General features: G+C 34.2%; 4 protein-coding genes across 4 annotated transcripts; 1 reads left to right on the top strand and 3 right to left on the bottom strand.

Annotated features, from left to right (window-relative positions):
* Window positions 1–20,610: 20,610 nt before the first annotated feature.
* On the bottom strand, window positions 20,611–21,546 carry LOC308431573 (olfactory receptor 4F21-like; the record flags this gene model as incomplete). The annotated part of the gene is made up of 1 exon (XM_080931093.1): window positions 20,611–21,546. The coding sequence occupies one exon, from the start codon at window positions 21,544–21,546 to the stop codon at window positions 20,611–20,613; it is 936 nt and encodes a 311-aa protein (XP_080787219.1).
* A 10,719-nt stretch (window positions 21,547–32,265) lies between these two features.
* On the bottom strand, window positions 32,266–33,183 carry LOC308431575 (olfactory receptor 4K3-like; the record flags this gene model as incomplete). Its single annotated transcript, XM_080931095.1, has 1 exon — window positions 32,266–33,183. One exon carries the CDS (start codon window positions 33,181–33,183, stop codon window positions 32,266–32,268), a length of 918 nt encoding a protein of 305 aa, XP_080787221.1.
* Window positions 33,184–60,689: 27,506 nt separating this feature from the next.
* LOC308431577 (olfactory receptor 4K3-like) lies at window positions 60,690–61,607 on the top strand (the record flags this gene model as incomplete). Its single annotated transcript, XM_080931097.1, has 1 exon — window positions 60,690–61,607. The coding sequence occupies one exon, from the start codon at window positions 60,690–60,692 to the stop codon at window positions 61,605–61,607; it is 918 nt and encodes a 305-aa protein (XP_080787223.1).
* A 6,691-nt stretch (window positions 61,608–68,298) lies between these two features.
* Window positions 68,299–69,225, bottom strand: LOC308431915 (olfactory receptor 4K3-like; the record flags this gene model as incomplete). Its single annotated transcript, XM_080931514.1, has 1 exon — window positions 68,299–69,225. One exon carries the CDS (start codon window positions 69,223–69,225, stop codon window positions 68,299–68,301), a length of 927 nt encoding a protein of 308 aa, XP_080787640.1.
* Window positions 69,226–72,089: the final 2,864 nt, after the last annotated feature.

Below are 72,089 nucleotides of genomic sequence, written 5' to 3'. Positions count from 1 at the left end.
TCATCAGGAGCCAAGTCCCCATAGTGTTTGGTAACTTTCCTGGTGGTGACTTAAAATTTGTCTATTATTCAAGGTCTAGGGATAGATACTACTTCAAATAAGAAATATAGATGTGTGTCAAACAAAGTTTGCTAATAGAATCATAGATTTACATGAAAATCTGAAACAACTGTGAGAGAACATGTTTAATTAACCCTTGAGTCTACGTAAAAAAGCCCAGCCATTAACAGTGCATCAACAGCAAAGCTTCCACAAGTTAAGGTCAGATGACAGATATCTTAAACTCTAGTGTACTGGTCTTCAATATTTCTCCTAAAATAATTAGGAGAAACAGTTACAAAAATTTTATAATAATACACACACACACATACACACACACACACACACACACACACACACACACACACACATATATATATATATATATATATATATATATATATATATATATATATATTTAATAGGATCATGTTGCTCAATTGAAAGGATCCTGTTAGTCTTTGAACTCATTCTTTTGACATAAAACTACACATCCTGCTTCCTAAATGAATACTCCTCTCTCTACCCTGTTCCTTTCATGGGCTCTCCCAAATTTTCTTTTCTTTTTTTCAAACATCTTGACCACTTCTTGAGTGGTTGCAATGAAAGAACTCTTCTCCAATGCATTTCTGCAGAATCCTTTACTGTGAGCTAGAATATATCTCAGGTTTAGTATAGTCCTTCAGTTTATTCACTTCCTAGAGGATTCAAATGTTTAAAAAATGCGGGAATTACTACAGAGCATTGGAAGACAAGTCTTGAGATTAGTTTCTGTTTTAAGTTATAGTATTATCTTTAATTTAAATATTCAGGAAATATTTCAGACCAGACATCTAGTTGGCATAGTTGAAAATAAAGTGTATAATTGTCTGAGGGCTACAAACAAGAAAAACAAGTGTATCTTGAAAAAAGTTATGAGCATAAGATTAATTATATAATGCAATATATTTAAATGAAATCTCAATTGACACTGTGAGAGTGTAAAATAACAGGGCAAAATTACTCTTGAAAGATGACATGTCTGACATTATTTTACCATTGGAAGTCTAGAGGGTTAACAAGATAAAAAAAACTATGATGATGGGCAGGTTTTAAATGAAAACCACTTCTTACCTTCTCTCAAGCAAGTAACAACAGGTACACTTCGAAGAGAAGGAAAATGCAAGTAGATTATTTTTCATTTCTATAAGCAATTCTTCATTTCTATAAGACAAAGGCATATGTATGATTTTTTATAGTGACTAAGAAGCTAATTAGTTGCTCAAGAGAGTGACCCACTGGTGCTGTGCAGGTGGCCAATACTCAGCTTATTAGTAATTTCTACTGGGAATTGGATGAAGAGGTACTGGTTTTCCCAAGAGAGAAGTATCAAAAGAATTGTCTGGTTATCTAAGAGGGAAAAAATAACAAGATTTTAAGTACTGGATTGTAAAATAACCTCCTTGAGGTGTTATAATCTTTCTGTATGAATTGCTTGAAAGTTGGATAGCTGAGCTTATACCCTGGATTCATACATCAAGTTAAAAATAATCTAAATGTTATCTAAAAATACACTTCACTTATTAGTAAAAAAATGATGATTTTTGATGTTTTATTTTAGGGAAATGTTTGCTCAAAAAATCCTAAATGTTCTGCAAACCCAGAGGAAGCATGTATACTTGCAAAACATTTATCATTTTAGTTAATTTAAATAAATTAAATTAGAAATTAGAAATTTTGGAAGTTATAGATAGTTGTTCTGAATTACTTGAATGAAGGGCTGGATATTTGATGAGACTATCATTAAACACGATATGAATAAAACTCTGTGGGCAGTCTCAGAGGGTCTTGTTTGTGAGGTCTGATACTAAATGGAATAAAAGAAATGGTGACATCATGGCAAGAACCCACAGAGCTTATTTCCCAACTTGTGCAAAAGAATTAGGGAAAAGTTTATGCAGTGAAAGAAACCATCAAAAAGTGAAGTCTGATAAAATGTATTTGAATGAGGAGCTAATCTCTAGCCGTAGGAAAACCAAACTGGATAGCTTTGACTAAATGTTTTTGGCTTTAGAGTCAAGAATATAAGAAAGAGATTGTGGTATCTCCTTCCACAGCTAGGAAAAATTCCTTAGGTTAGGTTTGTCTTGTGTCAGCTGTATTGCTGCATAAAACCAGAAAAGTTATTGTATGCAGATATGAAGATGAGTCCTGGATTGTTTGGAGACCTCATGATTTTGGAGAGTTGTGAGACATTGACAAGGAGAGCTTCAATGTGGGTATGGAATCATTCTAAAAGAGAGAGAAGTATTTCGCAATCAATGAAGCTGAAAGGAGTTGGAGATCTGAAAAGTTATGTCCTGGTCAGTATTCTATTGCTGTGAGAAAACATTTGACCTCTGCAAGTCTTAGAAAAGAAAGCATTTAATTGGGGATTATTTAGAGTTTCAGAGGATACTTCATCCTCATATTGGTTGCAAGCCTGGTGGTATGCAGGCAGACATAGTGCTGGAGAGTAGCTGAGAAATCTACATATGAATCTATATGCAGCAGGAAGAGAAAAGGCTTCACATAGGTTTTGACTTGGGTTTTAAAACCTCACCCTCTATTCCTCTAACAAACCACAGACATGCTTCCTTAAATGAGACTACATCTCATAATCATTCAGATAGTGCCTCTTTCTAGTGATCAAGTATTTAAATCTATCAACCTATGGGGGAAGGGAACTATTCAATCTAACCACAGCAAGTGCTTTGATATGGAGATGAGGAGTTTGGAGTTTGTCTGCTGGTTTTCAGTCATGCTTTAGTTTGGCATTTTCTTGCTTTCTTTTCTTTCTCCCCTCTCGAAATGGTAATGCATTCAGTGCAATTCGGTATTAGAAGTATGATTTTTTAAATTATTATTTTACTGGGACTTACACCTAAGAGAATGTCAATATTCTCAGCAGAAACTTTGAATTTTAGACTTTAAAACAATGATGGGCTTGTGATAGACTATGGAGACTTTTGAATTTGGGTGGAATGAATTTTACATTATAATATGGCTATAAACCTTGAATGAGAATAGCTTTCATAGACTCATATATTTGAATGCGTAGTCATCAGGAAGTGGCATTACTTGAGAGGGATTAGAAGGTGTGGTCTTGTCAGAAGATGTGTGCAAATGAAGAAAGGATTTGTCATTTTAAAAGCCTATTTTAAATCCAGAGTCTTTCTTCCCATTACCCATGGATCTGTATGTAGATATCTTGGCAGTTTCTCCAGCATCATGTGTGTCTGCATGTTATCATGCTACCCACAATCATGAGAATGGAATAAATCTCTAAAACTGAAAGCCATCCCCAATGAAATACATTTCTTTATAAGAGTTGGCATGGTCATGGTGTTCTTTCATAGCAATAGAACACTGTTTATTTATTTATTTATTTATTTGATGAAAGAATACACAAACTGTTTACCACACTTACAAGGAACTTAGGAGATTCCCCCAACAAAATATGTTTAGCCATTCCAAAGGCACAATCTGAGGGATTTTGAAAAGATCTAGTTTAGAGAATACAAAGTTAAATATAACCACCAGAGAGAGGTTCCTGCCATTCTAGACATTTTTTATAATCCAGAAAAAGAGCTGAAGCAATTTTTTATGTCTTCCTTTTTAAAAAAATTTATCATCCCACATGCTTCTATCACTTTTATTATGGTTTTTTGTTTATTTATTTTTCTAAATCATCTAATTATATTATGTCTTCCCTTGCCTATCTTCTTTTTAACTCTTGTGATATGTTACTGCTCCAGTAGATCTTTATGTCAATTTATGTTATATGTTTCAATTTATGTATACTTGTATCTCTAGAATGAAGCCTATTGAATCATACTGATGATCATTTTGATGTTTTATGTTTACAAGTACTTTATTGTATTTTTGTGTATATGTTCATTAGAGAATTGCTCTGTGACTCTCTTAATTCTGTTTCATTGTTGGAACTTTGTCGTTTTTGAATATCAGGGTAACAGTGGTCTCATACAATGAATTTGTCAATGTGCCTTCTGTCTCTACTTTGTAGAAAATTTTAAGGAGTATAGAAGTTAACTTTTCTTTAAAAAATTGGTAGAATTCTGCACTAAAACATCTGGCCTGGAGCTTTCATTCTTTCTTCCTTTCTTCCTTCCTTCCTTCCTTTCTTCCTTCCTTCCTTCTTTCCTTCCTTCCTTCCTTTTTTTCTTTGGTTGGGAGACTTTTAATGCCTACATTTTCTTCACTAGTTTCACTACAGGTTAAAAGGGTTAAAGGTCTTTTTAAATTGCACATATGATACTGATTTAACTGTGATAAGTAATATGTATCAAGAAAAATGTCCCTCTTCTTTTAGATGTTTAGATTGGGGAAATACAAGTTGTTAAAGTACCTTATGATTCATTCTCAATATTCTCAGTGTCTGTTGTTATGTCACTCTTTTACTTCTAAGGTAATTAATTTGAATCTTCTTTTCTGCCTTTTAGGTAATGTAAATAAGGATTCCTTAATCTTATTGATTGTTGAAATCCAGGAATCACTTCACAAAATACACAAACAGCAAGCTCAATTAAACAGAAATAATTTCTGGAACATATGCACCATGTTCAGGACCACAGTAGATTCAGAAATTGAACTATAACCCCAAGATTAGGTCCTCCAGGGCTTTTAAAGCCGGGGACCTATAAATATCTGTGCCAAGTTATTTTACCCATCAGGATTTATGATTTCTTCAGGAACATGACTTTCTTGTACCCTTATCCTGCTCCCATTGTTTGGGTTATTTGGCAGTGGCAGAGGACTTGCCATATCTAATATTCATGTCTTAACTTGCAAACCAGGGTGTTGGTTGCCCTCTTTCTGCAAAGTAGGATGTCTGTCTCAAGAGGTCTTGGAATCCTTTATATGTTTGGGTTCTTACATAAAATCACAGGTCTCTTGTCTTAGATGCTTTCTGCTCTGTGTCTAAAATCTCTAAATTTTAAATTGCTAACTACTTCTAGTCTCTATCTACACCCTGAAGTGACTCTGTGTCACATCTTTCAGTATCCAAATCCCTCAGGGAAAGAGCTGGTCTCCCAGAAATACTGACACACCAGTGAGCACAGGAAGGTCAAGCCACAGTCAGATATAGCAAGACATGCGAACACCAGAGATAAACAGACGACAAGAGGCGAGTACAACAACCTAAGCAACAGAAAACTAGGCCACATGGGACCTTCTGGACACTTTCTCCACCGTAGCAAACCCTTAAAAACCCAACACACAGAAAAGGCAAGATTCTGATTTAAAATCACAATTTATGAGGATATTAGAGGACTTTAAGACAAACATAAATAACTCCCTTAAAAAATACAGGACAACATAGGTAAAAAGGTAGAAGCCTTTAAAGAGAAAACATAAAAAACACAAAAATCCCTTTGAGAATTGCAGGTAAAAATAACCAAACAGATGAAGGAATTGAACCAATTCATTAAGAATCTAAAAATGGAAATAAAAATAATAAACAAATCACAAGGGGAGACAATCCTGGAGATAAAAAACCTAAGAAAGATATTATTAGTCATAGATATAAGCATCACCAACAGAATACAAAAGATAGAAGAGAGAATCTCAAGGGCAGGAGATACCATAAAAACATTGACACAACAGTAAAAGAAAATGCAAATTACAAAAAGCTTCTAACACAAAATATCCAGGAATTCCACGACACAATGCAAAGATCAAACCTAAGACTTGTAGGTATAGAAGAGACCAAAGATTCCTAACTTAAAGGGCCAGTAAATATCTTCAGCAAAATTATAAAAGAAGACTTTCTGACCTAAAGAAAGAGATGTTCATAAACACGCAAGAATCTTAGAGAGCTCCAGATGAGTTGGAGCAGGAAAGAAATTCACCCCATTACATAACAGTCAAAACACCAAACCCAGAAAACAAAGAAAGAATATTAAAAGTAGTAAAGAAAAAATGTTGAAAAACCTGTAGAGGCACACCTATCAGAATCTCACTAAACTTCTCAACAGAGACAATGAAAGCTACAATATCTTGCACAGAGGTCCTATAGAACTTAAGAGAACATGGAGCCACTCCAAGCTACTAAATCCAGTAAAACTCTCAACTAACATAGGTGAAAATACCAAGAATTTCATGACAAAACAAAATTTACACAACATTTTTCCACAAATCCAGCCCACAACATATATATATATATGAAGAACTCCAACACATGGAGGAAAACTACAGCCTAAAAAAAGGAAAAAGGTAATCTTTTAACTAACCCCAACTAAGACAGCCACACAAAAATAATTCGACCTCTAACAACAAAAATAACAAAAAACAACAATCTTTGGTCTCTAATATTTCTCAACATCAATGAACTCAATTTCCCAACAAAAGACATAGACTAACAGACTGGATATTTAAAGAAGAGTCAACATTGAGCTGCATACAAGAAATGCACCTCAGTGACAAAGACTGTCACTTCCTCAGAGTAAAAGGTGGGAAAATAATTTTCCCAAGAAAATGGTTCCAAGAAACAAGCTGGAGTAGCCACTCTAGTATAGAGTTTCAACCCAAAGTTATCAAAAAAGATAAGGGTGGACATTTCATGTTCATCAAAGGAAAATTTACCAAGTTAAGCTCTCAATTCTCAGTATCTGTGCTCCATATAAAAGGGCACATACATTTATAAAAGAAGATCTACTAATGCTCAAAGCATATATTGTACTTCACAAAATAATATATATATATATATATAATAGTTCATCTTATAACAGAAGAATATACCTTCTTCTCAGCTCCTCATGGTGCCATCTCCAAACTTGACCATAAAATCAGTCACACAACAGGCCTCAACAGATACAGGAAGATTAAAATAATTCAATGCATCCTATCAGAAAACCACAGCTTAAGACTGGTCTTCAATAACAACAATAAGGACAGAAAGCCAACAAACACAGGTAAGCTTAAAAATATTCTATTCAATGATAACTTGGTCAAGGAAGAATTTAAGAAAGAAATTAAAACTTTTAAATAATTAATGAAAATGAAGGAACAACATACCCAAACTTATGGAACACAATGAAAGCAGTACTAAGGGAAAAACTCATATCTCTAGGTGCATCCAAAACAGAAACTGGAGAGAACATACACTAGCTTACACATACTTAATAGCACACCTGAAAAAAAATCTAGAAAAAAGAAGCTAATACACCCAAGAGGAGTAGGTGGCAGGAAATAATTAAACTCAGGGCTGCAATCACCCAAGTAGAGAGAGTACCCAACTTAACAAAATCAGAAATAAAAGGGTAGACATAACAACAGAAACTGGGGAAATTCAAGAAATCAGCAGATCCTACTACAAAAGCCTAACTCAACAAAACTAGAAAATATGGAGGAAATGGACAATTTTTCTAGACAGATACCAGGTACCAAAGTTAAACCAGGATCATATAAACCATAAAAACATTCCAATAACCCTCAAATAATAGAAACAGTCATTAAAATTCTCCCAATCCAAAAAAAAAAAAAGACTAGAACCAAATGGGTTTAGTATAGAATTCTATCCTACCTTCATAAAAGACCTAATACCATATCACTCCAAACTATTCCACAAACAGAAAAAAAAAACACTACTCAATTCCTTCTTTGAATCCACAATTAAGCTTATACCTAAACCACACAAAGACCTAACAAAGGAAAAATTTCAGAGAAAATTCCTTATGAATATTGATGCAAAAATACTCAATGAAATTTTTACAACCAAAATCCAACAACACACCAAACCATTAATAATCCATCACAATCAATTAGGAATCATCACCAGGATCCAGAGATAGTTCTATATATGTGAATCCATCTACATAATCCACTATATAAACAAACTCAAAGGGGAAAAAAAGATGACACAATCATTTCATTAGATGCTGAGAAAGCATTGGACAAAAATCAATACCTCTTCATGTTAAAAGACTCGGAAAGATCATGAATCCAAAGTCCATACCTAACCAATAAAAGCAATATAGAACAAACCAGTATCTAACATCAAACTAAATGCTGAGAAACTTAAAGCAATTTCATTAAAATCAAGGAATAGACAAGGGTGCCCACTCTCTTGATATCTATTTAAAATAGTACTGGATATCCTAGGCAGAGCAATTAGACAACAAAATGAGATCAAATGGATATAAACTGGATTGGAAGAAGTAAAAATATCACTATTTTCAGATGGTAGCATACTTAAATAACCCTAAAAATTCCATCAAAATGATTCTAGCAGCTGATAAATAACTTCAGCAAAGTGGCTGTATATAAAATTAACTCAAATCAGAAGCCTTCCTCTACTCAAAGGATAATCAGGTTGAGAAAAAAATTAGGGAAATAATACCCTTAAACAAAGTCCCAAATAATATAAAATACCTTGATATCACCCTAACAAAATAAGTGAAAGATCTGTATCACATGAAGTTCTGAAGATATAATTTGAAGAAGTTGGAAATATCTCACATGCTCATAGATTAGAAGGATTAATAAAGTAGAAATGGCCATCTTGCTAAAAGCAACCTACTGATTCAGTGCAGTCCTCATAAAATTCCAGCTCAATTCTTCATAAGAATAACAATTTGCAAAAACATTTAAAATAACAATAAGAAAAAACTAAAACAAGATAGGAAACTATTCTTAAGCATCTCTGACCTCAAGCTGAATTACACAGCAATCTTGATAAAAATTGCATGATATTGGTACAGAGAGAGGAAGGTAGATCAATGGATTAGAAATGAAGACCCAGAAATGAACCCACATACCTATGGTCACTTGATTTTTGACAAAGCAGCTAAAATCATCCAGTAAAAAAAGATAGAATTTACAACCAATGGTGCTGGTTCAACTAGTAGTCATTATGTAGAAGAATGCAAATGAGTGCATTCTTATTGCCCTGTACAAATCTTAAGTCCAAGTGGATCAAGGACCTACACATAAAACCAGATACACCCAATCTAATAAAACAGAAAGTGGGAAGAGCCTGGAACACATGGGCACTGGGGACAATTTCCTGAGTACAACACTAATGGCCTACATGCTGATATCAAAAATCAACAGATGGGACCTCATAAAATTGCAAACATTCTGTAATGTGAATGACAGTCATTAGGACAAAATAGGAAATGGACAGATTAAGAAAAATTTTTTCCATTCCTGTATCAAATAGAGGACTAATATCTAATATATACAAAGAAATTAAATTAGACTCCGGAGAATCAGATTACCCTATGAATAATTGGGTATGGAAATAAAAAAGAATTCTCAGCTGAGAAATAGAAAATAACTGAGAAGTTCTTTAAGAAATGTTCAACATCCTTATTTATCACAAAATGCAAATCAAATCAACTCTAAGATTCCCCCTCACAACAATCAGAATGGCTTAGAAAAAAAAAAAAAAAACTCAGACGACAACAAATGCTGGCAAGGATGTGGTGAAAGTGGAACACTCCCCCATTGTTAGTGAGATGGCAAGCTTTTATAACCACTCTGGAAATAAGTTTGGCAATTCCTCAGAAAATTTGACATGGTGCTACCTAAGGATCCAGGTATACCACTCCTAGGCATATACCCAAAAGATGTTCCTACATATATAAGGAGATGTGCTTCACTATGTTCATAGCAGCCACTTTTATAATAGGCAGGAACTAGAAAGAATTGAGATGTTCTTCAATAGAGGAATGGGTACAGAAAATGTGAAACATTTACACAATAGAGTACTTCTGTGCTATTATAAAGAATGACTTCATAAAAATTTTAGGCAAATGGATGGAATTAGAAATTATTCTGAGTGAGATAATCCAATAACTATAAAACACCTATGGTATGCACTCAAGGATAAGTGGGTATTATCCCTAAGGCTTAAAATTCACAGATGCTTCAGTCTTTCTTAGAAGTGGGAACACAAATATTGACAAGAGAAAATATGGAAACTAAGTTTGTAGCAGAGGCTGAAGGAAAGGCCATCCAGATACTGCCCAACCTAGGGATCTAGTCTATATATAGTCACCAAACCTAGACAATATTGCTGATGCCAAGAAGTGTATGCTGACACAACCATAATATAGCTGTCTCCTGGGAGGCTCTGCCTGTGCATGACAAATACAGAGGCTCATGTTCACAGCTGATAATGGGGTCCCCAAAGGAGAAGTTAGAGAAAGAATCAAAGAAGCTTAAGGAGTTTGCAACCTCATAAGAACAAAATTATCATCTAACCAGATTGCCCAGAGATTAAACCACCATTTAAACAGTACATAAGAATGGACCCATGGCTCCAACTGCATATGAAGCAGAGATTGGCCTTATTGGTCATCAATGGGAGAAGCCTTTGGTTCTGTCAAGGCTCAATGCCACAGTGTAAGGGAATGTCAGGGCAGGAATTGGGAAGGGGTGGGTGGGTGAGTAAACAATATCATAAAAGCAGGTGGAGGGGATGCAATAGAGGTTATATAGTGGAAACCAGGGAAGTGGATAACATTTTAATGTAAATTTTAAAAAACACCCAAAAATTTAAAAAAATTGTAAATAACCAAAACTATTGACTGGGAGCCACATTATTCTTTAAAATTGGCAAAAGAGAGGGAAACACATAGGCTGATGGCAGAATTACAACTCTTCTTTATTTATTTTATTATTATATTGGATATTCTCTGTATTTACATTTCAAATGTTATCCCCCTCCCTTCATGCCATCCCGACTCCCACTCCACTTGCTTCCATGAAGGTCTTCCCTCCCCTAATACCCCCTCCACCTCAGTGCCTTGGCAATCTCCTACATTGTGAAACAGTTCCTTCATTGGACCAAAGGCCTATTCTCCCATTGATGCCAGACAATGCTATTTTCTGCTACATATGCATCTGGAGCTATGGGTCTGTCTATGTGTGGTCAATGGTTGGGGATTTAGTCCATGGGAGTTCTGCAGGGTTTGATTGGTTGATAATGTTATTCTTCTCAGTTCCTTCAGTCTTTTTTTCTAGCTCATTCATTGAGGTCCCTGTGTTCAGTCAGATGGCTAGTTGCAGGCATCCTCAACTGTATCTGTATGTGGCATAGCCTCTGAGGAGGCATCCATATCTGGTAGCTGCCAGTAAGCACTTCTTGGCATCAGTAATAGTGCTTGGGTTTGATGGCTGCATATGGAGCATATCCTCAGGTGAGGCAGTCTCTGAATGATCTTTCTTCAATCCCTGTTCCATTTTTAGAGTTTGTATTTCTGCCTGTGAGTGTTTTGTTTTCCCTTCTGAGAAGGACTGAGGCATCCACATTCTGGCCTTTTTAATTTTTGATCTTCATAAGTTCTGTGAGTTGTTTCTTGTATATTCTGAACATTTTGGGGGTAATGTCATCTTCTTATCCATGAGTGAATAACATGTGTGGTTTTTTTTGTTACTGGGTTACCTCACTCAGGATGTTAGTTTCTAGTCCCATCCATTTGCCTAGTAGTTTCATGAATTCATTGTTTCTAATAGCTGAGTAGAGGTCCGTTGTGTAAATGAACCACACTTTCTGTATCCATTCCTCTGTTGACAGACATCTGGGTTCTTTCCAGTTTCTGGCTATTATGAATATGGCTGGTATGAACATGGTGAAGCATGTGTCCTTGTTATATGTTGGAGCAACTTTTGGGTATATGCCCAGGAGTTGAATAGCTGTGTTTTCAGGTAGTACTATGTCTAATTTTCCTAGAAATTGCCAAACTCATTTCTAAAGTTGTTATACCAGCTTCTAATCCCACCAACAATGGAGGAGTGTTCCTCTTTTTCATATCCTGGCCAGCATCTGGTGTCAGCTGAGTTTTTGATCTAAGCCATTCTGACTGGTGTGAGGTGTACTCTCAGAGTTGTTTTGATTTGCATTTTTCTGATGACTAGGGATATTGAGCATTTTTAAAATGAGCTTTTTGGCTATTCAGTATTTCTCAATTGAGAGTTCTTTGTTTACCTGTCAGAAGATGGAAAGATCGCCAATGCTCATAGATTATAAGGATCAACATTGTAAAAATATCTATCTTCCCAAAAGCAATTTGCAAATTCAATGAAATCCCCATCAAAATTTCAAGTCAATTCTGTTTTAAAATTAGGTAGAGCAATTTGCAAATTTATTTGGAATAACAAAAAAGCCAGCATAGTGAAACTATTCTCAACAATAAAAGAACTTCCAGGGGAAACAAGATCCATGACCTTAAGCTGTATTTCACATCAATAGTGATAAAAACTGCATGGTATTGGTACAGAGATAGGCAGGTAGATCTTTGGAATAGAATTTAGGACCCACAAATAAAGCTACACACCTATGATCAATTGATTTTTGACAAAGGAGCTAAAAACATTCAATAAAAGGACAGCCTTTCAATAAATGGTGTTGGTTTAACTGGCAGTCAGTTTTCAGAAGAATGCAAATCAATCCATTCTTATCTTCTTGCACAAAGCTCAAGTGCAAGTGGATCCAAAACTTACAAATCAAACCAGGTACACTGAAACTATTAGAAGAGAAAGTTGGGAAGAGCTAGAACACATAGAAACAGGGGAAATTTTCCTGAACATAACACCAGTAGCTTGTGCTCTACAATCAAGAATCATCAAGTGGGAGCTCATAAAACTGCAAAGTTTCTGTAAGGCTAAGGATACTGCCAAGAAGACAAAACAGCAGCTAACACACTGGGAAAAGACTTTTACTAATCCAGCATCCAATTGGGGGCTAATATCCAATATTTACAACAAACTCAAGAAGTTAGATCCAGAGAGTCAAAGAATCCTATTTAAAATGGGGTACAGAGCACAGCCCTTCTTCTACAACTCCAAATCTTATTCTTCAGGTCTCATCTCCAATCTATAGCTTTGTAACAGAAAACCTATCTTGCTCTCTCTCCATTTCCACTCAGCCCTCATTCACCAAGATAACACAAGATCTCCAACAATGTTCCTTCCCTTAACTCATCGCCTTATCCCAGCCTCTAATACCAGCAGGTATTCATACCAATTGAGTAGGTCAGGGAAACAGGTAAGCCAACAGAAGAGGCCACCACTTCCTTCTCCTTTCAAAATGCAATCTTCTGCTACATGTGCAGCTGAAGGCATGGGTCCCGCCATGTGTACTCTTTAGTTTCTGTTTTAGTCCATGGAATCTCTGGGGTCGGGTGCAGGTGTGGGAGTGGGTTGGTTGGTTGATAGAACTGCCTTATCTGACATCAATGGGAGGGAAGGCCCTTGGTCCTGAGAAGGCTAGATGCCTTAGCATATGCAAATGTTAGGTCAATGAATCAGGAGTGGTGTGGGTTGGTAGGGGAACAAGCTCATAGAAGCAGGGTGGAAAGCAGATGGGATAGGGAAACTGGGAAGGGCAATAACATTTGATATATAAATAAAATAACCTATTTAACAAAATAGAGACTAACACACACAGAGACTTACACACACAGAGACATGAAAACACACACACACACACACACACACACACACACACACACACACACACACCAAACAAACAGAAAACCAAGATACAATTGTCCAGTATCACCTCCAGCTTTGAACTTGAACACCAGCTACAACCTTCATTCCTCCTCTAGACCAAATCTCCTGTAAATCACAAACTATCTACTCCTCCCACTCATCCCACTCACTGCTTTACTCCAGCCTTCAATTCTAGTAGCCATCACTTGATAAAGCACAGTCCACAACTACCAGAAAATCATGTACACTGACTGTAGATTTCTTAATCTGTCCTGTCCTCATCCCCTTGCCCATTTCATCCCATAATCTCAATCTCAGGTCTATAGCCAAATTCTTGTGACTGCCTTCTTTGCCCCTCGGTCCCTTTGTCCTGCTGGCATATTTCACAGATATTCACCTACAAACCTCACAGTCTCCATTCATTGTTTTGTTCCAGCCTCCAGTCCCAAAAGCAGTTGGGGGATTCACACCTCTCCTTACCCATTTTCTTTCCCTAGCTCTTTAGCAGAACACATCCTCACCCTTTTCTATCCAACCCAATTCCTAAGGATCACAAAGATGTTTTACTCCAGCTGTCCTTCCCTCAACATCTATTATCTCAGCTTCTAACACCAGCAAGTATATCCTGGGAAACACACCAACTGAGCAGGCCAGGAACTAAGTTCAGAGAAAAGTTCCTACCAGGCATCACATAACTAATATACTATCTTACAATCCTGGGCAGAAGCAGAATCCAAGAAACAAGATACTCACTCAACAGTGAGAAGAACAGGTATCATCTCCAAGACCTATAATCATTTCAATCCTAGATGCCTAAATATAAGTTTAAAAAGACATAATCAATAATAGCAAGGCCAATGTATTTCCATTGGAGTGTCACAATCTTATCACAGAAGGCAATGAATACGTCAACATAACTGAAGCCCAATAAAAAACAAACAAACTGAGAGCAACCTATATGAAGGTGATAGAATTCTTAAGGAAAAGTTGGTTAAATCACTTAAAGAAATCCAGAAAATACAAATAGTCCAAAGAAATAAATAAAACCGTAAAAGTCCTGAAAATGGGAGTAAAATAGATGAAGAAAACCTGACCTGAGTAAATTCTGAATAGGAAAAAATTGAAAACTTGAGTATAAACTATAAAAGCAAGATTCACCAACTGAAAACAAGAAATGGAAGAAAGACTTGCAGGCATCTAAGATGTGGTAGAAAAATTATATGTTAGTCAAAGAAAATGATAAATCTAAAAGTTTCACAACACAAAACATTCAGGAAATGTTGGATGCCATGAAAAGGCCAAATCTAAGAAAAAGAGGAAAAAAGAAAGAAAAAAATCACAAAGACTCAGAAAATATATTTTTTTAAAAAAAACATCGAAGAAGATTACTTTAGCCTAAAGAAGGAGATGCATATGAAGGTCAATGAAGCATGCAGAACACAAAATATATGGAAACAGAAAAGAAAGATCTTTCAATATATTATAGTCAAAACACTAAACATACAAAACAAAGAAATATACTTAAACTTGCAAAGTGTAAAGACCATGTAATAGATAAAGACAGATAAGGAAAATAAAATATTTTATGAAAAAAACAAATTTAACCAATATTTATCTTAAAGTTCAGCCATGTAGAAAGTACAAGGAAACAATATGTAAACATGTAAAATTGTGTGTTCAAAATTGTGTGTGCTTTTTCAGAAATATGGTAATTGGCTTATCTTAAGATACAGCTCTACCACTCCTGGGCATTTACACAAAGGCTATATTTTCATCCTACCACTAGGCCGTTTGATATTCCATGATCATTGCTGCTCTATTCATAATAGCCTGAAATTAGAACACCTAGGTTTCCCTCAGCAGAAAAATAATAATGTATAAACAATGCGGTACATTTACACAGTAGAATATTACTCACTTGTTTTAAAAAAAATGATAGCACCCATTTGCCACTAGGAACAGCTGAGATCCAGGGACACATTTCTGGTGAGACTGTGCAGCGAGTAGCCAGGGCTCAGAGAGGACTGGGCCAAGTGCTCCGAGAACACGGGGTCCCTGGATTGGTTCAGGAGGCAGGAACTCTGGAATAGGGACTTATTATCTGACTAGAAAGCCATCGAGTGCGGACCTAATGCTCAGGTCATTGGCCACCAAAAACAGCAGAAATAAAGGGACACAGGCGTGGAGAGACTGTGCTGCAAGTAGCCAGGGGGCAGAGTGGGCTAGGCCTAGTGCTCGGTCGGTGCGGCCCTCCAGTTGGGCATGGGGAGCAGGAACTCTGCCATGGGGACTCAGTTTCCACTTGGACGGCCCTTGCATGTGGACCAAATGCTCAAGCCATTTGCCACCTGGAACAGCGGAGATCCAGGGACACGGGCCAGGTAAACAGGAGAGATGGGAACCAATCACTGATAACAAGACCATGTATAATCACAGACAACAAGATGGCAAACAGAAAGCAAAAGAACTTACCCAATGGAAACCATGACAACCTAGAAATATCAGAACCCAGCTCACCTATCAGAGCAAGCAGCTGAATGCCAAAAACTCCAGAAAAAGAAGACTCAGACCTGAAATAATACCTTAAGATGATGATAGATATCCTTAAACAAGAAAGGGAGGAAAAGCATAAACTTCCCTACCTTTAATAAAGAAATGACCATGTGCATAGAAGAAGCCTACAGAACTCCAAATACAGTGGACCAGAAAAGTGATTCTTCCCAACACATAATAGTCAAAATGCCTAGTGCTCAAAGCAAAGAAAGAATACTAAAAGCAGTAAGGGAAAAAAGGTCATGTAACATAAAGGAAGACCAATCAGAATCACGCCTGACTTCTCAACAGAGACAATGAAAGCTAGAAGATCATGAACAGACGTCATGCAGACACTAAGAGAACACAAGTGTCAGCTCAGATTGCTCTGCCCAGCAAAACTCTAAACCATAGATAGAGAGACCAAGATGCACAAGTACAAAATTAAATTTACATAATATCTGACCACAAATACAGCACTACAACTAATTATAGGTGGAAAACCCGACACAAGGAGGAAAATTACATCCTAGTAAAAACAAGAAAATACCTAAGTGAGAAACCAAAAGAAGAAAGATACACAGGCACCATTCTACTTCTAAAAGCAAAAATAGCAGGAAACAACAAACACTATTCCTTAATATCTGTTAACATAAATGGACACAATTACCCCATAAAAAGACATAGGCTATTGGGCTGGATATATAAACAGAATCCAGCATTTTGCTGCATACAGGAAACTCATCTCAGAGACAAAGACAGACACTATCTCAGAGTAAAAGGTTGGGAAAAAACTTCCAAGCAAACAGCCCCACAAAGCAAGCTAAAGTGGCCATTCTAATATCAAATAAAGTAGATTTTCAACCAAAAGTTATCAAAGAAGATACAGAAGGACACTTTTTACTTATTACAGGAAAAATATGTCAGGAGGAACTCTAAATACTTAACATATATGCTCCAAATACAAGAGCACACACATTCATAAAAGAAACCCTACTAAAGCTCAAAAAATACATTGCACGCCACACAATAATAGTGGGAGACTTCAACATCCCACTCTCATCAATGGACAGATCATGGAAATAGAAACTGAATAAAGATGCAGTGAAAGTAGCAGAGGTAATGAACCAGTAGGAATTAATAGACATCCACAGAACATTTCATCCTAAAACCAAAGAATACACCTTCTTCTCAGCACCTCACGGCACATTCTCAAAAACTGACCATATAATCGGTCACAAAACAAGCCTCAATAGATATAAGAATATTGAAATACTCCCATGCATCCTATCAGATCACCATGGTCTAAAGCTGATCATTTATAACAACAAAGACAACAAAAAACCCATATAAACATGGAAACTAAACAATACTCTATTAAACGATACCATGGTTAAAGAAGAAATAAAGAAAGAAATTAAGGATCTTCTAGAATTCAATGAAAATGAGAACACAACATACCCAAACATATGAGATGTAATGAAAGCAACACTGATGGAAAAACTCATAGCTCTGAGTGCTTCCAAAAACAAACTGGAGAGAGCATACACTAGCAACTTGACAGCACAGTTGAAAGCTCTAGAACAAAAGGCAGCAGTTATACCCAAGAGGAGAAGATGGCAAGAAATATTCAAACTCAGAACAGAGATTGACCAAATTGAAACAAAAAGAACCATTCAAAGAATCAACAAAACCAAAAACTAGTTTTTTTGTTTTTGTTTTTTTGAGAAAATCAACAAGATTGATAAGCCCTTAGCTAGATTAACTAGTGGGCAAAGAGAGAGTTTCCAAATTAACAAAATTAGAAAGTAAAGTGGAGACATAACAACTGTAAGTGAGGAAATTAAAGAAATCATCAGATCCTACTACAAATACCTATACTCAACAAAGATGGAAAATCTGGAGGAAATGGATGAATTCCTAGACAAATACCAGATACTAAAGTTAAACCAGGACCAGGTATACCATCTAAATACTCCCATAACTCCTAAAGAAATAGAAGCAGTCTTCCAAAGACTCACAACCAAAAAAAGCCCAGGTCCAGATGGGTTCAGTCCAGAATTTTATCAGACATTTATTGACCACCTAATACCAATATACTCCAAACTATTCCACAAAATCAATTCAGATGGGACAGTACATAACTCATTTTTCTAGGCCACAAGTACCCTCATTTCTAAACCACACAAAGACCCTACATGGAAAGAGAATATAAGACCAAACTCACTTATGAACATTGATGCATAGATACTCAACAAAATCCTTGCAAAAACTATTCCAAGAACACATCAGAATGATCATTCACCATGATCATGTAGGCTTCATTCTGGGATACAGAGATTGTTTAATATATGGAAATTCATCAACATAACCCACCACATAAAAAAGTCCAATAAAAAACACAAGGTTAACTCACTAGATGCTGAAAAAGCATTTAACAAAATTCAACACTGCTTCATGTTAAAATATTGGAAAGAACAGGAATCCAAGGGCCATACCTAAACATAATAAAAGCAATATACAGCAAACCAATAGCCAACATCAAACTTAATGGTGAGAAACTTGCAGCAATCCCACTAAAATCAGGGATTAAACAAGGTTGTCCACTCTCCTTCCACCTATTCAATGTAGTACTGGAAGTCCTGGACTGAGCAATTAGACAGAAAAAGAAATCAAATTGGAACAAATTGGAAATAAAGATGTAAAAACATCACTGTTTGTCGATGACATGATAGTGTATGTAAATTACCCCAAGTATTCCACCAGAGAACTTCTACAGCTTATAAAAAATTTTAGCCAGGTGGCTGGATGTAAAATTAACTCAAAAAAATAAGTAGCCTTCATCCACTCAAAGGACACACCTGCAGACAATGAAATGAGGGAAAAGATACAGTTCACAATAGTCACAAACAATATTAAATACCTTGGTCTGACTCTAACTAAGCAAGGGAAGGACCTGTATGACAAGAACTTCAAATCTCTAAGGAAATCGAGGAATATCTCAGAAAATGGAAAGATGTTCCATGTTCATGGATTGGAAGGTTCAACATTGCAAAAATGGGCATCTTACCAAAAACAATCTACTGAGTCTATGAAATCTCCACCAAAATTCCAACCCAATTCTTCATAGAGTTGGAAAAAGCAATGTGTAATTTCATCTAATAACAAAGGACCTACAAGAGCAAAATCCATCCTCAGCAACAAGAAAACATCTGTGATAATCAACATCCTGTAACTCAAGCTCCATTACAAGGCAATTGTGTTTAAAACTGCATGGTACTGGTACAGAGATAGGCAGGTAGATCAATGGAATAGAATAGATGATCCAGAAATGTGCTCTCACATATATGGTCACTTGATTTTTGACAAATGAACTGTAAACATTCAATTGAAAATGACAGCTTCTTCAACAAATGGTGTTGGTCCAACTGGCACTCAGCATGCAGAAGAATGAAAATAGACCCTTTCTTATCTCCTGTACAAAGCTCAAGGGCAAGTGGATCAAAGATCTTCATATTAATCCAGATACACTGAAACTATTAGATGAGAAAGTAGGGAAAACAGAACACATAGGCACAGGAGAAAATTTCCCGAACAGAACACCAATGGCTCAAGCTCTAAGGTCAAATATTGACAAATGAGATTTAATGTGATTGCAAAGTTTCTGTAAGACTAAGGACACTGTTGAGAAAACAAAACAGCAGCCAACAGATTTGGAAAAGATCTTTACCATTCCCACATCTGATAGAGGTTTAATATCCGTGGTATACAAAGAACCCAAGAATTTAGACGCCAGAGAATCAAACAATCCTATTAAAAATGGGGTACAGATCTAAACAAAATTTCCCAGTTGAGGATTATCAAATGACTGAGAAGCATCTAAGGAAGTGCTCCACATCCTTAGTCATCATGGAAATGCAAATCAAAACTATCCTAAGTTTCCACCTCACACAGATCAGAATGGCTAAGATCAAAAATTTAGATGACCGCAGATGCTACTGAGGATGCAGAGAAACAGGAGCACTTCTCCACTCTTGATGGGATTGTAAATTGGTACAAACACTTTGGTAATCAGTCTGGCAGCTCCTCAGATAATTGGACATAGTGCTATGTGAAGACCCAGTTATTCTACTTCTGGGCATATACCCCAGAGAAGTTCCCACATGCAACAAAGATACTTTCACCACAATGTTCATAACAGCCCTATTTAAAATAGCCAGATGCTGGAAAGAACACAGTTTTGTAAAGCACATGGGAAACAGACATATTATTATTATATTGTTTCTTTGTCAAAATGATTAGATCTAAAACTATACAATATTATTCCTTAACAGAGCCTCAATAGTTTTATAATATCTCACTCACATTGTGGTAAGTTATCTGTTTCCCACAGTTGTAAAATATGTTAGTAAGCAGCCTTAAAAAACAATATATATTTGTTAAGTGAGGTAGATTTAATGCAGAGACTGGCCTGAACAACATGTTAAATGAAGATGTAAAATAATCAGGAAAATACAGGTTTCTGTAAACCTAAAAACATTCTAATGACAGATCTGGTCAGAAAATTCTGATGTAACATCTCTGCTTCCTCAGATTTTTAATTGCTTCCTTCATATCTTTGTTTCTTAATGTATAGATGACAGGATTAAGAGCAGGGGTGACAGCAAAGTCAACAATGAACAGGTATTTGTCAATTGATGATGTGGGGAAAGGCCACACATAGAGAAACATGCATGGAGTGAAAAACAGAACAACTACAGTGATGTGAGCTGACAAAGTGACAAGAGCCTTTGACAAGTCCCCTGAAGACCTTTTCCAGACTGTGACCAAAATGAAGACATAGGAGAGGATAAGCATGAAGAAGGTCCCCATGCTCATGAAGCCACTGTTGGCAGCGACAACAAACTCAAACTTGTCTCCATCTGTGCATGCGAGTTGTATGATTCGAGGGAAGTCACAGTAAAAGCTGTCCACTTTGTTAGGACCACAAAAAGGCAGGTTTATAACAAAAGAGAACTGTAACAGAGCATGGACCACTCCAGTGACCCAGCCAGCAATTACAAATGAAATGCATACTCTAGGGCTCATGATGCTTAAGTAGTGCAGAGGCTTACAGATGGCTGTGTACCTATCAAATGCCATGGCTATGAGCAGGACCATCTCCACTCCTCCAATAATGTGGATAGAGCAGATCTGAGTCATGCAACTGTGGAAAGAAATGACTTTGTGTTCTTTCAGAAGATCTGAGATCATCTTGGGCACTGTGGTGGAGGAAAGTCCAACATCAATGAGAGACAGGTTGGCCAGAAAAAAATACATAGGAGACTGTAAATGGGAATCAGTAATTACCAAAAAAACAATAAAAAGGTTTCCCAAGATGATGCTTCCATAGAGCAAAGAGAAGGTGGATGTGAGAAAAATTGTACTTTTCCAAGAACTGGTGAGTCCCAACAACATAAATTCAAAGCCTACAGTTTCATTTATTTGATCCATTGATTGGAATAGAGGAGAATTCAATAGACCTGTTGATAGAAAATCATAAAGTTGTCATCAGAGATAGTATAGTGTAACCCAATGATTATAACTCTGTTTTGTTTGTCATTTGTATCAGTGTTAGAAATAAAGTTATCCTGATAGATAAAGGAAGAACAGTGATCAGATCACATGAGAAGAGATTAAAACTAGCAGTATAAAGCAGCATATTTCTTTAGTTTCAATGTTTTTGTTGGTGAGGCAGGAGAATCGTGGGTCCAAGGCTCCTGGGATATATAATGGTTTTATATAATGACAGTATATTATTAAATATGTAAAGAAAAGGAGGTTGTGAAATATTCAGTAAATGCAAATGAGCTACTTTTCCTGGTTTTTGTTTTTGTTTTGTAACTGGAATGTGAAAATGGTATTTTCACATTTAATGCTTTCTCACTAACTTGCACATTATTCTTAGCTGTATTTCTCATTCCTTTGTGAATATCATTATTTTCTTGACAAGGTGAACATAATCATCCAGTGTACTGGGCATGTGTTTTGTTTTTGTTTGCACAAGTTACTGTCGAGGTCACATATACAAATTAAAGTCATTCACAATATTTAAACATTTATTCCAAATAATACAGTCATTGAGTGTATTACAAAGATAGAATATGCATATGGAAGTAAAATATGATAATCAATGCTTATGTATGACTATTTATTAAACAACGGTTCTGCAAAGTGTTCTACGTACAATACATCATCTTACACAAATTGCCAGAGCTTTTTCTATTAGATCCAGTTTAGAACTTGGAGACAGGGAATTCTAGAAAGATAAAGTGTCAGAGTTAGGACTTGCATTCATAAATAAAGGATATGATAATCCATGTACCTAATTATCACACTGTATTCTTCAAGGATAGTCCCTTTAATCATATGCTGTGGTTCTTTCTTAGCCATATAATCAATTAACTAAACTATATTCAGTTATTATTTTCTTTAAATTGCTAATATAGTGAATTCTTTTTCTATTATTGCCTTTTTTTAAAAAAGAATATAGATGCTGGGCTTGGTAGCACTTCTGTGTGAGCAACAGAAGAGGATCATCAATTTAATGTAATTTAGAGATACATTCGGCCAGGTGTGTTTGAGGCCAGAAATGGTTACAGGGAACCTTGTATCAAAATATAAAGCCAGTAAACAAACACACAAATAAGTAAGGGTCTGGAATTCTGTGCACTAACTAGTCCTTTCTCTCCAACTTCTCCTTTGTAAGGGATTGGCCAAGTTTCTTCATTCTACTGTAATACTTCCATTTCTTTAGATTGTGTTACAGGAAGTAATTATACATCTCAAACTCCTATGCAATAGTAATATTAACTTTAGTTTTCTTAGCATTACTGAATTTTCTGCTCTCAATCATTGTTTTATTATTACCTGTGGTTTTTTAATATCTATCACCTATGTTCTTTTCCATTTTTTATCAGAATAAATTGTATTCTCTCTGAATGTGAAAAGAGGAGTGTTAATTTTAAGTGAAACTAGCTTTATTTTATATCAAAACTGGATTTTTATAAATGGTTGCTATGGTTTCTATATAGTTATTTTCTAGTAATTCTTAAATAAGTTTCCTCTCTTGATCAATATTTTTAATTTTTGCTTCTACTTCTCAAGTTTATTTATCTTGACAACTGTGAATAACAACATTGTCTCCTTTCCTTCTTGTGTGTGTGTGCCAAACTACAGAATGTTTTTGCAACTTTCTATTTGAAGATTATGCTATCAATGTGATTTTTTCCAATGTAAGTCTTGGATATATTGCTTAAGTGTTTTTGAAATTCTGCAATATATTGTATAAAATTTTGATGAAACAGCAGAATATTGCAGAGGATTTAACATGATAAGAGTAAATGAATATAACACATTAAGTACTAATTTTTAAGCTGACATATATTCATTAAAATAAAAGGAAGCATTTATAAATAATGTATTTAGGATGATTTGAATAGAATTTTTAAGTTGTCAACTTCTGATTTTCAGTAAAATATAAAGCTAAAAGAGTGAAGTAAAGCCTGTTAAATCAATATATTATGAAGTAGACAAGAACATAAATCAGCAAAGAACAAAATTTTTATGTTTAATATAAAACAAAATAACAAACTTCAGTTTAGTCTTTCCAATATGAGTTGTTCTATGCTAAATATAGTACTTTTTCAAATTTAAACTCTATCCAAGTAACTACATAAAAGAGTGATATATGTGTTTGTGTTTGTGTGTATGTGTGTACCAAATATATTTCATCATAAATATTCAATACTTTATAGGAAAATATCTTATAGCTTTCAGATTGGAAGGAATAATTGAAATGCAATTAAGTAGTGAAGTAACAGACATTGCTTTTTTATTTGCATGATCTTAATTTTTAGAGAGAAAGCAGATAGGTCTAAATACTGAACATAATACTTCATACTAAAATATGTATTTTAAAATATTACTGCTTTGAAGACTATTTGAGTTTCCACATAGCTGTGAGGAAAGAAACAAAAAGTTACTAATGAGCTTGATTGAGCTGAGCTGAGATTGAAATGTAAGGATGAAAAAAATTAAAGTGTGAGGAACTGAAAGCCCAGAACAAGGTGAAGGAGGTGCAATCTGAAATGAGAAAGCTAGAGAGTTGTTCTCATCCTACCTGTGCAAGCCTAGATTCTGCCCTCAGAATCTTCTAGAAATGAGAAATGTAGGGATTCCTACTCTTTCTCTAATTCATTGCTCAATATCACAGCTAAAGGCACATGAGTATTTATTAGCAGGAATGTAACCAATTAATACAACTGGGCACAAAGTTCAGTACCTCCATCATCATTATTTTTATAGAAACAATGACTTCTATAAATATTATTCTTCCCAAGAGTCAACTATCAACAGATGCAGAATTGATTATTTGCAAATTGTCTGTTCTATTTGATGAGAGTCACTGTGTGGCTATGATAATATTATTCTAACTTTAAGATTTGATGTACATTGAAGTATTGGACTTATTAAAAACACTGATAATACCTGTTTTATACCTATTCTGTTTATACAAATACTAAGAAATATATAGAGATTAATAGAAACCAAGTAAATTAGTTCAATCTTAGCTGTCCATTTAATATGGATTTTCACTATCCTGCAAGCCTTATTTTGTCTTCTTTGATGATTTGCTTCAGATCCCTTCACAGGAAAGCTTTTTCTTGAGATCATTTTTTTAAAGACATGGTTCATTGCTGTATGATGAGACACCAGAAACATTAAATTTAGAGTGTATTGATTTCCTTAGACACATTAATATTCAGTATACCAGAACCCTTTGTCACAGAGAGCAATATTTTTCTAGCAAATATATTGATCATGTCACTTGGTAAAAGTTGAAAATAAGTCGTTTATAAAATATAAATTAGTTTAGAAACATAAAATATTTGAGAATAATATACTACCATGTATGTAATTGGCTTACATAGATAAATGAAAGTGCAAGACAAAAATCAGTAGAGAAAACATAAACAGGTAGAACAACTTTGTGTGTGTGTGTGTGTGTGTGTGTGTGTGTGTGTGTGTGTGGGTGGGTGGGTGGGTGGGTGTTTGTGTCTGCATGTGTGCACATGCAAGAAAACACAAGCAAAATTTTCATAAATATACCTCTTTAAGCTCAACCTAAATACATGATAGAAAAAGAATAAACACAAAATTGAGTGATACAGAATTAAAGAACTAAAGGTACAGTGTTCATTGTGTCTATACAGATACCTGTTATTTAATACAAGCAGTACAAGCTAGCAGATAAGGTGGGGATTCTGACATTAGCAGAATATATAGTTATACAGCAAACTCTCTGATCCTCAGGCATACATAAAGTTTCACCAACATGTCTGCTCAAATGTGAGACAAGCAAGGATCATGGCAATGGGCATGTCAAAGTAGATAGTGAAAAGCCCATGAGGCCTCGTCCCTACACAAATAACTATAAGCAGCTAAGGAGAACTAAGAGTAGCAGATGTTTTCCTTCCAAAGAAGAACACATCTATTGATTATTCAGAGCCAAATAGCCTGAAAATATGCATGAATAACATTATATGGACTGAGCAGGTAGTATTTAGGAGCACGTATACACACATACACCACACACACACACACACACACACACACACACACATATATATATGTTCATGCCATAACAATTCACAGAAAATGAGGTCATGAATTTAAAGAAGAGTAGTAGTTTTGGACAATATGGTAGAGTTTAGAGGTAGGAAAAAGAAGGGAGAAATGTAATTATAATGTCAAACCTAAAAAGAGAAGAAAAAAGAAAATGTAAAATGAGCATATAAATATATAAATATCTCTAAATAGTTAAACAAAGACAGTAGAAATGATGTTTCTTAGATGAATAATTTTAAATTATTGATATTTGTATTAATATGCTATGGTTAAATCAATTCATTTTTGAAGAAAAAGAAAAGGCAAATATGTTTTCGTAATTTTCTTATAAGTTTTATATATTTTATTCTTTATTAATATATTATTTTAGTTCTTTCTGTGCTTTCAACAAGTATCATTAAGCAGACTTATCCACAGGCTTCTTAGGAAACACAAATAATTTTAAAACATTTAAATTTTGTTTCAGGTTTTATAATATTGCCTGCTATAGAATTATAACTCTTCCATAATTAGTGGTTTATAAAAATCTAAATAATATTGTTACAGCAATTGAAGAGGTGACATTGTCTGAGGTGACAGTTTTTTTTAGGTGTTTAGCACTTGTTTGGTGAATTAAGTTTTTATTAGTGAATGTAAATTGTACAATGAGCTTTATGTCACATTTGACACTATGCATCTTGTGTACTTTGATATCATTTACCCTCTTTCACCTCTCAGATTCCTATATATTTGTCCTGCTTTATCCCTTTCTTTTTCCTAAAATTAATTTTTTAGCTCATGTCTTTTTCTCTACATTATAATTATATTTTCTTTTTTTAACTTTATTTTAAAAAACAAAGATAAAAGGAAAAATATTTAAACATTTTTGCATAAATATATACAAATAAAATTGTGTTACTGCTTGGCTTTTTCTTTTCTTTTTTTTAAAGTTTGATAAGCATTAAGGTCTTACTAGTTACAATGAGCAAAAAGTACATGTAAAACTGGATATAACCTGGAATTAGTCAACATTTTCTTGGTGTGTAAGGATTGAGCATGAAGTTTTTTTTTTGTTTTTTATTTTTTTTTTTCCTTTTTTCTTTAACTTCACACAGTCTGTGAGTTGTTTCTCGGGCAGTCCGAGCCTCTGGGGTTAGCATCCCAATATTGGTGACTTCATATTATGTCTGTTCTTTTGTGACTGGGTTATCTCACTCAGGATGATATACATTTACACAATGGAGTACTACTCAGTCATCAGAAATAATGACTTAATCAAATTCTTAAGAAAATGGTTGCATCTAGAGAATATCATACATAATTATATTTTCTAATGCCAGCTCTTAAAGGCATTAAATCTCTTGCACTACTGTTGGTATTTTTACCACAAGTATGAGCACACACAAGCAATTCATTAGTGTCATTTCAGGTACCATGAAGTAGTAGATCTTTCTGGTACCAAAAATGGTCATCCTCAAGAAGAAGTTATTAAGTCAGTTATTTTTTCCCCCTCCAACAGCCCAATTAGAGGAATTTGATCCACCTAGAAGCAATAGATTTAGGGTTAGCCCATACCACCCTCTCTCATCTATCTCTCTTTTTTGTCTGGAACTTTGGATACTGGTTCTCACACAGACTACAGGTCACCATGTAAAACTGCTTGCCGTGGCTATTTCTCTACCAGTAGAGAACTTAGCTCATATTCTTAACAGCCAGGTAAAAGCATGATTCACAACCATCAACTTATCAAACAGGTTTATTTGTTAAATTCTCAATCCACAAATACTTTACACAATAAGCTTATAAACAGTGAACAAAGATATAAACTTTCCACCTATATGAGACAAATTAGACCCATTAAAACCTTAGAAGTAATGATAACAACCTTATCAAGCTAGAAATGTGCCGGGAGAAACATGTACATCAGCTTCCATGTGGCCTCCAGAAATCTCTTTCTCTTCTTCTCTTCCAGTCCTCCAGCCTCTTTCCTGTCTACCATGTTCAAGTATGTATTGCTATAACATAAACCTACAGATTGGTGGTTCAGTTTCAGAGAGCCTGAAAGGTCCAGGTCAGTTGACTCTGTTGGGCTTCCTGTGGATCTCCTATCATTTCAGGGACCCAGAATATTTCCCTGAACTCTTCTACAAGATTCCCTGAGTTCTATCCAATGTTTGGCTATGGGTCGTCTCATATGGTCAGTTAGATTCTGAATGCTGCGTCTCAGATGACAGGTATATCACACACCTGTATGTAAGCATAACAAAGTAGCAAGCAAAACAGTGTATCATTAATGGTATCAGGAATTAGTGCTTGAAAATGGAATGGGTCTCAAATTAGGCCCTTTATTGGTTGGTCATTCTCTCAGCCTCTTCCCTGTCTTTCTCCTTATACATTTTGTAGGCAGGATGCATTTTGGACTAAAGGTTTTGTGGGTAGGTATTTTTTTTGTCTTTCCTCTAGGTCCTGCATGACTACAGGAGGTAGTCATTTCAGGCTCCATATCTCCCCACTTCTAGGAGTCTCAGCTAGAATTAGATTCTTAGATTTCCTGGAGTCTAGCCCATCAGAGATGTCTGTCAAATCCTACAGATGCTCTCTAACTTCCAATACTGTGATGAATGCGCTTAATATTTTGAGAGATATTAGGTTGAATTGTTAGGCATGTGGCAAACATATGTTTGCCTATCTTAGCATCAAAATGCAGGCCTGCAATGCCATATACGTGGAACGCACAAGTGGTAAAATCAGAAAGTCAAAGACAACCTGAGAAACTTAGTAAGAGCCTGTTTCAAGTATAAACTAATAAAAATAATTGGTAAGGACTATAGACCTGAGTGTTGACAAGTTTCCCTAAAATTCATGAAACTTTGGCTTTCACTCCAAGTACCAAAAAAACAAACCAAAATAAGGCAAAATGATAGTAGAACAAATAAAAGCAACTCAATAAATATCAACAACACCACAAAACAAAGCAAATGAGATAAATGTATTGAGATTTTTGAGAGTAGATTTTAGCCTATTCAAAATATCTATCATCTAGGGACTAAAAATATGGATTATAGTAAGTGAAATGAAAATTGCTCAAGAGAACATCCCTTGTAAAATGTTATTTTTATAAATGAAAACAGAAGGAGTATTTGGGAAGAAGAAAAGCATCAATAGCTGCAGAAAGTAGAAACAAGTGGACAGCAGCTGGAATGATTGTGATTAGCATATACTGTAAAAGTTCAATGAATATGATTAGTATATACTATATGAGTGTGATTAGTACATACTGTAAGATTTTTTTCCCTTACAACTTTATTTTTTTTAAAAGAAAGAGACATGTACAGATTTTTAAAAGCATTTCGGCATAAAACTATATGAATATATTTTTGTTAGTACTTGATTTTTTTTAAAGGTTTGATAGGATGCATTGAAATCTTACTAGTTACCATAAGCATAAAGTACATGTAAAACAAACATAACATGGAATTAATCAAAGTTTTCTTGGTTTGTAAAGATTAAATAATTTTTAAATACCAAAATTACCACAAGGCTATCTTCCTAGCTCTTGAATTATTAATGATATAAGGTCTGGGTGTATCTCACTCTAAGTGGGTGCTATACATTAGTTGGTGTTTTTGTTTCTTTGGTTTTTTCTCTAAGAAGGACTGTAAGATTTCAATGAGCATACTCTTAAGATAGATATGGAAATATGGCTTAATTGCTAAAAGCACTCGTAGACCTTTGAGAAGATTGGTCCAGTTTTATCTGTTCTAGCTACAAGGGTCCATTGTCTCTTTTGACATCTGTGTGTTCCTGCACACATATGGTGCACTGACAGACACATAAAATCATTTATTTTATTGTATATTTAAAGAGATGTTTTGCTTTAATATTATTATTTTAGTGATGGTTTATGAATTTCAAATAAAGTGTATATTTGTTGGATACATATATATATATATATATATATATATATATATATATATATATGTATGTATGTATGTATGTATGTATATATCCAATAAATACTTGTATGAGTGATTGTATATTTATGTACTCTAGTCTAAAGATTTTATTATTTGTGCCTTTTATCCTTTATTGATCTTACTACTATATTATGAACAAGTTTGTTATTTGGAATAGTTGACATTGTTTTTGACTCTTTTAATGACAGAATAAAAAAAATCTTTATAATTTACCTTTGTTTCATTATTTTTAATTTGTGATACTTTGTTTATTGATATTATTTTTACATTTTACACACAGAGACACACAGAGAAACACATGTCTCTCAAAGCATAATTGTCCCCATGTTTTATATATATTTTTATGTTTTTATTAGGATACAAAATTAAACTGTTTTAAATCTTCCATTGTGATCATTCCTTTTTAGACATTTATGTATTTATTATTTACTTTTTATTGATTCAAATACTTTTGTGTTCATGTGTGAGAATACTTGTGGATTGATGTTAGATCAAAACTTAAGGGAGTTGTTATTCTCTTTTTACCACATGGATTTTGTGATTGATATTCATGCCATCTTGTTTGACAGGAAGCTCCTTTATGTGCTGAGCCATCTTACACACCTCCAATTTGCTTCTTGAAACACATTTCATACAAGTAGTGTTACAGAATTGCTAAGATTTACGTGAAAATTACACCCTTAGTGTTAGCAGTAGAAGTTGTTTATAGCCAGGCTCTGATCCAGGGATGAGTCACTCCTAGGCAACAAAGACCCTTCTGCATCTGTTGCCATGTCAATCACTCACATTTTCTGTGCATGCCTAACCAGCATCAGCTGTGCATGTCAACATCTGTGTTACCTCTGTAATATCACAGCCCAGATAAAGACAGGGACCCTGACCCATCTCTCTCTTTTCTCTTCCTTGCTTCTTCCCCTCTTTCAATGAAGGATCTCTCTCATGAAAACTGAACTGGCTTGGAGTGATCCATTCAGGAATAAGACATTTTCAACTAACACTTAGAAACTACACAGGCAATAAGAGGTCATTTTAGAATTTAATTATACAGTCTAGTAAGGTATATTTAAAGTGTTTTGTTGTATTACAATGCCTGTGGGAAAGGGATATATAATTCTAAAAAGGATTATGGAATAGAACAAAAAGAATGCAAGAGCTGTGAAGTTCAATATTGTGGGCATGGCATAGCTAATGCTGTCATGAGTGCAAGGCTGCATGTTCTGGCTACTGCACAACAAAATAGTCAACAGTCAGTCATATATCAGAGAGTTCCCATGCACTGCTACAACTTCTTGATGCATTGTGAGCAACTGGTACAAATAAAAACAAGCATCATATAAAACAAAAATATATCCATTTACAAAGAGCTTTATTTATATGTGTATGTGTATGTGTGTCCATATGTTTGTCTGGGAAAAGGGATAATAGTAGTAGGAGAGAAATACAAAATCACAAACAAAAATAAGATGAAATTAACTATTGAAAATATTGTTAAAGAATACATTTAATAAAAATGTGTTAATGTAAAAGTGTTAATACTTAAATATATGGAGATTTTTTTTAACTGAAAAAGACACCCAAAACTACACATATGTATTCAGCAAGATCTACTTACCTTTAATCATATGATTTTGGAAAAACAGATATTTGTGCATTTTTTATTAATTTCTTTTATAAAAACTTTCTTAACATATTAGGATATACATAAAGTTTGAGTTTAACCATTAGCTTATGAAATATTATGAAGTTATATTTAATAAATGATTACTTTCATGTTTATTCAGTAATAAACTAAAACTCAAAGTATTGTAAACATGTATACATTTACTTTTATCCAGCAAATGACACACTTATTTAAGTAAATAATATGAAATATTATGTATGTCATATTAAAAAAAACATAATATTGACCTAATTTGCTTGGCAGTCATGATCTGTTCTTATAAAATATAAAATCATAATCATAAAATAATTTTTGAACTGAGAAAAATATTAAAATATTATAAACATATTTTTTCTAATAAGAAATGAAATAAAAATTCTGAATTCATATGAATGATAAAAATTGAAAACTGACATAAATTAGGTCAATAGGAGTCAACTAGCATTATAATTTGATTTGTTCACATATTTATTTCTAAGAGGATGCAAACTTCACAAATATCTTCAATATCATTTATGGCAAATTTAGAATTAGGATTTCTAGACTAGCATATAATGCCATATTATAAAGAATGAAGTATTTAGAAATAATTCAATGATGATATTTTTAAATTGAATTAAATTGAATTTTTAATGTTGGGAACAGATCATCTGAAATAACATGATACTATTTTTGGAACATTGTTATCATCTGCTAATCTCAATACATATAGTTATTCTATGCAGAGTTATTACTCATTCTAAGTGATATAACCACAAAATCATAATTTTGAATATATTTTTCTTATGGTTATTTTCGTAACAATATAGAATTATAATTCATAGTTTCCCCAAATTAGTCATTATATAATTCAGTTTCCACTAAAACTGTGGATAAAATTGTGTACACAAAATAAATTCTGGTTATGTAAAATGTCTAAACCAGAGCTCACAGGTGGCTTATTAGCTTCTTTATGGCATTTTTAATATCTTTATTTCTCAGTGTATAGATGGCTGGATTCAGGAGGGGAGTGATAACTGAGTAAAATACAGCCAGAAACTTGTCAACCCAAGTGATGTTGACTGGCCACAGGTAGATGAAAATGACTGGCCCAAAGAAGAGCAGAACCACTATGATATGGGATGTGCATGTGGATAGTGCCTTTGATGAGCCATCTTTAGAGTGAAGCTGAACAGTTAATAGAATGTAAGTATAAGATATAAGCAAGAGGATGAAACAGGTTGTTGCTAAGACACCACTGTCAGCATTTATCACTATTCCCAGAGTATCAGTATTCATGCAGGCTAATTTCATCACCAAAGGAATATCACAGAAAAAGCTGTCTATCACTCTAGGTCCACAGAATGGTAGATCCAAAATCACTATAAGTTGACTCATGGCATGTATAAATCCAATGATCCATGATATCACAACCAGCCAGATGCACTTCTGTCTGTCCATGATGTTACTGTAGTGGAGTGGCCTGCAGATCGCCACATACCGGTCATAGGCCATTGTTACAAGAAGTACCATCTCACCTCCTCCAAAGAAGTGCACACAGAGAATTTGGCTCATGCAGCCCCCAAAGGAAATGGTTTTATTATCTTTTAGGAGGTCAGTTAAAAGTTTAGGGGTGGTTACTGAGGAAAGGCAGAAGTCAATAAAGGAGAGATTAGCTAACAGAAAGTACATGGGAGAATGGAGACGATGATCAACAATGATCAATATCACAACAAAGAGGTTGCCTACCACAGCCATCAGGTAGAGGGTGGAAAATGGTAGTAAGAGGAATATCTGTAGTTCCTTTGAAGGACAAAGTCCCTGAAAAATAAATTCAGATATCACAGTCTGGTTTGTTTCTTCCATTTACTACGAGGTGTTCTAATGGGTTGAGAGAGAAGGGCAGAACTAACAATCCCTGAAATAGAAATAATAATTTAATGTTCAGAGTCATGTAAGCACACAAAAAAACTGAATTATGTCTTAGCATTATATCCACTCAATTTTAAAATAACTTTCCTATGTTGCTAAACTTTTTCTAGTCAGGGCATGTTTCTAAATTTGGGAATATATACATGAGAAAGACATTATATAAAAGTTGTAAATGAATGTATTGTAGCAAATGTTCACTTATGTTTTACAACACATAAAACTACCTATTCTATATGGAAACTGAAATAATTTTCTTCAATGAATATTTCTGTTAACATTAAATCCTTCATATTTGACAATCATAATCTCTGAATGACAATCTATTGACATATTTCAGACATAAGCACAAAATTCCAAAGAAAAAAATCAATTTTTGACTAAGTCTAAATAAGACAGAATTGAAATAATTCTGATAAAATGAGTGATAAACATAGTTCATCAAGTAATTTGGGAACACACATGCTGAAACACATTGTTAGCATTATCTTTTCCCTTGATTTATGGACTTAGCTATTGGAGTGTATCTCTGAACGTTCATATATTCCTAGAAAGGAAGGATGACACTTAATTGTAATTAATAAGATGTCATATACTAGTGTGAATACATTATTCATAAAATCCTTTCTACATCTCTGTATAATTTTTTTCTCTTAACATTGTCTCTATATGATTCTCATAAATTTTTCTTATCTTAATTTCTGCACTTTTTAATACTATATTTAAGTTTGAAATTGGAAGACTAAAATGTCAGGAAATTGGAATACTAAAATGTTAGAGGATATTTTGCAATTTCTGGGTTAAGAACTTAAATTATATTTTATCAGTAATAACGCATATTTATTTTCTGTGTTACTCTACTCTATAAAGTAGTAAAACCTTGGTGCAAAATGAATCCTTTCTTAATACAAATCTCAATATCACTTCCAGACTATGAAATAAATGATATGATAGAAATCTTGGTTTTTGGTAGTAAAACAAAACTAATGGCCTTTGTAAAAGAAGGAAGGCACTTGGGTATTTAAATATATGTACAAATAAATAAAATGATCAATTTCATTAATAAAAATTAGTAGATTTGCAGAAAAGATAACTTCATTGCATTCAAAATCAAGAATACTAAACCCTTTGAATATCAATGGTATTTCACATATATTTTTTCCCATTGGTGAATTCTGAGAAAAGTGTGATTGTTCTAAACAAAGCCGTTCTCATCTTGCCCCACTCTGTGTTAACTACTTTACTATACTGTCTGTATCTTGAGGAAATAGGCCATCCAATAATAGAAAGATAATCAGATAACATTATAGTTAGTTTAGAGGCCTGTGAGTATGATATTTGTTCAAGTTAAGAGACTTGGATCATCTAAGCTTATAGTAAGAGATCATTAGATGTAAGCAAATATACTGCTCTAAGCATCCAAAGTCTCAAGGATTAGTTGGAAAGAAAAAAATTTACCATATATTTGTCAAACAAAACAATTAAAAATTGCAGATGCAAGACTCACTATAAAATCATCAAAGAAGTAAAAAAAAAAACCAATATGCTGCTAAAACAAACAAACAAACCTTAAATGAGTAATTGTGATGAAAAATGAGCCCAATTAGTTTGTGATGCATTCACTACATAAATCACCTTGTAAAACAGGTACTCTCTTTTTGGATGGTATTTCCTGTAGTAATTCTTCCTTAAAAACAAATCTCCTACATTGTGGCTTCTGCTTTGATCACCAGTGATGAGTATTTCACCTCAGTGTGGCTTATATACACTGAAAATAATCATGCCTGCCTGGATAGTTTTTCATTCTTCACATTAAAAAAAAAAGACTATGTACTTGGATAGCCTTCGACTTTCATATTCCTTTGGGATCCTTAGGCCAAAAGATCACTGGATAAGATAAGAGAAGTTAACAATAAGGAAATATTACTCCTTTCATTTAATAAATATTTTATAATTTCTGAATAAATATTTTATGCACATTATGAGAACTTACAAGTTAAAAGCTGCATTACATGAGACCATGAAATGCCATAGCAGGTAAAGTAATTTGTTACCAAATCTGATGACCTGAGTTAATCTTTGAGATCCACAAGTTGAAGAAATGCAATCAACACATTCAGGTGTCTTCTGATGTACACACATGTGTTGTTACATGAGTGTGTATACATATATGGACAAATCTAATCAGGGCACATGTACCCACCTTATAATGAATAAATGTAATAATTATTTGAAAAAGCAGGAAAATATATTATCTGTAGCTTTACAGTTCACTTATCTATTTAGAAAAATTCTTCCCCACACAGAAATGCCAAAAGATATTGTTCTTTCATTTTTGATACTTTATTTTCAACTACTACCACACTTATAAATCAGGCAAACAATCTTATTTTAGATTGCATAATTTGTCTTTATTTTAAAGTTCATTTTACTATATGTCCATACGGTAAACACTGTTATATTTTGATAGACACACATATAGACTAATTGGATATTAGTACATTATTTGTATTTTTAAGTCTTTTCACTTCTTTATGACATAATCCCATTTTATTAAATATGATTTTCATTTTATAATTTAACCAATTTATTTTTAACTGTTCATGTACGTTGTTAGAGAAATACTATATATATGAATGATAGTTTTATGAACAAAGTAATTACAAACCCAAATATTTTCATAATCATTTATATAAGTCTATTATAAGGGCTCGGCCCTTCTGCCACCTGGACCAGCAGTTCCTAAAGTTTTAAAGACTGGTGAGTAGGAGATCTGGGCAGCCAGGGAGCAGAGAGAACTCTGTGGAGTGCGCACTGAAAGTGCGGCCCCGCCCTGCGTGATCCAGGGACCAGGAACACAGCTTTGGAACCTCTGGTTCTACCCGGCGATTTTGGGGTGCAGAACAGTGCTCCGCCCATCTGCCACCTGGACCAGTAGAGATCCAAAGACACAGACCAGATACAAAAGAAAGGCAAGAACATATCACTGACAACAAGATGGCAAGAGGAAAGCAAAAGAGTATATTCCAAGGAAACCAAGACAACCTGGCAACACCAGAACCCAGCTCTCCCATAACAGCAAACATTGGAATGCCAAACACTCCAGAAAAGAAGACGCAGACATGAAATCATACATCAAGATGCTGATAGAGATACTTAAACAAGAAAGGGAGGAAAAGCAAAAAGAATCAGAAGCTTTTAAAGAGGAAACAAGAAAAACACTCAAAGAACTCAAAGAACTAGAGGAAAACAGAACCAAAGAGATGAAGGAATGGAAGAGGACATTTAAAACGGAAATTGACACAATAAAGAAAACATTAAAAGAGATAACCCTAGAGGTAGAACACCTAAAAAAGAAATCAGGAGTCACAGAAGCAAGCATTTCCAATAGACTACAAGAGATGGAAGAGAGAATCTTGGGGGCAGAAGACAACATTGTAAACATAGAAAAAACATCTAGAGAAGATGCAAAAAACAAAAAGCTCCTAACCCAAAATGTCCAGGAGATCCATGACACAATGAGAAGACCGAACCTAAGGATAATAGAAATAGAAGGGGGAGAAGAGTATCAACTAAGTGGTACAGTAAATATGTTCAACAAAATTATAGAAGAAAACTTCCCTACCCTTAAGAACGAGATGACCACAAGCAAAAAAGAAGCCTTCAGAACACCAAATAGGTTGGACCAGAAAAAATAACTCCCGAAACATAATAGTCAAAACACCAAGTACCCAAAGGAAAGAAAGAATACTAAAAGCAAAAAAAGAAAAAGTGCAGGTAACATATAAAGGCAGACCAATCAGAATCACACCCGATTTCTCAACAGAGACTATGAAAGCTAGAAGAGCCTGTACAGACATCATGCACACCCTAAGAGAGCATAAGTGCCAGCCCAAGCTGCTATACCCAGCAAAACTATCAATCACAATAGATAAAGAGATGAAGATATTTCGAGACAAAAGTAAATTACACAATATCTGACCACAAACCCAGCACTACAATGAATTATAGGTGGAAAACAAAATAAAATGAGGGAAACTACATCCTGGTAAAAACAAGAAAACTCCTAAGCAAGAAAACAAAAAAAAAAAAAATAAATAAAAAAAAAAATAAAAAGAAAGAAAAAGACAAAGACACAACTTAACCTACAAAAGCAATAATAGCAAGAAACAGAAACAACTATTCCTTGATATCTATTAACATAAATGGACTCAAATCCCCAATAAAGAGACATAGGCTATCAGACTGGATACATAAACAAAATCCAGCATTTTATTGCATACAGAAAACTCATCTCAGAGACAAAGAGAGACACTCTCTCAGAGTAAAAGGGTGGGAAAAAAACTTCCAAGCAAAAAGCCCCAAGAAGCAAGCTGGAGTGGTTATTCAAACATCAAATACAGTAAATTTCCAACAAAAAGTTATCAAAAAAGATAAGGAAGGACATTTTTACTCATTACCAGGGAAATCTGTCAGGAGGAACTCTCAATCCTTAACATATATGCTCCAAATAAAAAAGCACCCACTTTCATTAAAGAAGCCCTGCCAAAGCTCAAAAAATACATTTCACCACACACAATAATAGTGGGAAACTTTAATACCCCACTCTCTCCAATGCACAGATCATGGAAACAGAAACTGAAAAAGGACACTGTAAAACTAGCAGAGACTTTGAACCAACTAGAATTAATAGATATCTACAGAACATATCATCCTAAAGTAAAAGAATACAATTTCTACTCAGCACCCTATGGCACCTTCTAGAAAATTGACCACAAAATGGGATACAAAACAAGCCTTAATCGATATAAGAAAATTGAAATACTCCCATGCATCCTCTCAGATCACCATGGTCTATGGCTGGTCTTTAACAACAACAAAGACAATAAAAAGCCCACATACACTTGGAAACTAGAAAACACTCTGTTAAACAATAGCAGGGTCAAAGAAGAAATAAAGAAAGAAATTAAGGATTTTCTAAAATTCAATGAAAACTAAAACACAACATTCTCAATCCTATGGGATGCAGTAAAAGCAGTACAGAGAAAAAAACTCATAGCCCTAAGTGCTTCCAAAAAGAAACTGGAGAGAGCTTACATCAGCAACCTGACAGCACAGCTAAAAGCCCTAGAACAAAAGGAAGCAGATATACCGAAGAAGAGCAGACAGCAAGAAATAATCAAAACTAGAGCAGTAATAGACCAAATAGAAACAAAAAGAACCATTGAAAAAATCAGCAAAACCAAGAGTTGGTTCTTTGAGAAAAATCAACAAGATTGATAAACCCCTAGCCAGACTAATTAGAGGGAAAAGAGAGAGTATACAAATTGACAAAATTAGAAAGGAAAGTGGAGATATAACAACTGAAACTGAGGAAGTTCAAGAAATCATCTTTCCTACTACAAAAACTTATACTCCACAAAATTGGAAAATCTGGATGAAATGGATTAATTCCTAGACAGATACAAGATCCTAAAGATAAACCAGGACAAAGTAAACCATCTAAATAACCCTATAACACCCAAAAAAATAGAAGAAGTCATCAAAAGCCTCCCAACCAAAAAAAGGAAAGGTCCAGACAGGTTCAGTGCAGAATTTTATCAGACATTAATTGCAGATATAACACCAATACTCTCCAAACTATTCCAAAAGATAGAATCAGATGGAATACTACCTAATTCACTTTTTGAGGCTTCAATAACTCTAGTACCTCAACCACACAAAGACCCTACAAGGAAAGAGAACTTCAGACTAATCTCATTTATGAACATTGATGCAAAAATACTCAAAAAATATTCTTGCAAACCGAATCCAAGAACACATCAAAACAATCATTCACCATGACGAAGTAGGCTTCATCACTGGGATGCAGGGATGGTTTAATATAAGGAAATCCATCAATGTAAGCCACCATATAAACAAACTCAAAGGACAAACACACATGGTCATCTCACTAGATGCCGAGAAAGAATTTGACAAAATTCAACACCCCTTTCATGTTAAAAGTCCTGGAAAAAACAGGAATCCACATCCATACCTAAACATAATAAAAGCAATATACAGCAAACCAACAGCCAACATCAAACTTAATGGTGGGAAACTTGAAGCACTCCCACTAAAATCAGGGACTAGACAAGGCTGCCCACTCTCCCCCTTTTATTCAACATAGTACTGGAAGTCCTGGCTGGAGCAATTAGACAGCTAATGGAGATCAAGAAGATACAAATTGAAAAGGAAGAGGTAAAAACATCACTGTTTGCCGATGACATGATAGTGTACTTAAGTGACCCAGAAAGTCCACCAGAGAACTCCTACAGCTGATAAACAAGTTCAGCAAAGTGGCTGGATACAAAATTAACTCAAATAAATCACTGGCCTTCCTATACTCAAAGGACAAACATGTGGAGAAAGAAATTAGGTAAAAGATACCCTTCACAATAGTCACAAAAACTATGAAATACCTTGGTGTGACTCTAACAAAGCAAGTGAAAGACTCGCATGACAAGAACTTCAAACCTCTAAAGAAGGAAATCGAAGAACATCTCAGAAAATGGAAAGATCTCCCATGCTCATGGATTGGAAGGATCAACATTTTAATAATGGCCATCCTACCAAAAGCATTCTACAGATTCAATGCACTCCTCATCACAATCCCAACCCAGTTCTTCATTGAATTAGAAAGATCAATGTGCAATTTCATATGGAATAACAAAAGACCTAGAATAGCAAAATCCATCCTCAACAACAAGAAAACATCTGGGGAAATCACTATGACTGACCTCAAGCTATATTACAAGGCAATTGTGCTGAAAACTGCATGGTACTGGTACAGATATAGGCACATTGATCAATGGAATAAAACAGAAGATCCAGAAATGAGCCCTCATGTATATGGTCACCTGATTTTTGACAAAGGAGCCATAAACATTCAATGGAAAAAGGACAGCCTATTCAACAAATGGTGCTGGTCCAACTGGCACTCAGCATGCAAAAGAATGATAATAGACCCTTCCTTATCTCCTTGTACAAAGCTCAAGTGTAAGTGGATCAAAGATTTCCACATTATACCAGATACACTGAAACTATTAGATGAGAAAATAGGGAAAACTTTAGAACATATAGGCACAGGAGAAAATTTTCTGAACAAAACACCAATGGCTCAAGCTCTAAGGTCAAAGATTAACAAATGGGACTTAATAAGATTGCAAAGTTTCTGTAAGGGTAAGGATATTGTCAAGGAAAAAAAAAAAACAGCAGCCAACAGAATGGGAATAAGCATTACCAATTCCACATCAGATAGAGGCCTGATATCCAAGGTATACTAAGAACTCAAAAAGCTAGACACCAGAGAATCGAACAACCCTATTAAAAAATGGGGTACAGAGCTAAAGAAAATGTTCTCAATAGAGGAATATCTAATGGCTGAGAAACATCTGAGGAAGTGTTCAACCTACTTAGCCATCAGGGAAATGCAAATCAAAACAACACTGAGATTCCACCTCACACCAGACAGATTGGCCAAGATCCAAAACTCAGATAATAGCAGATCCTGGCAAGGTTGCAGAGTAAGAGAAACACTTCTTTACAGTTGGTCGGGTTGGAAACTGATACAACCACTCTGGAAATCAGTCTGGCAATACCTCAGAGAATTGGACATAGTACTACCTGAAGACCCAGTTATTCCACTTCTGGGCATATACCCCAGAGAAACTTTAATATACAACAAAAAACATGCACCACAATGTTCATAGCAGCTCTATTTATAATAGCCAGAAGCTGGAAAGAACCCAGATGTCCTTCATTAGATGAATGGATACAAAAATTGTCGTACATTTACACAATGGAATACTCCTCAGCCATATGATACAATGATTTCGGCAAATTCTTAAGAAAATGGTGGCAGCTAGAGAATATCATCCTGAGTGAGATAACCCAGTCACAAAAGAACAGACAGAATATGAAGTCACTGATAGTGGGTTGCTAACCCCAGAGTCTCGCACTGCCCCAGAAGCAACTCACAGACTGTGTGAAGTTCAAGAAAAAAAAGAAAAGTAAAAAAAAAAAAAAAAAAAAAAAAAGTCAATCCTTACACACCAAGAATACATTGACAAATTTTGGGTTACACCCTTTATTACATGTAGTTTTTGCTCATTTTAAAAATAAAAAATGCAAAAATTAAAGTCTATTATAGTTGCAAGTATATTTATTAACTACACTCAATTATATTTTTGTTACCATTGTAATAACCTGTGATCCCTCAAATTTAATGCTTCTTGCTCTCTTGCAATTCCATGGCCTCTCTTTTCATTAATGGTTATTGCATCATATCTACATATTTCTGTAAAGAAAGTGTTTTTAAAGATTTATTTATTTTATTTATATGAGTACACAGATACACCAGAAAAGAGCATCATATCCCATATGATAAGGAAATGATAATGAACATCAATATGTCCATAAAGGTCACTGTTAATAATATTAATAAATATAAAAACTATAAAAAAGAAAAGAAATATGTGTGGTGTGTTTGTGACTGTGTGTGGTGGTTTATATTATATATTTTTGCTTTATTTATAGTTTCATAGTTGGTTTCTTTTTCTTTTATATGTTTCATTAATATAAATACTGTTTCAAAAGTTGGTAACTGGTTTACCTCAGCATTCATCTATACCTCACCTGAGGATACTCCTAAAAGGTGATCCTTCAGGCCACAAGGACACTTGCTCAATTATATTCATAGCTGCTTTATTTTTAATAGTTCAAAATTGGAAATGACCTAGATCTCCCTTTAGCAAATAATGGATAAAAAATGTGGTAAATTTACATAATGGAATATTATTTAGCTGTATAAAAAGTCATTAAATTTTCTGGAAAATGTATGGAATATAAAAAAAATCATCCTGAGTGAGATAACTTTGATCCAGAAAGATAAACATCACATATGCTTGCTCATAAATGGATATTAGCTGTAAAGTAAAGGATAACAATGCTATAAGCAACTTACCTGTGAAACTGATGAAGAAAGTTGACTCATGGAGTGATGTCTGAATCTTCTTTTGAATGGGGAAATGCAAGAAATACCAAAATTAAATGGGGTTGTGTGAACAGGCAGCATGGGAACAAGAAATATCAGGTTAAAAATGAATGAAGGGAGACTGTACTAGGATAGACACCTGGAATTAGGAGATATCTTGGGAATCTACTTCAGGAACCTATGAGGATGACTCTAGCTACGTCTCCTGGCAATGAGTGATATGGTATCTAACTGACCATCTTCTGTAACCAAGAAGACTTTGAGTAGAAGGATTGGGACACCAATCCAGCCACAAAACTTTTACCTAGAATTTTTTCTGCATACATTATTTGCTAAGTAACTATGGTGAAAAAAATTGTGAAAGTAGTAAACCAATCACAGGTTCATGTTGAGCTCCATGTCAGTGGAGGGAACCCATCCTTTGTATTTTTGGGTGACCCAGGACCCAGAAGCAATAGAACCCAGAGATTTAGAATAGGAACAAACATGAATAGTAAAAGAAAATAATGTAGGATGAGAGTGGGAAGCCTTGTCTTTTCCCTGATTGTAGTGGGATTGCTTCAAGATTTTCTCCATTTAGTTTGATGTTGACTATTGGTTGTATAATGGTTTCACTATATTTATGTATAGGCCTTGGGTTTCTGATCTGTATTATATATATATTACATTTCTCCAAGGAATGCTCTCTCAGGTAACATAATTAGAAACAGCAGGAGTCTATGAGGCCAGGGTGTGGCTATGTCTCAGCAAACTGGTAAGCACTGGGAACCTTCAGTACAACTCTTAAGGTTATTGAGAGAGAACTCTAAATACATAAGTTTGAAAATATATAATTTCTCAACTATGCAAAAATTAAGGGTGCAGTATGAATTATATGAAGGGCTTCATGAATTTAAAGGAAAGATACAGCTACAATAATGGGTCAGTTGTCAGAAAGATAAAAAGTCAGGCAAATTCCTGAGTCTGAGGTAATTTTGGAACAGCAAGACTAGACCCAGTTGTGGTAGAAATGGTAATTTCAGGGCAGGATCCAATGTAATTTATCCTCCTTGCTTAACAAAGACAGACAGATCTCTGAATTCTTTCACAAGGTTAAGAAAAAATAAAGTACAATGCTGTCTTTTAGGAATCAAAGGGCTGAGTCACAAGATGCTATCATAAGATAATCAAAAGGAAAACTGAAGCAAATGACTGGATTGGTATGGAAAATAGAAGCTTGGACCTGTGCTCTGCAGGAGATGAGCTATCAGGTAATTTTTTAGTAAAGAAATAGAGAGAATTACTTGAAGAACATTCTCTCTCTCTCTCTCTCTCTCTCTCTCTCTCTCTCTCTCACACACACACACACACACACACACACACACACATACACACACAAACAAGCAAACAGGACATTTCCAGAGAGATCTCTTAGAATAACAAACAAGTAGAATATAGAAAGAGAGATCTCCAGAGAGAAAGCAGATTATAGAAAGACTCAAATTGGAAAAGTTCTATCAAGTAGAACACAGGTCATCAGCTCGTATCCAAGATTCAACTTTGAATATTTTTTTGATGCTCTTGAATTTACCTTCTCTCACAACCCCTTTCTAAGATGAGGCTAGTACTTGGCAAAAAAGGAAAGATGGAACAAAGGAAGAAATGGAGGAATGAAATTCATTGAAATGATTTCTAATGATCATCTGCCATACTCAGGTTTGGGACTAGCACAATTGTCATCAGAAAGATTTCATCCAACAACTGATAGAAACAGAAGCAGAGACCCACAGTCAAATATTAGGTGGACTTTGGATAAACCTGTGGAAGATGGGGAAGAACAAGGCTCATAAAATCAACTAATCAGGGCTCACTACAGGGAGCCTACAAGAGACTGACCTAGGACCTCTGAAGTTTTGTTATAATTTTGTTGCGTTGACTTCTCCTGGGACTCTGAATTTTACTTAAATCTTGTAGGGGCTGTTTTTATTTTTTATTTTTTATATGTCTTTGGGACCCTGACATTATATTGTGTTGCCTAGCTTAGCTATAATATAAAGATAATTGCTTTAATGAAACATGATATGACATGTACATTCTATATCTCAGGCAGGCCTGCCCATTTTTGAAAAGAAATTGAAGAGCAAAGAATGAGGGAGGGGACAGAGGGTATATGGTGGAGGAAAAAATGGTAAGAAATGTAAAAACAAAATAATAACAAAAGGGGGAAATTGACCAAGATGTCAAAATAAATTTATTGTTGATTGTCTACAATCAGCAAAACACAAGCTTCTCTGGGTTTCTATCAAAATGCTAATATTAAGAATCAGAGTTGTCACATTGTTTCTGGGTTCCTCAGAAGTAAATGGAACAAACACTGTCAGTAAGAAAGCAGGGCTGAGCTCCTGTTATGCTTTGCCTTTGGTTTAATTTACATATGAAACATGAGGGTTATTAAAAGTGATACCACTAGAAAGATAGAAAGATGTACCCCACACTTTTCATATTATACTGATAACTGCTAAACAGGAGACTGCTTACAAGAATGCGGTTCAATTTATCTCACATTTGCTATTAGTGAATGTCTCCAACTTAGTAAAATAACATGGAACATAATAGCATTGCTCAATAATATGGAAATAATTTCTTCCAATGGAGCAATAACCACAAAAATATATAAATTATTTATATAACAAAATAAATTCATAGTAACAGTTTAAAAAATAGAAGACAGTCTATGTCTCTTTATTGGGGAGTTGAGACCATTTATGTTAATAGATATCAAGGAATAGTTGTTTCTGTTTCCTGCCATTATTGCTTTTTTGGGTTGAGTTGTGTCTGTGTTTTTTTCTTCTTTTAGTTTTCTTGTTTAGGAGTTTTCTTGTTCTTACAGGGCTGTATTTTCCCTCATTGTATTAAGTTTTCCACCTATAATTCGTAGTAGTGCTGGGTTTGTGGTCAGATATTGTGTGAATTTTGATTTGTCTTGAAATATCTTCATCTCTCCATCGATGGTGATTGATAGTTTTGCTGGGTATAGCAGCTTGGGCTGGCACTTGTGCTATTTACAAAACAAGAAGACTTTGACTATTTCCATGTTGCGTTTTATTTTGCATGTACTTTACGCTTATTGTAACTATTAGGTTTTCAATGCATACTGTCAAGCCCTTGAAAAAAATCAAGTACTGACTAAAAAAATATATTCACATGGTTTTATGTAAAAATTATTTTAATGTCTGAAAAAACAGTACTGACAAAAATATATAATTTTAAGCAAAAAATGTTTAAAATCTGTACATTTATCTTTGTTTTGTAAAATAAAGTCGTTTAAAAAAAAAGACGGCAAAGAGCTCATGAAAAAAAAAACTGGTAGAGCAATAGCTCTCCTGGCACAACCCAGTGTGGTAAAAAAAATAGAAGACAATGTTGCTACCATCTCTGACCAGCAGAAAAGGAGCGATGACACAGCGTTCTTCTCAAAGCGGCTTATTCAGGAACCTTACAGCATGCAAAGGAAAATCTTTCTCTCTCCTCTTCACTCTCTCCCCTTCTCCCTCTCTCTATCTCTGCCCCCAAGCTCAGTCCCTTTTATCCTCTCTCAACTCCACCTTTTCAGTCTATGTTGCATGGCTGCAGTTCATAGGTCCTCCTCATCTGGCGTGATTTTACATCATGGGTGTGCCTGTACAGCTCACACAGTGGGAGTGGCTAATCTCGGGGTGGGGGGCAGGAGGAAGTCAGATGCTAGGTCAGGTGCTAGTCACAAGATTGGCCAGAGTCCCAAGCACTATCTTAGGACTGCCACCACACCTGCTCTCCACAAGAAAACTATGGGTACTCTTGATTACAGAATAACAAATTAAAGGTCATTTTCAGGACCAAACACAAAGGCCATCTGCCACTGGGAACAGCAGTGATCCAAAACTGCAGGACTGGTGAGACTGTGCTGTGAGTAGCCAGGCACAGAGAGGTCTGGGCTGACCCCTCAGAAAGCACACTCCCAAACCTCGATTGGTTCAGGGGAGCAGGAACTCTGCCATAAGGACTCAGTTTCCACTTGGAGGGCCCGTGCCTGCAGACCAAATGCTCAGGCCGTCTGCTAACGAGAACTGCAGAAATCCAGACACAGGAAAGGTACACAGGAGAGACAGAAACCAATCATTGACAACAAGACCATGTATAATCACAGACAAAAAGAGGGCAAGAGGAAAGCAAAAAAACTTACCCAATGAAAACCGAGACAACCTGGCAACATCAGAAACCACATCTCCCACCACAGCAAACAGCAGAATGGCAAGAACTCTAGAAAAGTAAGACTCAGACCCGAACATACCTCAAGATGATGATAGAGATCTTTAAACATGAACGGGAGGAAAAGCATAAAGAAATAGATGCTTTTAAAGAGGAAACAAGAAAAACACTCAAAGAAATCAAAGAACTAGAGGAAAACAGAACCAAAAAGATGAAGGAACTGAAAAAAAATTAAAACGGAAATGGTAACAATAAAGAAAACACTAGAAGAGACAACCCTGGAGGTATAAAATCAAAAGAAATCAGTAGTCACAGATGCAAGCATCTCCAACAGACTATAAGAGATGGAAGAGAGAATCTCAGGGGCCGAAGACAACTTAGAAAACATGGACAAAACAGTCAGAGAAGATGCAAAAGTCAAAAAGTTCCTAACCCAAAATATCCAAGAGATCAAAGACACAATGAGATGATCAAACCTAAGGATAATAGGAATAGAAGGGGGCAAAGAATATCAACCAAAAGGCACAGTAAATATTTTCAACAAAATCGTATTACAGGAATCCAAGGCACATACCTAAACATAATGAAAGCAATATACAGCAAACCAACAGACAACATCAAACTTAATGGAAAGAAACTTGAAGCAATCCCACTAAAATCAGGGACTAGACAAGGCTGGCCACTCTCCCCCTACCTATTCAACATAGTACTGGAACTACTGGCCAGAGCAATTACGTAGCAAAACGAAATCAAAGGGATACAAATTAGAAAGGAAGAAGTAAAAAAAAAAAAAAAAAAAAAAAAAAAAAAAAAAAAAAAAAAGAAAGAAAGAAAAAAACAATCACTGTTTGCAGATATCATGATAGTGCAATTAAGTGACCCCAAAAATTCCACCAGAGAACTTCTACAGCAGATAAACAAGTTCAGCAAGGTATCTAGATATAAAATTAACTCAAACAAATCAGTAGTCTTCCTATACTAAAAAGACAAACATGGGGAGAAAGAAATTAGAGAAAAGATACCCTTCACTATAGTCACAAACAATATGAACTATTTGGTGTGATTCTAACTAAGCAAGTGAAGTACCTGTATGACCAGAACTTTATATCTCTGAAGAAGGAAATCAAGGAAGGTCTCAGAAAATGGAAATATGTCCTATGCTCATGGATTGGAAGGATCAACATTGTAAAAATGGCCTTCTTACCAAAAGCAATCTACAAATTCAATGCAATCCCCATCAAAATTCCAACTCAGTTCTTCATAGAATTGGAAAGAACAATGTCCAATTTCATCTGGAATAACAAAAGACCAAGAATAGCAAAATCCATCCCCAACAATAAGAAAATATCTGCAGGAATCACCATCCCTGTCCTCAATCTATATTACAAGGCAATTGTGTTAAAAACTGCATAGTACTTGTACAGAGATAGGCACATGGATCAATGGAATAGACTAGAGGATTCAGAAATGAGCCCTCACATATATGGTCCCTTGATTTTTGACAAAGGAGCTGTAAATATTCAATGGAAAAAGGATAGCACCATCAACAAATGGTGTTTGTCTAACTGGCCCTCACCATGCAGAAGAGTGAAAATAGACCGATTCTTATCTCTCTGCACAATGCTCAAGTGCAAATGGATCAAAATCTCCTCCAAATTAAACCGGTTACACTGAAACTATTAGAAGAGAAAGTAGGGAATACCTCATAACACATAGGTACAGGAGAGAATTTCCTGAACAAAACACCAATGGCTCATGGTCAAAGGTCAACAATTGACAAATGGGACTTAATGAGATTGCAGTTTCTGTAAGGGTAAGGATACTATCAAGAAAACAAAACAGCAGCCTACAGATTGGGAAAAGATCTTTACCCACCCCACATCTTATAGAAGTTTAATATCCAAGGAATACAAAGAACTCAAGAAGTTAGATACCAGAGAATCAAACAACCCTATTAAAAATGTGGTACAGAGCTAAACAAAAAGTTCTCAACTGAGGAATATCAAATGGCTGAGAAGCATCTAAGGAAGTGCTGGACATCCTTAGCCATCAGGAAAATGCAAATCAAACCAATCCTGTGATTCTACCTCACATCAGTCAAAATTGCTAAGATCAAAAGCTCAAATAACAGCAGATGCTGGCAAAGATGCAGAGAAATAGGAACACTTTTTCAAGGTTGGTGACATTCGTATCTGGTACAATCACTCTGGAAATCAGTCTGGAGGATTCTCAGAATATTGAACATAGTACTACCTGAAGACACAGTTATTCCACTTCCGGGCATATACCCCAGAGTCACTCCAACATACACCAAAGATATATGCACCACAATGTTCATAGCAACCCTATTTATAATAGCCAGAAGCTGGACAGAATGCAGATGTCCTTCAGTAGATGAATACATTCAAAAATTTTGGCATATTTACACAATAAAGTATTCATCAGCTATCAGAAACAATGACTTTATGAAATTTTTAAGAAAGTGAATGCATCTAGGAATGTCATTCTGAGTGAGATAACTGAGTCACAAAAGAACAGACATAATATGCAGTCACTGATAATTAGATACTAAACCCGGAAAGCTCTGAACACCCCAGAAACAATTTACAGAGTACATGAAGTTCAAGATAAACAAAGGCCAAAAAAAAAAAAAAAAAAGAAAAATCATTATGATTAATCTTTACTCACCAAGAAAATTTTGACTATTCTAGCTTACATATTGTTTTACATATTCTTTATGCTCATTGTAACTAGTATAATTTTAAGGCACACTATCAAACCTTTCAAACAATTATGTACTGACAAAAATGTATTCATATACTTTTATGCAAGAATGCTTTTAAAATCTCTACATTTATCTTTTTTTTAAATAAAGTTGTTCAATTAAGAAAAGATCATTTTCAGAATAAAAGAATGCTAATCAGCTTCAGAATGAATAGTATTCAGTTTTTAGGGAGAAGAGAGTCAGACATTCCATGTCAAAATCTGAAATATGTTAATTCTGTGATCTTCATCTGTATTTAACTAACCATAATCCCTTCACCCTCTCTTTCTCCCAGTTTGCAGCCTTTTTTTATATTAGCACTGATTGAATTCTCTCAGTCAACATACCTGGGATTTGTACTCTACTGCTCAGGTTCAAGGGCATGCCTCTAACTCTTTGTCAAGAATCTTCTTAACAAAGGAGGTCATGCTCTCAACTTCTTTTATCAAGGCTGTCACTCACTAGGCCTCCACAGAATCTTCTCTTCATTGCCCCCAATACAGTCCTTCTCCATTTGACCCATTTTGTCCTGTAGCTGAACTACATTGAGACTGTTGTGTTTTATAAAAATATAAGGAAGAAGAAATATGTTTGATGGATGTATACTCAAGTGTGATGGAATGGGGTGCCTTTGCAGGCCAATGCTGAAGCATCTCTTTTCCCTGAGGAACCAGCCATAGGAATGTATATTATAAAATAGAGTTTATTTAAGGCATGGAGGGGGGATTTGAGAGAAGAGGAATAGAGGAAGAGAAAGAGAGAAAGTGTGTGTGTGAGAGAGAGAGAGAGAGAGAAAGAGAGAGAGAGAGAGAGAGAGAGAGAGAGAGAGAGAGAGAGAGAGAATAGAGATAGAGAAGTAGAGGACAGCCATGGACATGTGGAGAGAGAGAGCGGGGAAGGGACAAGGGGTAATTGAAGGAGCAGGAAGGCAAGAGCAAGAGATAGAGAGGAGGGGGCAAATTACCCCTTTTATAGTGAGTCAGGCATAACTGGCTGATGGGAATTAATTGTAGGGTGAAACATAACTGGCATTTGCCAGGTAACTGTGGGGCAGAACATAGATGAAATGCTAACAATGAGTATGTATACAATTTTGCTTATAGTTCCCAAGAACCCTAGGACAAAAAGACTGCTAGAAAATTAGTGAGATAATATTGCATCTTTTGAATTTTAATTGAATTAATCTGAGGAGTTGCCCTCGTTTTATGTCTAAAAGTGCCTTGCCAAAAAATATGCTTGTCTTTAAGAAATATTCTTAAACACAATAATAAAAAGAAAGTGTTTTACGATCACAAGAATAGATTTATTTATGCACATGTGCTAAAAAAAAAGAATGGTTTATTTGTATCTACCTTGAAATAAAAAAATAATTAACATATTACATGGAATAAAAATAGACAATAAAATTCTGTTACAAAAGTATTTGGTGCCTATTTCCTCTTCTTTATCTTTTCTGTAGAGTAACTTTAAGTCAGAAACAGGGCTGCTCTAGAAAGGGATCACACCCAAAGACCATCTAGGTCTATGTGATCTGAATGGAATGATACACTTCTAATTCCTCTGGCTAAAATACAGAGATATCCTTATTATCTAGGAGTGTTGTCTAACTAAGGCACAGATAAAGATAGATAGAATGACTCAGAGATGGGATACATCCAACTCTCAAGAAGAACACACAGAAAGAAAAGAAACAAAAGAGCAGCACAGAGTGAGCCAGGTGGGGAGGGAACTCGAGTCAGTTCAGTCAGTGGAGCTTGTGTGGTGCAGTTCAGTCCAATTGAGTTAGCACATCAGTTCTTTTTAGTTTGTCACGGGCCAGCAGAAGACAAAGAATGATCAAGAGCCAGAACATGTACCACAGGACTGCTTAATCAGGGATGGACAAAGGTCAAACTTGGGAGCTGAGGCTGAAACCCTGACTGTTTCCTAGAGTCAGCTTATAAAGACAAATGCCACAAAAGGTCATAGTAACCATAAAAGCCAATACACAGGTGCAGGTAGTGGTTCCAGATAAATATAGACCTTGGTTTGGGTCCAAGCTTACTGTAACTAACTAAAAAAGGCAGTTCTAACTGACCTTTTACTGTGATTGTCTCTAAAAGAGGGCAAGGGTCTTGGGAACACTAAAACACATAACTTAACAGAATATGTGGTTAATGGTTATCTTGGGCATGAGAAAAGTTCTCCAATGCAGTGTAAGATGATGGGCTACAGGCATAAAACAAAATAGCTGCAGTAACGCCAGAAAGGCAGAAGTAGCTATCTGAGTCTTAAATTTAAAAACAGAAAAGGACGTAAGAATTGAATCCTTATAGAGGATAAAGTGGTTCAAATCCTGGAGGCAAGCATTGAGAAATTAAATAATTTATGACCCCTTTCTCTTCCTACTCCTACTCCTCCATCTTCCTCTTCCTCCTCCATCTTCCTCTTCCTCTTCTTCTTCCTCCTCTTCCTCTTCCTCTTCTTCCTCCTCCTCCTCCTCCTCTTCCTCCTCCTCTTCTTCTTCTTCTTCTTCTTCTCCTCTTCCCTCTCTCCCTCCCTGTCTCTCTCTGTGTCGCTCTCTTTCAGTGTGTCCTGTGATCCAGTCATTATGCCTCTATCATGTCACCATGCTTGACTTGTATTAAGTCCTAAAACCTACAAAGAAATGGCTGAATAGTCTATTCTATGGTGGAAATTTCCATCCAATGACTTTCCGAATAACAAATATGCTTTTTTCACTGGGACCTGACACCAGGGTAGGTTCTTTGGTTTCAGCTTTAGACTTGAGCTTGGTGATGGCCGAAGCTGGGAACACAGAGAGGCCTTCTAAGGGAGATGAGACAACACTCTGTAGGTCAAGGCCTTCTCTACAGCTGCTGACAACAGGTCCTGGTTTTAAGACATTTATTGTCATGGTGGAAAATGGATGAGTAACACTGTATCCCAACTACTCAGGGTAGGCCTGAGATTAAATAGCTTTTGCAGGGAGGAGTATCTGGGAAGAAATGCTAATTGTTTAAACCACCAGGCCTTTAGATACCTCATTATAATGAAGATCTGTCTTGAATATTCTCACCTATGGAGGGGTTTAGAGAGTTACCTTTGCCCAATTAATGGAGGGTTGTGGCTAGTAATGGGCTGGGCACCTGGTATCAGATGTAAAGTGTGACTCCTATTGTCCCTTAGGGTCATCTGGATCTCACGCATTTCTTGGCCTGAAACCAGGATATCTTTCAGAGTCCATGGCCCCACAAGTAGCCATAAGTAGAAATGTGTAGGAATAAGTCAATGATAAAGTTCAGTGAGCCTAGCAGTCATGGAATGCACTTGAAGTGGGACACAGGACAGGGTGGGATGTTCCTTTAAAGACTGATGTTCTCCAGATGGTCTCTGACCTTCTTGCTCTTTAACTATACTGAATGCTTGCTGATAACTTCTAAAAGATTCTAAAAAAAAAAAACTTTCTTGCTTTTTCTATGGCTAAAAACTCAGACTTCTCTTTAACTCTGTGTTTTATTAAGCCTTCTAGCTTTACTTGCCTCTATGCTTAAATAATTTCTAGGGAAATTTAACTCTTTCTTGCTGTTCTCAGCTTCATTATGTGTTGGAAATTTAATTGTTTCTTAACTCTTTGTGATTTAATGGTTGCTAATATCTGACAAACTAACACTTATTGTTTAAGTGAAAGAATCTATTCCTGGTGCTCATTTCTCTGATTGACCTGCCAGAAGCCTCTCTTGCTCAGCTGGTTAACCCTTTGTGAACCAGAGAGGAAGGAAAGAAAGAGAGTTAAGATGCTTTATAAAGGCAAATATGCACAGACAAATATATATAATCCAACAGCCATACTTCCACAGTCTGGCCAGGCCTGATCACCTGTCACAATCAATTTTACAAGTATTCATGCATACTTATATTTATACACATATATCTACACATATACATATAGACAAAGAGACATACACAGTTGGATGAAAAGATGGTTGGATGGATAGATGGATGATGCACCAAAGCACCCCAAGCCAAATAATTCAACCAATATAAAAATGGAGTTACAGAAAGGTGCTGATATTAAGTTCAAAGCAGTGTTTCATTATAATATACTAATAAAAGCACAAAGCAACGGTTTTACATGGCCTTGCCTCATCATAGTATAAAGCTGTGAGTTCATCATTGGACCCAAATGTTTTTCCTTAAACAGAAAACTGTCCCAAGATTCAATGTCATTTTAGTATAGTTATGAAATATCTTTGTATTTCATATTATCAGACTTTACTTGCTATTCTGAGGAATGGGCACATTCTTTTCATGATTCTAACTTTATCGCATCTTTCTAGCAACTAAGACCTACTCTAAAACATTTTTTTTCTAAAATTACTTGAATCAAATCAGGAATTCTATAGAATCATTGTCTATTTCTCTCTGTAGCATCTCTACAAGACAACACATCTTGAGTCTGCTGAAATCTGTTCAAAAGGGTAGATCAATACCTAGTGAGTATTATATATTTAATAACAAGAAAACATATTAATAGCAGGAATTGTTTCTCAAATGTAATATCCTCAAATATAATATCCTCAAATTTTCCTAAGAATATCAAATCTGTCATTAACTTTCACAGTCAATGGTGGAATCATCTCAGTAATATTACCTGCTAGTTTTTAATGTCTCCTAGATAACTCTTGGTAATAAAGAACATTAAATTCTGCAATGATGTCAATAAAATAAGATTTAAAGTGATTATTGAATAGGATATGGGGAAATATAATTATTTTATAAAAATATAAGAAAGAAATTGTACTTGGAATAAAGAAAGATTTTTTTTTAAAGCATCCCAATGTGTCTTTTATTTCAGGATAATAGACAACTAGAAGTCTGATTTGGAAAAACCACCATGAAGAAATAATGACATTTACTTTCTTTTTTTTTTTTTAAACAACTTTATTTTACAAAACAAAGATAAATGTACAGATTTTAAACATTTTTTGCTTAAAATTATACATTTTTGTCAGTACTTTTTTCATATTTTAACATAATTTTTACATAAAACTATATGAATATATTTTTTAGTCAGTACTTGATTTTTTTCAAGGTTTGATTGTATGCCTTGAAAACTTAATAGTTACAATGAGCTAAAGTACATGTAAAACAAAATGTAACGTGGAAATAGTTAAAGTTTTCTTGTTTTGTAGATTTTTTTTGTTTTGTTTTGTTTTCTTTATTTCTTAGACTTCATACAGTCTGTGAGTTGTTTCTGGGGGAGTACAAGCCTCTGGGGTTAGCATCCAACTATCAGTGACTGCATATTATGTTTGTTCTTTTGTGACTGGGTTATCTCACTCAGGATGATATTTTCTAGATGCAGCCATTTTCATAAGAATTTGGTTAAGTCATTGCTTCTGGTGGCTGAGTAGTATTCCATTGTGTATATGTACCACAACTTTTGTATCAATTCATCTTCTGAAGGACATCTGGGTTCCTTCCAGCTTCTGGCTATTATAAATAGAGCTGCAATGAACATTGTGGTGCATATATCTTTGTTGTGTATTAAAGTGTCTCTGGGGTATATGCCCAGGAGTGGAATAGCTGGGTCTTCAGGTAGTACTATATCCAATTTTCTGAGGTATCGCCAGACAGATTTCCAGAGTGGTTGTATTAGCTTGCAACCCCACCAACAGTGGAGAAATGTTCCTCTTTCTCCGCAGCCACTCCAGCATCTGCTGTCATCTGAGTTTTGGATCTTGGCCAATCTGACTGGTGTGAGGTGGAATCTCAGGGTTGTTTTGATTTGCATTTCCCTGATGGCTAAGGATGTCGAACACTTCCTCAGATGTTTCTCGGCAATTCGGTGTTCCTCAACTGAAAACGTTTTGTTTAGCTCTGTACCCCATTTTTAATAGGGTTATTTGATTCTCTGGTGTCTAGCTTTTTGAGTTCCTTGTACACCTTGGATATTAGTCCTCTATCTGATGTGGTGTTGGTAAAGATCTTTTCCCATTCTGTTGGTTGCCGTTTTGTTTCCCTGAGGATGTCCTTAGCCTTACAGTAACTTTGCAATCTCATTAAGTCCCATTTGTTAATCTTTGACCTTAGAGCTTGAGCCATTGGTGTTTTGTTCAGGAAATTTTCTCCTGTGCCTATGTGTTCTAAGGTTTTCCCTACTTTTTCATCTAATAGTTTCAGTGTATCTGGTTTAAGCAATGAGAATTTAGAGGAAAAAAAAGACTAATTAGAATGTGCAGAAAAATCAAGGGTTTGAATTATTTGTTTATTTGCTTACAACACTTTTTCTTCTTTTATTTTTAATATTATTTATTGTTCAATTTATTCTGATTTTCTTTTCAATTACTCTAAATCCTTCCTGATGAAATTCACATTCCCCATCAAATGAATATTCCTTCTCCATCCCTCCCTTTAAAAAAAAAAAAGAAAAATATATGAACAAAATAAAACAAGCAAAGAAATCTAAGTAAAAATTAAAAAAATAAAAAGAAGAAACACAATGAAAAATAATAATAAAAATTAAAAACTATAGTTAATTAAAAAGGAATAAGAGAAATTATTCAATCAAAGCAATATGATACCAAAAAAATACAAAAATACCATTACTATATTTTGTGTTGGCTATCTATGACCGGACACTGAGTCCTCATGCTCACTGGGGGGAAATAATCTTATTCCTTTGTGAGGAGACCTACACTGGAAGCAGTTTCTTGGTTAGAGATGTGAGCTCCTCTCTCCTACTAACAGTGCTAGAATCTCATTCATCTGGAAACTGTGCAGTTCTATGTGTACTGACACAGGCTCTGTGAGTTCATAATACATCAGTTCTGCTGTGTTTAGAAAACATTATTCTCTTGGCAACATCCATCTCATTGGTTCTTACAAACTTTGGCCTCCTGTCTCACATAGATTCTCAAGCCATAAAGAAAGAAGGTTGATAAAGACATTCCATGTAGAACTTAGTATTCTAATGTTTCACCTTTTCTATAAATTGTCCATTCTCATCTACTTTAAGAAAAATTTTATCTAATGATGGCCGAGAAAGGTATATCTGTAAGTATTGCTTTAGCAAAAGTGAGACAGGTGTTTCTATAATTGAGACTGGCCTTCAACTCATTATTTATCCCAGAATGACTTCAAATTCATGATCTTCAAGTGTTGCTAACTCCTACCTGGTACCACAAAAGGTATCTAGATTTAAAAGCTGAAATAACCATCCAAAATGGAAACAACAAAAAGATGGCATCATACTAATAGTTTTGTAAAAATAGAAATTGTATAAAATTTAATTGATGCATCTCTTTGTAAAATTAATCTTGTAAAAGTAATGGTCTGCCTTTGAGAAATGGTTTGATAATTAGGAGTATGAATATTTAGATTATTTATGTATAAATAAAATACTAAATCTGATACTTCAATCCTCTAAAACTAAGTGTCTCCAGGATAAAATGGATCTAAAATTATAGTACTTAAAAATTTGTGATGGTTAGGTGAGAACATATACACAGCATAGTGCCTTTGCAGAAAAAATATTTTAGTAAAAGTTACATATTAACATTATGTTATCATGTTTCACTTACAAACATATATAATGCATTATTAAATATTCCATATGTATATTATTGGGCTGTTATTTAAATGTTGTAAATATTTATTCATATAATTATTCAACACATGTATCTGACTCCACAGTAACTCATGTAAACAAAACCAAAATGTACACCAGGTAATCTTGGCAAAATATTCAGTTTGTAAAAAACAGCATTATGTGAAATATAATATAAATTATTCTCATAGAAGAAAAGTCTTGAGAGAAAGAAACCCATCTTTATGTGTCAAACAAGACAAAATATAACAAATAATAAAAAACCAAAACCTTATATATCTCCTCCTAAATCACAAGAAAATTAGCCCATTTTATGCACTCAATTTAATATATTAGCAGATTTTTCTTTCTTTACTATTCAAATAATTTACTATATAAGGGTTATTTTAAAGGCCAACTAGGCCTGGAACTTCTGAGTCTCATGCTTCACCATGCGCATAATATGAATAAAGACAAGAGCCTCTTTACATTACTTTTTCCCATTTCTTCTTGTGTTAAATCCTGATCATGACATTTCACTTTTCTAATATTACTCAGTACACTTATCTCTAACTTTCATATTTTCAACCAAGAACAAAGTATTAGGATCAAAATGGATACATCTTACTATCATGGGGTGATATGTCTTCATTTTTCATCATAAGGTGGTTTTAAATACACTCTTAAAATCAATCAACCATATAAGTGACTCTGTGGTTTCTGATTTTGAGTTTCTAGGACCTTTCCATTCTTGGTCAGCATTTGTTTTTTATGACCAACTGCTCTTTGGAATTTGAATTAGAATCAATTGGAAAAATAATATTATGCAAATATAATGCCAATATTGAAACAGGAGAGCATGCTGCAACAGGAAGAAAGACAGACAGACAGACACACACATACACACATACACACAGAGAGAGACACACACACACAATCATGTATGCTCTGTTATATGCATAATTTTAAAATGTTGAATAAACAGAAAGTTGTAGAGCTGTAATCATCAGTAGGAGAGTACATGAAGAAGAAATAGAAGAACAGAGTTTATAAATTTTCATTTTTTGAAGTTAATTATTCTATAAAATTACTGTATAAAATTAAAAGTATACTTAATATAGTAGTATTATGTGATGAAAGTTGAAAAAAAGATTTTAGATGCTTTTATTGCACACACAGTAATAATATGAAACTTTGATATTTTTATGTATATCAAAAGATAATGGTGTTCACTGCTAGTTTTCCCCATGAAATGGATTTTAAAAAATGCAAACGGTACAAACTATAATAGGATTCTCTGTACGAGTTATGGATGGGCCTGCCATGGATTGTCATGAAGTAACAACAACAACAACAACAAAACTCAACAAAAAACAAATGGTTCTTCTGTCTTTTAAAAGTATTGAAATGCATGTCTAAATGTATATTTATACTATAAAATTACAGACAAGACTTTTATCTTTAATAATAAATATTACATTTACTTATGGGTAAGTTCATTGGCACATTTTGCAGGCATGTGTATATATGTACACTAACTCATACTACAGCACAGGTGTGGAGGCCAGAAGACAATTTGAAGGAGGTAGTTGCTCCTTCTACCATGATTGGTAACATGAATTAACTCAGGTCATCAGGCAGCTACTGACTTTACCTGCTATATTAACTCACTGGTCCACGTGATTTACCATATAACATGCATAATTTCAAAACATACAAAATACTAATACAAAAAATTGGGAAAATATAATGAATAATAAAATGAACGGGATTGTTTTATCACTGAGTTGTAGTAAATCCAATAGAAGTTAGAGACTACAGAATCCCAGTGGACTAGAAACGCAAATGTATTTCCAACTCTTTGATTTTGTTTAATGTGAGAATGGGAATGTTTCCAAGGCAGACATAACTGCTGTCAGTGTATATAAACCACACTGAGGTGAAATGCTTAACAATAATAATGAAATAGCTTCAGTTTCAAGGGAGACTTGGAGAAAACATCAATGAAAAAGAAGGAACTCTGTACAAGGTGATTCCTATAGCATGAGAATATCATAAAATGAATTATATTTCAGTTTTATTGCAACTACTCATTTAAGGTTTGCTCATTTGTTGTAGTAGCAGAATTATTTTTTACTCCCTCAATGATTTTATAGTGAGTCTTGCATTTTTAATTGTGGTGTTTGACAAAGATCTTGTACAAAAAAGTACAAGTTTTCTCTTTCAATAAATTCTTGATACTGCTAGACACTTAAAGCAATTTTACATGTTCACATCTAATGAGTTTTTACTGTACTCTTATAAGTTCTAAGTCTCTCAGCTTGGAAAAGTATTGTGTTCATGGGATATTAAGTTTATTCTAATGTTTCATGATTATCTTTGTATTATTATATTCTGTATTTTCTCAAAATACAGACAAAATACTAAGAAAGTACTTATTAGAAATTAGAGGACATAAAAGTGGATGTGTTTATAATAATCATAGTTCACTAATAACTAACAAAATTAATAAAAGTCATGATAAAATTGCTACAGATAGTCAAGAGTTAAGTACACTGAATTTTGAACAAAATAAAATTACATAAACTCATAAGTAAACTTTTTATTTGTATTTAATCTTTATTAGTAAAGCACCTATTTTTGCAAATATCATTAGCATATTTAACTTCTCAAAATGAAGATTACTGTTGGTTATATACTACTCTGGAAGTAATATTGGAGGCTGTAGAGACAAGTATGTGTTTGTATTACATCATTACTATATTTAAGAGATTTGCAGAGGAAAATCAATAAACATCATTTTCAACAAAATATTTTTAAAGTACTTGATAGAAATATTTTACAATATTTGTTAATAGTTTGATATATTAATATCAAATCTAAAAGTAATGAAGAAAAAGTATAGAAATGAAGAAGTTTGATGTTTTAATATTTCAATATCATTTCAAAAGTAATAAAGAGAAAGTATATATATTAAGAAGAGGAATAAATAAAGGGGGAAGAAAGTAAGGTAGAGAGAAAAAGAAGGAAGAAAGGAAGAAGTAAAGAAAGATAGAAATGATTAAGATGCAGGGTAAGTAGGTTTCTAGAAATCTTTGCTCAACTATTCTATGAAATCTAAACATCTGGAGTTGAAATCCTTTAATTATAAGACAAAAAGTAACATAACACAGACTAGAAATGTATTACCTGTTTAAAGTAATGCTTATATGAATAAGACCAAAGTTCAAGAAAAGATAATGTTGACAATGTGACTTCAGAACCTGGATTCTCAATTTATTTGATTAACAAACTTTCTCAACATGTTGAAAATAATCTTGGTTATTCTGTGTGTTGATATAATGTTAAAAATAGAGCAGGGACTGAAATTTTCAGTTTAAGTATGAAATATATTAATAGATGGTAAGTCTGAAATTGCAATGGTCAAGAGTCTCTAACTATGTCTCAGATATTCACTGAAAAAATATCAAAAAATATCATTGAATCTATACAGAAAAGGTTGATTATGGCTTAGAAATTATAAGGATAATATCTATAAGGATAACATTTTCTTCTAATATTTCAAACAATATTGTCTTTCAGATATATGAAGTTGTGGAGCCACCATTCCACAATAAAAGAAGATTCCCTACTAAGCCACAATATACAAACACAACAAAGACATATTTTGAATGTGTGGTGAATAAGTTGCTGATTTTAATTTTCATTATTTTTATTTTGTAACTCCTACAAAAGAGTGTTACTGACTCTATTCAAGGAGTCCATGGTGACCACGCCCCTGCCCCCACCTCAACCTATCTCTCTTTCTAGTCTTATTCTTTCTGAAGGTCCTTAGTGTTATTTCTTTAATGGAAGACTCTAACCATACTGTGGTTTCAGAGTTTATTTTTCAGGGACTTTGTACTTCAAGACAACTTGAGATCTTCCTCTTACTACCATTTTCCTCCCTCTACCTGACAACTGTGGTAGGCAACCTCTTTGTTGTGATATTGATCATTGTTGATCACCGTCTCCATTCATCCATGTACTTCCTCCTAGCTAATCTCTCATTTGTTGACTTCTGCCTTTCTTCAGTAAATACACCAAAACTGACCATAGATCTTCTAAGAGAACACAAAACCATTTCCTTTGTAGGGTGCATGATCCAGATCGTCTGTGTACATCTCTTTGCAGGAGGTGAGATGGTACTTCTTGTAACAATGGCCTATGACCGATGTGTGGCTATCTGCAGGCCACTCCACTACAGCAGCATCATGGACACACAGAAGTGCATCTGGCTTGTGGTGATATCATGGATCATTGGCTTTATACATGCCATAAGTCAGCTGATACTGATTGTGAATCTACCATTCTGTGGACCTAGAGTGATAGACAGCTTTTTCTGTGATATTCCTTTGGTGATGAAATTAGCCTGCACAAATACTGATACTCTGGGAATCTTAATAAATGCTGAGAGTGGCATCTTAGGAGCAACTTGTTTTATTCTCTTGCTCATATCTTATACTTACATTCTATTAACTGTTCAATTTCTTTCTAAAGATGGCTCATCAAAAGCACTGTCCACATGTACATCTCATATCATAGTGGTTATGCTATTCTTTGGGCCCATAATTTTTATCTATCTTTGGCCAGTCAACATCACTTGGGTTGACAAGTTTCTTGCTGTATTTTATTCAGTCATCACACCTCTCCTGAATCCAGCCATCTATACACTGAGAAATAAAGATATTAAGGATGCCATAAAGAAGCTAGTAAATCAGATGTGAATTCAGAATAATTTTTAGAGTTCTCATGTAATTATAAATTCTGTTTTTCTCCACCCCTTTAGCCTCATCTTGACTTGAAATTGAATCATGTATTTTTATTTCTGGAGGCTATTGGTTGGTAGGTATTAATATATGACTATGAAAATATTATTTGAATGAATGTTAAAAAGTTTAACTCTTAAGAGTTTTACCACCTAAAAAAGCTATATTTAAGCATACTAAATGTATTTGTGTCTAAAGACTAGATAATAAAACTGATATAAATATGATAGTCACCATCTTTTACTGAATATTAAGTGTCCCTAAGCCTGTTAAATCACTAGGTTATTATTAGTCAGTAGATTATTAATCTGTATAATATCATTAAAAGTGTTTTATTATATAATAGTGTATTATATAGTGCAATATATATGCATATATATATATCATGATATACCAACCACATTGTAGTTTGATACAGAAAATAATAAACAAACATGCAAAGTCTGTACCCTATTAGAAGTCAAAATGTTAGACAAAGTCATAATATTGGTAGTCTTATCTCTAAACAATATATATATATATATATATATATATTTATTTTTAACTATTCATATGAATTTATATATATATATATATATATATATATATATGCATATATATATATATGCATGTCATTTGTGAAAAATATTTATTATATAGAGTTTAAAGTCTAGTTTTTACCATGCTTTTTTTTGAATATCTGTTCTATTATTTGTGATGTAATAGCTTTAATAAATCTGCATGTATAGTCAAGTAAGTTAAATAGGCTGTTACAAATTATATAGCAATGCCACCAGATCCTGCATCACATCTTTCAGAAATAACCAGTAATTTGTGTCTGATCTTGCACCAAGAAGGGTACATATGATGGAGGCTTGGCATCTTGTCCCGAAAATCTTTATTCAACTATGCTGGTAGATTTTACCCTTAACAATTTAAGTTACAATATTTATTTTATTAACTATATGTTTGACAATATCTGCCAACCTAATTGCATCTGACTACTATTCTTTACTCCCTCCCTAGATGTAGGAGGCTTTTCTTTTTTTTCCCCTCACTTTATGTATTTTTCTTTTAGTTATTCACCACTGGGTTTAACAATAGCATTCTTTGTGCCCACTGACTTTTAACTACCCCTTTGGAATTGTAAGCTCATCAGTAAGTTATAACAACAACAACAAAAAACGCCTGGCTTTGTCCTCCAAATCATAATATGCTCACAGTTCAATCAGGAGGTCTAGGACTGCATAGTACATTCACTGATTATGGGTCTCATAGTAGGTAGCCCTGAAATCATGAATGAATTGGTGACATGCCAACAAAATAGCATCTCACAGCTCTTCTCTTAATATTTCTAAGCCCTTAAATTATTTTTGCCCTCTTATTCATGGCTCAAACCACCATTATTTTCTAAGTTATAGGAAACCTACATACAACTATTCTCACCTGCTCAAAGGCATACTAAAATAGCAACAAAAACCTTGCAGTTTTCTTACTAAACTATATCATTAAAAAGTAAAATTGTCTCTTTTAATTGCATAATTTCTATGAATACAATTTTAATTAAAATTTAGCAAATTCTGTGAAATTTCATCTAACTAATGTGTATTTTAATAAGAAATAAAATAGAGGCCAGGGATAAAGGAGTGTGTTGCCCAGCCAGAAGATCTGATATAAATCCCAAACACACATAGTAGTACAAAAATAAAACTTTCATAAGTTGATTTTAAAGGTTGTGAAATTTAAGAGATTTCTTTATGTCTCTGAAGGATTTTAGAATTTTAAACATATTGGAACTTGAAAAGACTATATAGACAGAATTTGGACCATGTGCCATTTACATTATATTTCCAGAGAATATCCAACCCAGCTCTTGGAATGTGGTTTGAATAAAAATGTTTACCATATTCTCATACATTTTAACATAAGGTTTGTAGTTAGTGAAACCATTCAGAAGTGATTGGGAGGTACATCATAGTTGGAGGAGGTGTGTCATTAGGAGTAGACTTTAAGCTTTCAAAGACCCATGTCACTTCCAGTTAATTATCTCTCTCTCTCTCTTTCTCCCCCTCTCTGTCTGTCTCTGTCTCTCCATCCGTCCCTCTCTTCCTCCCCTTCCTCCCTCTTTCCCTTTATCCCCCCTCACTCTCTTCTCTCTCTCTCTCTCTCTCTCTCTCTCTCTCTCTCTCTCTCTCTCTCTCTCTCTCTGTCTCCCCCCCCCCGAGTGTGTGTCCATTGCTCTCCCTGCATCAATCTTATGGATGAATTCCAAGCTCTCAGCTACTACCCTATACTAAGCTCACCTGCCTGGCACAAAGCTTACTGCCATGATGGCTGTGTTTTCTAATCCTTTGGAACCATAGGCATCCAAATTAAATACTTTCAAAATTTAAAATATGAGATATAAATTTTATAAATTGCCTTAGTCATGAGTGTTTTGTCATGATAAAAGAATAGTAACTACGAATTAGACTAGAATTAGAAGAGGTTATTATTTATGTAAGCATATATACCATATATGAGCTAAACAGTCACATGCTAAATATTTTATATTGAGTGATCAGAACTACTAGACGTAAATCAGATGGTAGTAAAATTGACCTTTTATGGATCATAAATTTTATTTTGTGTTATGAAATAGCCATTTTTCCATGCAAGAAGGTAAGCAGGCAGAAATTGAAGAAAGCCATAAAAGAAGTCCAAAATAAAATTGTCTTGTGCTTAATAAATTGTTTTGGAAGACTGTGACAAATCACTTATGTATACAGTATAAATGGACAGTTAATAGTATATTAGAGTAGTTGTTTTATATTTTGCAAAATGTGCATTAGCAATTCTTAAATTTCTTAATATTTTGAGATGGAATTCAATTAGGTATTATCAAAGATTTTAATAAGTCAAAAATTCAATTATCATCAGATCTCAAAGTTAAGAAAATATCACAGTCATATAGTTACTGTTCATCAAATTGAACAATCAATTTACAATTATTCTATCTTGAGTCTGTTAATCATTGATTCTTAGAAAAGAAATATTTGTAACAGATTATGTCTCTAGAAAACTAACAATAAAATAGATATTGAATATTATTACCAGTCATTTTAATATGCTGTATCCCTTCATATAAGAAGCAATTGAAAAAAAAGGAAAAAAAAAACATTTTAACCTGTGTGCCCTTAGTTATCATGTTGAGTTGACAGGACTGAGTCAGGCTTACTATGACAGGTTTCAACATGGTAGTTAGGAAGATTAGATGTAGATCTCAGTTTCCCAAACTGGACAAGTCCAGGCAAGTCAGTTATTGGAAAACTCTCAGGCATCTGACAGCCAATGAGAAACTGCTCTGCCATCAAAAGCTGCCCTGCCTATTCACCTGAGGCAAGGGCAAGCATCAGCAATAGTTTACAGCCTCTTAATCCCAAAAATGGTTCAGGAATGTCCTCAGAACCGTAGCATATCCCAAGGACCCACACACACCTAGTGATAGAGCCCACCATTTAAGATAAATATCACTCACCCCTCCCCGAATGTTCTTCAATATGCTTTAAATTGGAACTGCTAGCTCAACTTGCTTTCTCCAGCTTGGTATATGGTTAACTCCTATATGCTAGACCTCTGCAGAATAAAACACTCATTATATTTACATACTATTTGAGTCTGCACTGTCATTTTTTTGCAGATTATAGACCATTATAGAATGATAAACTGAAAAAAGAGTAAAGCTTCCTATGTTCCTCATTCCTCAAAGTTACTGAGAGTAGAATCTATGCCTGCATAAGTAAAAGGACCATCCAAATCTTCTAGCATCAGATCATACCATCCTCCCTGTGATCTGTGTCTTTGTTCTTCATTATGTACTTTTCTATTTTTTAATTGAACAACTTTATTTAAAAAAAAACAAAGATAAATGTACAGATTTTAAAAGCACTTTTGCATAAAAGTATATGAATACATTTTTGTCAATACTTCATTTTTTAAAGGTTTGATAGTATGTACTAAATTCTTACTAGTTACAATGAACATAAAGTACATGTAAAACATTGTGTACTTTTCATCTTTATATTTGTACTGCAGCTTACTTACTTAAATAATTTTCAATTTTGTTTATATGTAGACTTTTATTTATTCATAATATTTCAGTAATATTTCAAAGTAATAGGTGTAGTACTTTGATACTTCTTGTTCATGTTTCCCCAAAAGCATAAGACCATAAATGTACAGCAATCTCTGTATCATGGCTAACTAATTAAAATTTAAATATTGCTTTCAATCTATAAAGCCCCAGGACTCTTTCTTATACAAGAACTGTTTTTATAATTGATAAAACTTATTTAATATTTATGCCAGAACATTATACTATTTGGAATATGGAAAATTTCTTCATTGTATACTATACATAACTATGCATTGACTTGAGTACATCTTATTTTAATGAGAAATGCTATTGCTAAATAGAGCAACTTGTATTGGGAAGAACAAATTGGCCTTACAAATAGAGCAGAGGATGTCTCTGACTCTGTTGTCTGCCTTTGGATCTCTTTTTAAAACTTGGGGCTGTCTTTTCTTGCCTCAGAGGGGATGTGCTTTGTCCTGCTGTGAATTCATAAACCAGAGTGGTTTGGTACCTATTGGGGGTGCTTCCTTTCTCATAAGAAAAGGTTGTGGAGGAATGGGAGAGGAGGTATGAGGGTGGGGCTTGTAGGAGAAGAGAGGGGGTTTGATCAGGCTGTAAAGTGAATAAAAAGAAAATTTTAAAAAATCATGTGAATAATCAAAGTTCACTCTACATTCTAGTGTTTAGAAAAAAGCACTTTCATTCAGGCAAAGGAGAGCATGAAGGCAGATGTGGGAAACCAGAAAGTGAGGGTATTAGTTGAGATGGAAACAAATGGAATGATTACTAAAAAAAAAAAAAAAAAATAGTTCTTAAAATGTTCTGCTGCCATTGTGTTCCTGTATACATGTAAAACACATAGTGCAGGTTTCACATCACTTATAAATTAATGGTGATTTGAGCTAGGATAAAGTGGGACAGAAAGAATATAAGAGCTTAGAAACAGTGAGAGGACAACTTTCAGATGCTATTTTGTTGGCATGTCACCAATTTATTCATGATTTTAAGGATAATTACTACAGAACCCACATAGATAATGGTCAGTAGTCAATTGTACATCAGTGAGTAAGCCATGTAGTCCTAAACATCATTGCTAAAGTGTGAGCATCTAATGATTTGGGGCAAGGTTTTGGTTGTGAACCACTAATGAGCTCACCATTTCAAAGGGATAGTTATAAATCAATGGTCACAGGGATTGTCATTCATTAGGATGAATAAGAAACAAAGAAAAAAAATGAATGTAGAAAAAAATCTTCTAGCTTTTAGGGAGAGAGCAACAGGAGTGGGGAAAAATAAGTTTAAAGGTGGTAATCCAATATCATCAAGTTTTGCAGATAGAGCCAAAAAACATATTTAATAAAAAGATAGGGTGACTGAAAATGGTTAAGAGTATAACATTTCAGTACACTTGAGTAACATTTTTCTGAATAAGATACCAAAAACCTCTACCATATGACACATCAAGGTGTATAGCCAGCCCTGAGCTATGTTTACCTGTAATTAATTGTTTTCTAAAAATCATGCCACAAATATTTGTAGGTTTTGTCAAATAATTTGTAACATCCTATTTAACTTTTTAGAATTTAAATACAGATTGACTATAACCATTGCCTTATAAATATTAGGACAGATATCCAATAAATTATAAGTTAATTTCTCTTTTGGAATAAACTATATTACAAACTATTATAAATATTCATACATTTAATTTTATCCCACACATAATATACATTATCAAATGGCAGATAACATGAATAATGATAGATAAACATCATGTGATTCAGAAATTATAATTCGATATATACATAATGCATATGTATATTATATTTTCAGGATTCAGTAATGTTTAACTATATGCCCTTTATAGTTATATTTTTTTCATCATATAAAGTAAGATTATAACCAGGTAAATGAATTGATGGAAGTTTAGTCAAATATTATGAATGCTTTTTTCAGTAAAAGTAAAGAAAATTCGAAATTTATATGAATAGTAAAGTCTTAAAAACTGATATTTATTTTATAGAGATGAAACTTATAGAATTATGATTTTACTTGTTAATCATTTTGATTTCTAAGTGGATCCAGTCTTTTCAAATTTCTTTATATTTTTTGTAACAAATTAAAATTAGGATTGGTGCATAAAGGTATATATGTTTCAAAAAGTAATATTAAATAAGTATTTCAAATCAAATACTTTAAATAATAATCTAGCAATTAATAATCTAGTAATTAATAATAACTTAGTGATGATAGCATTATGAGAATATTAGTAATGTTCAGTAAATCTTGGTTACTATCATATTTATATTATTTTTATTATCTTCTAATTTTCAGATACAAAAATGTCTATGTTGAGGTATCATTTTTTATAGTTAGTAAGACCTTATAGTTGCTATTATATATTTAAATGTACTTTTATAATAATAATTTTCAGATCCACACATTAACAGTTACAGGTATCTGGCAAAAATGAAATTATATGATTCAATTTCAAGTCAAGATATGGCTAACATTGTGTGGAAAACCAAAATTTCTGATTACATAAAATGTCTAAAATTATTCTGAATTCAAGGTATTTATCAGCTTCTTTATGGCATTCTTAATATCTTTATTTCTCAGTGTATAGATGGCTGGATTCAGAAGAGGTGTGATGACTGTGTAAAACACACCTAGAAACTTATCGACCCAAGTGATGTTGACTGGCCAAAGATAAATAAAATTGATGGGCCCAAAGAATAGCACAACCACTATGATATGAGATGTACATGTGGACAGTGCTTTTGATGAGCCATCTTTAGAAAGAAATTGAACAGTTAATAGAATGTAAGTATAAGATATGAGCAAGAGAATGAAACAAGTTGCTCCTAAGATGCCACTGTCAGCATTTATTAGAATTCCCAGAGTATCCGTATTCGTGCAGGCTAATTTCATCACTAAAGGAATATCACAGAAAAAGCTGTCTATCACTCTAGGTCCACAGAATGGTAGATTCACAATCAGTATCAGCTGACTTATGGCATGTATAAAGCCAATGATCCATGATATCACCACAAGCCAGATGCACTTCTGTGTGTCCATGATGCTGCTGTAGTGGAGTGGCCTGCAGATAGCCACACATCGGTCATAGGCCATGGTTACAAGAAGTACCATCTCAGCTCCTCCAAAGAAATGCACACAGAGGATCTGGTTCATGCAGCCCCCAAATGAAATGGTTTTATTTTCTCTTAGGAGATCTATGGTCAGTTTTGGTGTATTTACTGAGGAAAGGCAGAAGTCAATAAAGGAGAGATTAGCTAACAGGAAGTACATAGGAGAATGGAGACGATGATCAACAATGATCAATATCACAACAAAGAGGTTGCCTACCATAGTTATCAGGTAGAGGGAGGAAAATGGTAGTAAGAGGAAGATCTCAAGTTGTCTTGAGGAACAAAGTCCCTCTAAAATAAACTCAGAAACCACAGTATGGTTAGAGCCTTCCATTAAATGAATGACACTGTGGACTTGGAGAAAGAGACAGATGATGCACCTCTCACAGAGAAAGGGAGAGGAACGAGGTGATCCAAGATGTCCTGGAATAAAAACAGTGACTTTCTGCTTACATTCAAGAAAGGAGAAATAATGCAAATTGAAATCTTGTCAACTTATTCAACCCAAGTTTAAATAATCTATTTTTTTCTCTGTTTGTATATTATGTATTATCTGTGAAGTTGCCTTAATGTAGAATGATGGGTCAACAGTTTCACACATCTGAAAGACAATAGTACAGTTTTAAAATTAATATACTGCTTAAAACATTAGTAGCAAATTTTATCCTTAAAATAACTCTATCCTTATTCTTACTCTAAAATCTTCCTTTCGAAATGGAATCAGAGACACTTTTCTTCAAAGAACATGAGACCTAGTTTTAGCATCTTGACCATCATAATTCCCAAATGAAAATCTATTAAAATGTTTCACAAAAAATTCAAAATTCAAGTTTTAGGTATATTTTTGGTTGCATATCAATACACAGAATAAATTGAGTTTCCTTTAATGTGTTGAGAATATCTGTTGGTAAAATAGATTGAGAATCCAGTTGCTGAATTTTTTTGAACTTTTCTTGAACTTGGACTTATCCATAGAAGTGTATCTGTTAATAACATATATTTCTAGGTTTTAGGGCTGTTACTTTTTGCCCTGCACTAATTGGCCTTCAACACTAAACAGTTAAATTTCATGTAATAGTTTGAACAATAATTTCATGAAAGCTTCTTATGCTTTCAATTTCTTTTCTTTCTTACATTTTTTCTTTTTTCTTTCTTGGATTTCTCTATTTATTCTTTATCTTCATTCCTGTACACTTTAGTTATTATTTTTAGGATTGAAATTAGATAAGTAAAACTTAAATTTTTAAACAGCTATTATATAATTTCTCTTGTAAGTACTTTAAAATCTTATTTTATTAAAATAATTTTATTGATTTTCTTGTGCAAATTACTTAATTAATGTAGTAATGATGGAGTGCAAACACATACTTTTTCTAAAGCCTCCAATATTACTTCCAGACTAGGAGATAACTGACTGAAAACTTTATTTTGAGAAGTCCAAAAAAATTAATGATATTTATAAAAATAGCAACTTTACTCTTCAAAGATATAATATAAACCACAGTGTTTACTTTCAAGTTTGTGTAATTTCATTGTGCTCAAAATACATTGAATATCTGTGGCATTTTCATCATAGTTTCTGTTGATTTTGTTAGTTATTAATACATTATGAGTATTCTAAACAAAACTATTTTTATCTTCCTCTAATTTTTATTAATTACTTCATTGTTTATTGCTTGTATTTTGAGATAATACAGAATCCAATAATGTAAAGATAATCAGTTAAAATTAGAGTAAGTTTACTGTCCTGTGAGTAATACTCCTCCAAGCTGAGAAACTTGAGACTTGTAAGAATAAACTAAGAAATCACTAGACGTGAGCATGCAAAATTTCTCAAAGTCTCAAAATGTTTCAAAGATTTGTTGGAAAGGAAAACTTGCAAATTATCTTGGCCAAGCACAGCAACTAACAATACATGACCCATTGTAAAACTATTAATGGGTTAAAAATATTATGATACTGAAATAAATGAATGGACTTTAAATGAGTAGTTGTGATGGAATACTACAGGCATTTTATGATGTACTCACATTATAGGAATCAGCTTGTAAACAGTTTTTTTTTCCTTTTGATTCATGATTCCTCTGATTCTTCCTTCAGCCTGAAGCTATTTTATTGTCATTCCTGCTTTGACCAGTTTTGACAAGATTGTTTCACCTCAGAGTGGCTTATATACATTGACATTCATTATGTTTGCCTTGGAAAGATTTCCAGTCATATTAAATAGGATCAAGCAGTTGGAAAGGTTTTTGCTTTCATAGTCCTTGGGGATCTCTAGCCACCAAGTTCTCCTGAATTTTAGTCAAGATGTCAATGATAAAGAAAATAAATTTATTTCACTTAGAATATTTAGTAATTTTTATATTATTATTTTTACACATTTTAAGAACATACATATTCTAAGATGAATCATATGGGCCAGTGAGTTGCTATAGCAGGTGAAGTCACTAGCTGACAAACCTAATGCCATGTCAGAAGAAACCACTCCTTTCAAGTTCTCTTTTGACCTCATAAATGTGGTATTTCATAGGTGGGAGTACATGTATAGACATGCTTACACAATTTACACACACAAAGATACACACACTGTGATATTTATTTTTAAAGAAAATCTTTATTTTTTAGTTCATATATACATTTCAACAATTATTTCAACACTTGGAAATAAAAACAGCAACATTTTCTCTTCCTGATTATTGTTTTTTTTTTAATTTAATGATAAGACCATAGAAATAATTTTAATATTGTTTCTACAATTTGAATTTTTTAAATTCCTTTTTATGGAGAATATTAACAGTGACCACCATTATCATTTGATTTACATAAAACAGTGAAATTGCATTTTACTACTTTACATAGACACTGAGTGTACATTAAAAACATCTAAAATCATATTTAACCTTTTTACTGTGTAACAACCCTATATCCATTATCCTCATTTTGTTCAGTAATTCTCTAGACTAACCACATAAGTCTGGAAGTTTTTATAGACCTGGTTATGTTTTTTCATGCAGTCTTCTACTCATGATCACTTTCTATTACCTTCTCTTTATCCATATTTTAAAAGTCTACATGTAATTGAGAACATACAACATTTGTCTGTCTCTCTCTCTCTCTGTGTGTGTGTGTGTGTGTGTGTGTGTGTGTGTGTCTATGTGTGTATGTATCTGATTCTCCTTGTAGCACCATATTGGCATT

Source organism: Micromys minutus, assembly GCF_963924665.1.
Source record: "Micromys minutus genome assembly, chromosome: 17".
Classification (NCBI taxonomy): domain Eukaryota; kingdom Metazoa; phylum Chordata; class Mammalia; order Rodentia; family Muridae; genus Micromys; species Micromys minutus.
The sequence above is the reverse complement of the archived record's forward strand: the minus strand, read 5'-3'. Positions and strand labels throughout refer to the sequence as shown.